General features: G+C 40.6%; 1 protein-coding gene and 2 long non-coding RNA genes across 3 annotated transcripts in view; 1 reads left to right on the plus strand and 2 right to left on the minus strand.

Moving 5' to 3' along the window:
• Positions 1–14777: 14777 nt before the first annotated feature.
• LOC141638474 (serine/threonine-protein phosphatase 7 long form homolog) lies at positions 14778–25159 on the plus strand. The gene is made up of 5 exons (XM_074447889.1): positions 14778–15147; positions 23739–23821; positions 23919–24071; positions 24168–24402; positions 24591–25159. The coding sequence occupies exons 1-5, from the start codon at positions 14778–14780 to the stop codon at positions 25157–25159; spliced, it is 1410 nt and encodes a 469-aa protein (XP_074303990.1).
• Positions 25160–66786: 41627 nt separating this feature from the next.
• On the minus strand, positions 66787–67908 carry LOC141629109 (uncharacterized). The gene is made up of 3 exons (XR_012537229.1): positions 67735–67908; positions 67406–67547; positions 66787–67123 (listed from the first exon to the last, which is right to left on the minus strand). It is a non-coding gene; the product is annotated as an uncharacterized LOC141629109 (long non-coding RNA).
• Positions 67909–68305: 397 nt separating this feature from the next.
• LOC141629113 (uncharacterized) overlaps positions 68306–72089 on the minus strand; it is a 4575-nt gene continuing 791 nt past the window's right edge. The window contains exons 2-6 of the long non-coding RNA XR_012537230.1: positions 71757–72089; positions 70920–71218; positions 70157–70822; positions 68970–69125; positions 68306–68618 (exon numbers count right to left, since the gene is read on the minus strand). The exon at positions 71757–72089 is cut by the window's right edge and continues 549 nt beyond it. This is a non-coding gene — a long non-coding RNA (uncharacterized LOC141629113). The remainder of the gene's footprint in view (positions 68619–68969; positions 69126–70156; positions 70823–70919; positions 71219–71756) is intronic.

Consider the following 72089-nt stretch of genomic DNA (forward strand, 5'->3'; position numbering starts at 1 on the left):
GTTTGTTCTATTATTTCAAGCATGAATTCTTCTGTCTATTTTATTAGTTTTATTATTGTTATCGTCCTTAGTATGAGTAGCTAAATAGTTTGTGCTAGGATGTAGGGGAATTATAGTGTAGGCGGTAATAGAATGAATACGGCCTGAATCGCGTGTCAGTCGATCGACTGCCATACTTGGTCGATCGACTGACCACATGTTGGTTTTCCCTCGTTTTAATTGATTTAAATGTTGTGTTTGACAAATCGAATGCATGCGACTAGTTGAATGCTTAATATTTGACTGACCCATTAGATCGAAAGATAGGGACAGTTGTTAGATCACCAATTAAAATGACTAAACTATGCTGAGATCGAAAGATAGGTAAAGTTTAGACCGTTAGTCACTTTTCAGGACGAAAGTTAGTATTAGTGAAATTAGGGACTTATAGCGAGATCGAAAGATGCTATTTGTTAAGAATGGACCGAGAGGACCTCTTTATTTCCCGCCTCATGTGTTTGATTTATACCTGTTTAGTATGCTGCCGCCGAAATTATAACGAACCGATCATCCTAGTACCCCTTTCTATATGTTCCATCTGTTATTTTAGTTTATTGTCTTTATTTGCTATTAGTATAGACCAAATCAAATCAACCCCCACTTTCGTTACCTTAGACTAAATTAGACAATTAGAAATTACATTCGCCTCCTTGTGGTTCGACCCTGTTACCACTAGCCTAGGTTAGTTTTAATAGAAAATTATAAATCTTATTTTTGGTACTCACAACGACGGGTATCAAATTTTGGCACCGTTGCCGGTGAGGCAATTATTCTAATTTTTAGTTGTTTTTATTTAGTCTTTCTTTAGTTTAAGGGACTTCCGTTCCTTAAACTTTTCTTATATTCTTTTTGTAGTTTCTTCTTATGCGCTGGTCACAGGGTGGTGAACTAGTACCTTTCAATCCTGAGATCGAGAAATCCTTGCACGAGTTGAGACGATCACAAAGGGTATTACCGACAGAGGAAGAGCTGAGTACTCCGTCAAGCTACTACGAGAACGCTCTGTTCGAGGAAGATCCACCTACATCTCCTGCTTCAATTTCTTCAGCTGAGACAGTCACTTCTCCAGAAATTCCAGTCATGGCTGAAGAAGCAACCATTGCTAGTCACTCAGAGCCGACAGCTGCGAATCTTTACAAAGAATTCGAACTACCTGGGGAGGCGAGAAAATTCGAGCCGAAGCCTTCCTATATTAACCTGGTTGAGAGAAACCAGTTCGGGGGAGCTGCAAATGAAGATGCAGCCAAGCATATGGAGATTTTTATTGATTATTGCTGCTCTATACCCCCGCCGGCCGGTGTGACTCAAGACCAGATCAAGGAGACCATGTTCATTTTCTCTCTTCGTGATGCTACAAGGGAGTGGTATAGAGATCTGGATCGAGCCGCTCATGGGATCACCGACTGGAATTCATTGGCCTTGGCATTCTACAAGAAATACTTCTCTGCCTCGAAGACTAATGCCATTAGAGCTCAGATAACGAGCTTTAAACAAGGGCCTGATTAGAACTTTCATGAAGCATGGGTCCGTTTCAAGAAACTGGTGCGAACCATACCGCACCATGGGTTCGAAAAATGGAGTCTTTGCAATCAGTTCTATAATAGGCTGTATGACGATCAGAGGGCTATTTTGGATGCTGCATCCAATGGCCGATTTGCTGAGAATATGGGAGAGACTAAGGGGTGGAAGATCATTGATGACTTAGCCACCCATAAAGCTGAATATGGGAATTCCAGAGGCAATCAAAGGAGAGCTGTTGAATCTTCCTATGTAGCTGCACTAGAAGCTCTCACTGCAAGGTTTGACAAATATGAGTTGGGAGGAGCTTCTAAAGGAGGGATGTACCATGTTAATGCTGTTTCAGACGGTCCTTTCGTCTGTAGAAGATGTGGAGCTGAGGGGCATGTCTCAGAAAACTGTTATGTCCCCTTTGAGTCTTGCGCTGCCTTTCAACATTATAGGCAGACAAACACGTACTATGAGCCGAATGTCCACCCCAACTTGAGGTGGAGTAGCCAGAATGTCTTGAATCCGACTCAACCTCCACAACAGCAGCAACAGCATGCCTATGTGTCTCCACATAAGCAGCCATATCAAAAGCCTACGTATGTTCCTCAGCAGCAGCAACAATCCCAAAATTCCAAGTTCACCGAGTTGAAGAACTTATTGCTGAAGGAGTCCCAAGCTAGAGAGGCCGGGATGAAGATGCTAGAGAGTCAAATTACTCAGTTGGCTAGCAAGAGTACCACTCGAGCTCCAGGACACTTACCGACTCAAACTGACCAGAAAGAGACCCTAAATGCCATAACTTTGATGAGTGGGTCTACCCTGTCGGGGCCTGCTATGGTCGAGGATGCCACTGCAAAAGATGAGGCGAAACCGAGTCAAAACAAAGCTGGAACGAGCAAAGGAAAGAAAAAGGCGTCTAGCAGGTATATCAGTCGATCGAGTGACATACCCGGTCGATTGACTGAAGTGCGAGTTACAGAAGCTTCTGGTCCTGTTCAACTCAGTCGATCGACTGACATCACTGGTCGATCGACTGAGATCGCTGCTGATAGTGAGATTTTTCGTCCTCCGATGCCCGACAACTTGAGGGATCATTTGTTTCGGGGTACGACAGTCCCGAAAATATTTGGGAAAGACCCGAGTGCTGATGTCAGTCCCGGCTCCGAAGTACGACCCGATGTCGATCAATAGTTCACATTTGAGACGGTCTGAAGAGGGTTCAAGCTTCAACAAGGAGAAAGTAGTGGACTTCCAGCCTAAGTCCACGGATACCGGCATGCGCGATTTAGAGGAGAGGGCTAAGCTACTTCTTACAGCCCCATATCCGAAAAGACTAGTGCTGACGAAGGAACATGTATCTTTCAATAAATTTGAAAAAGTTATTCGTAGCTTGAATGTACAAGTGTCTTTCCTTGAGTTAGTTAATCAAGTGCCTGCCTATACTAAATTCATGAAACAACTCTTGTCTAAGAAAAAGTCACTTGAAAATGTGCATGATGTCGCATTAACCAAAGAGTCATGCTCTTATTTGTTTCACACTGCACCTCACAAGCTAGAAGACCCGGGTAGTTTTTCTGTTCCTTGCAATATAGGTACCTTCTCTATTGAGAAGGCATTATGTGACTTAGGAGCTAGTATAAGTGTAATGCCCTTGAGTCTTGCTAGGAAGCTCAAATTGACTAGGTTCGCATGATGATGACATGACAAGATGAGATGGCGACCGATCTGCGGTCCAGCCAATAGGAGTCTTAGAGGACATCCCCGTGCAAATATGGAAGTTCTTCTTCCCTGTTGACTTCGTCGTACTTGACATGCTTGAGGATGCCCATATTCCCATTATTTTGGGTAGGCCATTTCTGCACACTGCTGGTGCAGTCATAGATGTTGGTTCTGGGACCCTGACCTTCAAAGTGGGAAAGCATTCCATTGTTTTTGCCCAACCTGCTAAGAAGAAAGACCCCATGTGGCCCGTGACTTGCAATACGGTTTCTGAAAAGAAATCTTATTTTATACTTCCTGATACGCCTATCTCTGGTCACATTCTTGTTGTAACACCTCCGCCCCAAATTGGGAGCAAATTGGAGGAAGATTTGTCTATTTATGATATTGCAGGAGCTGGTTTGGGGAAGGAAGAACTGCAAGTCACTCCAGCTGCAAAGAAGCCAATCATTTCACGAGGCGGTCTTGGTTGCCTTAGCTATGGCACTGATGAGGAAGTTGACGACGAGCTGGTCAAGGCAAGGGAGTCCGACTTGGACTTTGATGAGCAAGAAGAAGTCATTGACTGGGGAGATGATGAAAGTGTTGATCCGTTAAGCCATACGGACGTGGAAGCTACGAGGGGTGCAGCTGATAAGATAAGCACCGTTGAGGCTACCTCTAGTAGCCAGAGGCCGACGAAGTGGGCCATTCTGTGGCCGTTCTTGATCAACTACTAGTTGATCACATGTTTTTATGAACATTTTATTTGCTTTTGTTATACACTTTTTATTGCTTTTGTGTGCGCGAAACTTCGCATTTTATTTTGCTTGCTTAGGATTTTATACGCTTTAGACTTTACTTTGTGTTTTGCGCAATTTTGGGCATGTCTTATTGTGCACTTGCAGGTTTTTAGACCTCATTAGCTCAAGTAATTGAGCAAATACGAAGAAATAAGAAGTTACAGCAGTATCTTCGGTCGATCGACTGGCAACATTGGTCGATCGACTGCGTTGCAGTTTCCAGGAGCTACTGTTCCTTTCACCCTAGTCGATCGACTGGGCTATGTGGTCGATCGACCGCCCTGCACTGCTGTACTTGTTCACGACCTCTCCCCTGCTGTGTTTGGTCGATTTGCGGAACTAAGGGAGTTTTCTACTCCACTTTATCTTCCGTCACTATTTATTTCTTCCATTTTTCTCAATTTTGCACATAATACCGCTTCATCATTGCTTTCTCGATTTTATGCGTGGTACTTTGCTTGTCTTTTCAGGTACTTATTAGTAGGACTGCTGGCTACTGAAACCTCCTAGCTCACGCTGGTTTGGGGAGGTTTCCTTTGCTGCGCTTAAAGTCTTGTGAGTTTATAAGTCTTCACTTCATGTTTTATTTATTTATTTATTTTTTCTCGCAAATTCCCGTTTCTCTTTTCTTCATTACATGATTTTGCACAATGGGGACATTGTGCGATTTGGTTTGTGGAAGGGTTTTGCGTCGCATATCATTTGCTTGCATTCACGTTTACATTCTGTTTTGCATTGTTTATTTCATTCAAAATTCAAAAAAAATTCAAAAATTTCAAAAAAAAAAATCAAAAAAATGCACGTTTATTTTAGCATATAGGTCGAGTCGGAACGATAGTATTTCAATGATGACATTGCATTTTCACCTGTTTCTGCCTAAGCCTTGATTGATTAACATGTTATTAGTAGAATCATATAAGTGCATATCTACGAGTTTTCGTTAATTATTTGCTGAGCTTGAGACTTGACTTAGAATTTTGGCAAGCTACATCATTTTTCTATAATTTAGAGCCTATAACTGGTGACATCTATGACCGGTTTATTTAGGAATGTGAGTAGTACTCCTTATGAGACATGTTACATCAATGTGCATAAATATGAACTTAATCTGCTTAATACCTGTATTGCATTCCGTTTGTGGTCTGTCGACACATGTTGTAGAGGTTTCCCTTTATTCATTTTACCCATGAACTCCACACTGCCAAAAATATCCTTTTTGCCCTATTTACTACATCCTACATTTAGCCTGCCCTTGTCATGCTAGTAGTCTTAGTTGTTGGGGTTGTTACTTCGTTTTTGGTGGCATATGCTCTTATTGAGATTTAGTTGGACAAAAAGAATGAAGGAGGAAAAGGGAAGAAGAAAAAAAAGAACTGAGAAAGAAGGAGGAAAAGAAAAGAAAAATGATTCGAAAAAAGAGAAAAAGAGGTTCTGTACTGTTCCAAGCAGTCGATCGACTGCCAATTCTAGTCGATCGACTGGAGTTCGAAAGAAAAAAGAAAGAATCAATTCGCATAATTCAAACCTTTATCTTATGGCGATTTTTGCTCCCATGTATTATTCATATCTTATGGGGAGTTAGTTGATTACTTTTATACCTGGAGACTGTGAGATTTGTGCTTGCTACAGCACCGTTTCATTTGATTTTGAGCAAGAAGTTGGATGTTGCCATGTGGTTCCGTTTGGGTACTAGCTTGATCACCTGTACCTCCACTTTTCCATATATGTTTTGCCTCTTCTTACCCATACCTCACATATCCCACATATACCTCGGCATGTGTCATGGTCTTTTGTTGGTTGGAATGCATATGTACGGTTGTAGAGATTGTTTTCATATTATACTGCATGCATGTTCTTATAGGTCGTAGTTAGGTGAGACTCTTTACAAAAAAAATGAATTCTTTCTATCCTCTTATATTTTCACCCGTGCTTATGTGTGATACGAGCGATCCGTGAGAGTCCAAATTGATAAGTCTCTATAGTTGACAGTTCAACAATTCTTCTAACGACGTCATAACTCGTTTGCATGATTCGCATTACTAATTGATTGTTAGTTATTGCATTAAATTGGTTTAGGCTTTACATATTGTAATTCGCTCTGAATTGAACTCGTTCCATTAGGTCATTAGATCGAGTCTAGTTCTTGCTTGGGGACAAGCAAGGGTTTGGTTTGGGAAAGTTCGATGCGCGCCTTTTATATGATGTTTTACATCCTATTTTCCACGCATTTCAGAGCTCATTTGTGCAGTTTAAGCTACCATTTCCCCTATTTCCGTCTATTTTCGTGTTTTTGTACATTATTGCAGAAATGTGCAGAATCCAGCGGAAATCGAGCTAAATCCGCCCCCGAGTATCCTGCATTGCATTTTGACGTGAAGTATTCACTTAAGGAACGAGCTTGGTGCGCAATTCAAAGCCCAAAAGACAAATACACGAGAAGTTGGAAGTCAAGTGTCAGCTACTTCAGTCGATCGACCACTGCCTTCAGTCGATCGACCAACTTGCGGGTTCCAGAAGCTACTGTACACTGCTGCTCAGTCGATCGACCAAGCCGCTATCCCAGACGAGAATTAAAAGATCGAGGAAACTCAAGCCCATTGTTTTTAGGTTTTGATAATAAGTGTTACGTATATTTTCTATATAACGTAACCTAGAACAGGAGATTAATAATTCAGTTTTTACTAGTTCTTTAGCCAGTTTTCCAACATTCAATAATTAGGGTTTTCAATACTATTTTGTACAATTACTTTTGCATTCGGTTTCTGGATCTCTTGCTGCAATTCCAATCGGTATTCTTCTGCTAATAATTCAGTTTGCTTTATTATCGTTTTGTAGGATAAAATTGCTAGTTAGTTTCCCAAAACCGATTCATCGTTTATGTTAATTGTTTTTTCTATTATTTCAAGCATGAATTCTTCTGTCTATTTTATTAGTTTTATTATTGTTATCGTCCTTAGTATGAGTAGCTAAATAGTTTGTGCTAGGATGTAGGGGAATTATAGTGTAGGCGGCAATAGAATGAATACGGCCTGAATCGCGTGTCAGTCGATCGACTGCCATACTTGGACGATCGACTGATCACGTGAGGTTTTCCCTCGTTTTAATTAATTTAACTGTTGTGTTTGACAAATCGAATGCATGCGACTAGTTGAATGCTTAATATTTGACTGACCCATTAGATCGAAAGATAGGGACAATTGTTAGATCACCAATTAAAATGACTAAACTATGCTGAGATCGAAAGATAGGTAAAGTTTAGACCGTTAGTCACTTTTCAGGACGAAAGTTAGTATTAGTGATATTAGGGACTTATAGCGAGATCGAAAGATGCTATTTGTTAAGAGTGGACCGAGAGGACCTCTTTATTTCCCGCCTCATGTGTTTGATTTAGACCTGTTTAGTATGCTGCCGCCGAAATTATAACGAACCGATCGTCCTAGTACCCCTTTCTATCTGTTCCATCTGTTTATTTAGTTTATTATCTTTATTTGCTATTAGTATAGACCAAATCAAATCAACCCCCACTTTCGTTACCTTAGACTAAATTAGACAATTAGAAATTAAATTCGCCTCCTTGTGGTTCGACCCTGTTACCACTAGCCTAGGTTAGTTTTAATAGGAAATTATAAATCTTATTTTTGGTACACACAACGACGGGTATCATCCACTATTTGGAAATTGACCTTTCGCTCAAACGGCCCTGTGGCTATGGTTAGGTCAACAAGTCCCACCACCTTTCGTCGTGTACCATCATATGCGCGAACACCTTGGTTGGTAGGGGTCCAATCTGATTCTTTCATGCCCAATTTGTATGCCGTTTTCAGGGGTATGACATTGACTGCGGAGCCATCATCTTCCAAGGTCATTGGCACATTCTTATTTAAGCAAATGACGGTGATATAAAGAGCCAAGTTATGACTTGCACCGAAGGGTGTCAAATCCTCATCCGAGAAAGTAATAGGATTACTTAGCTTTGATGATTCTTGGAAAACCAAGTTGACCACGTCGTTGGGTGTAGAGTTATGTGCCACATTTACTTTGGCCAAAGCTTGCAGTAAGGTTTGGCGATGAGCTTGACACTAGTTGCCAGACTGAAAGATCAACCTTTGTCTTTTATAATTGCCTTAGTAGATGGTCGGTAGAGCCTTCTTCATTATCATTTGGTTTGACCACATTGGTTGGACCGTTTGCTATGGAACCATTTTGAGAAGTATTTTGGTATGGCCGCCCTGAACGAATGAGGTGATCTACATCTTGATTTTCATAATTATGGACTATTTCCTCACTGACTTTGACTAAGTAGTGTTTAGTGCGGTACTCATCTTCATCATCATCGGCCCATATTCCATTGATAGTAACAAGTTCCCTCATTCTATTGATTTGAGCTTCTAAATGGATAATTTGGTCGACTAGTTCATCAACCATGGCTACTACTTCTTGCATTGTAGTGTTTTGAGAGAAAACTAGTGGTGCACGTTCTTTAGGTGTGGCGTTGAGGCCACATAAGGTTGCCACTGCACTGTCTAGTTCCAAGACTTTCCATACTTTTTGCCCATGCGATGAAATCAGTGATGGCTGGAGAAATGGTGGAGTAGTTCCCTTCATTTTCAATTCCATGAACTTCATTTTCGACTGGAGAAATGAGGTGTGAACAATCTATGGTAGATTCTTCACTTTTAATCACTAGAACTCCAAGAGGATTCTGAGTGTTGTTAGGCTTACCTCCAGGTGGTATTGGTAGGCGACCATCTTCAATCATATCTTGAAGTACATTTTTCAGCTTGTAGCATTTTTCTGTATCATGTCCCTTACCTCTATGGTATTCGCAGTACGCGTTCTCATCCTAGAACTTGGATTTCTTTTCTGGTTCGGGTGTAGGGCCTATGGGTTGGAGTTTACCCTGTTTCATCAACCTTTTCAGAGCGTTGGAATACGTGTCCCCTAAATTTGTGAATTTCCTTGGAGGGGTACTCTTCTTAGATGGCTCGAGGAGGTTAATTTCATTAGTCTTGCTAGTAGAGCCGTAGGAACGACTTGTTGAGCCTTGATATCCACGACCTATCGTTTTGGACAAGAACCCTTTACGAATGTCATCTTCGATCCTTGTCCCTAGTACAGTCAAGTCTTTGAAAGTCTTGATGTTTTGATACCTCAAATGATTTGCATAGATAGGCTTTAGGTTGTCCACGAATTTCTCCACAAGGGTAGCTTCATCTGGACGTTCAACAAGTTGAGTACTAGTCTTCCTCCACCGACTTAGGAAATCGGTGAAACCTTCTTTGTCATTTTGGGTAAGAATCTCTAAAGTGCGCATGTTGACTTGGATTTCAGCATTATCCGCGTATTGTTTAGCAAACTCGATTGCGGCATCGTCCCAAGTAACGATTTTCTTGTGTTCTAGTGAGTAGAACCATTGTTTTGGTATGGTGTCAAGAGATGAAGGAAAGATCCTTAAGAACATCGTGGGTTTATTGCCTTTGATAGACATGTAATCCTTGAAGGCACGGATATGGTTTAAAGGGTTTTCGTGCCCCTTGAACTTCGGGATATCCGTCATGTTGAAGTTGGTTGGTAACTTGGAGCTCACAGCCTCATACTTGCATATATTCTCCCTATAAATGTCATCCCCTTTAAGATACATCAATTGTTCCTCTAAGTATTGGAGTCATTTCTCAGCTGCAGTCATACCCATGGAAGGGTTTTCGTCCCCGAAGTCGTTCACGAAGTCATCGGCGATCTCACTTTCTCGAGGAGGCATCCTCGTTTCCATGACATATATTCGGCCCTCAATGGTGTCAAGGCGATCATACACTTAGTCTTGAGTAACTTGGAGACGAGCTAATGCGGCTAAGATTTGATCATTACCATTCTGGAGTTGGTTGAAGTTCACGTCGCTTGTTTCAGGCATCTTGGAAACTGAATAAGAGATCGATGAAGAATCAAAACACGATCGGCCACTCTAGCACACTTACTCGAAAAGAAATGTTTTGACGCATGAAGTGGGAGTGTGCCACTTGTGTCAGTGAGTTTTGAGGAAATGACAGTTTGAAAAAATGTTGGTCCTAGTCAACATTAATGTGGTTGTAGAAGTGGACTCGAAGTGAGGTTTTGAAATGGGCTTTGAGGCCCGAATTTTGACTCGATAATTGGACAGAGTTTCGACTTGTTTTGCGCTAATATTAGGCCCAAATTTTGAAATTTTACATTTTAAAAGGGATTTTGATTTTACAGAAAATCCTCATGGTTTTGTTTAGAAATGGTGATCACATATGGTACAAACAATATTCAAGCATTATAACGGGATGCTGAGTGCATTTAAATGGGTTTTGGTTTAAAGGGTGGGTTGCCATACCGAACAATCAAACCCAAAGTCTGTGGAGAGGCTCGTACGAAACAAGAGTAAGGCCGATTCCTAGTCCATTTCCTCAAGTAGTGAAAGTCCTTGATACAAACAAGAGTAAGTACCATGGTATGGATGACGTCAATCGCTATCCATCCTTAGGCCCAAATAAGAATTAGGACCATTTAGACGGGACGATTGGTCGAATGGGTTGGGTTGTGCCTAGGAAGGCCGAATAAACGATCTAGGAAGATCGAGTTACGAAAACCGACAATTGTCTTGTACAAACGATTCCCTAACCATGTTCAAGTTTCACCCTTAGCTACACGTAAGTTTATTAATCCCCAGCGGAGTCGCCAAACTGTGGACGCGGGCCCACGGGGGCGCTTGGGGGAGAGAACAAGCGTTTGCATTTGTTGAGTCGCCACCAATTTATTGTGGAAAATTGGAAACCGTTCGAATACCTCGTGTCATGTCAAGACACAAAGTAGTGACATGAACACCAAGAACTCGTTACCGTTAGCATTCTATGTCTAGAATGACTCTCGTTGATGCCAATGAACACGGATGTTCACTGAGATCTAGAGTAAGGGGTGAGGGTACGTATTAGGAAGCTCTTTTGATCGAACACCTAATCCCGCCCGCCTCGATAGCGGCCTCTACTAATAATTAGGGAAGTTATTCATACTTGATATATTGTCAATTTATATGCATGCAATGCAACATCCAATGTTTTAATCCTAGCATGTGAGAATTAGACTAAGTCGGTAAACATGTAATTTAGCATACAATTAATGTTGAAGTAGGAATTTAGATTGATTATATGTGAAGACATAAAAACAATAATAAAAGGAATATAATAAAAAAAAATTACAATAATTTCAATAGGATTAAACGATTTGTGTCGAAAATACTTTTAAAACGGATGGTTTGAGAAAGAATAAATAAATAAATAAATTAACCAACAGGAATGATAATACGAATAATATCTAATTAAATACGTAAACTAATAAACTAGGGTCAAGGCAACAACGGAAGTTCAGAGACAGAAATCAACCACGAACAGGCGCAGCAGAGCTGCGTCCCTTGGAAGAGGTGCAACAGTTGCTGCGTCCATTCCTTGGCTCAGTTCTGGCTGTGAAGCCCGAATTGCAAGTCGTTAATATTCGTTGGTGAATTTAATGATCAATTAATATTATATACTCGGATGAAAGTGATTATCAGGTTATTTACATACGATTAATGGTCATGAAAGCAATAAACATGGATGAAACGGAATTAGAACGAATATATTTACATGATTAAAAGGGGTTAATGAATGAATTGAACAAACTAATTAGGTTAAATATGATAAATTAATGATGGACTAATGACGAATATGATAATAAACAGGTGAGAAATATATCAAAGATCGAATTCCAGAAACTCAATATGAATGAATCAAATTTCTACAATCCGGATTGACTTTAATGACGAAAACCCGCAAATATTGGCTATTAGGGATTTGAGTCGGGAACTAATGATGAATTATATGTTAATGATGATGAACAATATGTGAAATTATCATGTGAATGAAATAAGAACAAACAAAGACGAAAGAAAACCAAAGGAAACAAAAAGACGAAACCAACAGAAGACGAAGGAAGAAGAAGAGAAGCAGGAACGACGGCAACCTCAGGAAGAGGCACAGCAAGTGCTGCGTCCTTTCCAAGAGGCGCAGCAGTTGCTGCGTCCCTTCTTGACGTCTGTCTCCTGTTAATCCGTAAAAAGGGTTAGAACAAAGGGGTTTAGAAATCGGTTTTAATTGTACTTTCGACATAAATCTTACAATATGATTACAAAAAATAAAGAACAATATTAAAAGAGAGATTTACACCCTCAGACTTACATGTTTGACGAAACGAGATGAACTAAGTTAACGTTTAGTGATGCTCAACTCGAATGTAGACGAAAGTGCCCTCGTAAGAGGAAAACGAATAAGATTGATTAAAGTTGATTATGGTGGAGTTGGTCAAATTGGTCGGTCATGCAAAACGAGGCTGGTACTCAGAAGGATCCGAGCTTACGTGGTCGAATGTTCAAGCACGTAGACGCCAAAAATTAAGAACGTGGTATAGAATGCAAAAGGAGAAGAGAAGGGCGGACACTCGCGTGAGAAATATGTGAGACCAAAGGTCTCTATTTATACTAATCACACGGAGGAATTAGGGTTTTCGGAGAAACTTTGGAAGTGAATCTCGAAAAGATATGAAAAGATACGAAAAAATACGCAGAAAAGGACTTGGGAAGAGGCGCAGCAGGCACTGCGTCTCTTGGAAGGGGCGCAGCACCTGCTGCGTCCTTTCCCAAGTGGTTTCCCCCTACGGAAGAAAGATTTCTGTGTTTAGTTTATGGAATAACAGAATAATCTTGTTTTCCTTAATATTTTGTGTGAAAATTACGGGAAATTGTTTACCAAAGGTTAAAATATTGTAAAAATATGGAATAGAAATATCCGGAATATTCCATAACATTCCGACTCGGCATTTTAATGGTTATCAAGAAATGAAGACGGTTTTAGGCCCGGACTCCAAATGTACTCTAATTACTGCCAAAACAACCGTATCGACACGTAGATGACAATTAAGAGGTAGACATAAATGTTTGAGCGATCACTTGACGATAAACTTACGAACTATCACAAATCGTTCCGCGTACCAAACATGCGGCCCAATCATCACCGGGTGGTTTGCGGGAGGTGCAGAAATGAGGTGTCTACACAACCTCAAGTGATTAATGCAAATGTAGTACCGAATGTGTCTTTTACTAGGATGTTAAATGACAATAATCTCTTTCTCAATAATTTTATGTCACCATCGCATAATGTACAAGGCTTAGGGAGTGATGATCGGTATGTGTCATTGTTAACAAATAATGTCGGAGTAGAGGTAGGGGACGATAATATTGAAGGGGATGAAGTTGAGGATGATGTTGATTTAAGACTAGAGAATTCTAGTGATGAGGATGATGAGGATGAGGAAGACATTGATCATGTGTCTTCCACGGCCCCAAATCCGGAATTCACTAGTATTTCTAAATTTGATGAAATACAAGGGAATAATTGGGCTAATTGGAAAAATGTTGTCCCATATAATGTTAGGGGAGAGTTTTTTGTTGGTCAAACATTTCCTAATAAGAGATCTTTGACGGAAGCAATTACATCGTATAATTTGAGGGTGGATCAAAGTTTCAAAATTCATGAGTCAAAGCCTCACATTGTGACATACAAATGTGGGAGAAGACCTACATCATGTAGTTGGACAATAAGAGCCACCAAAAAAAAATTGATTTCCGATGCATTTACTATTGTGATATACAATGGTGGTCATGAGACATCATGTGTAGGAGACACCATGCCTATAGACCACCGAAACTTGCGAAGAACTTTCATTAGTAATGCCATTAGGAATATTGTGGAGGCAGACTGGGGGTTGACGGTAAATGCAATTATTGAAATAAAAATTGATAAATATAACTACAATATCACTTATATGAAGGCATGTAAAGCTAAACAAAAGCTCTTGCCGACATATTTGGTGATTGGGAGTTATCATACCAGTTGCTTCCTCGATTATTTGAAGCTCTGAAGGAAGCTAATCCCGGTACTGTTGTTCAATTTGTAAATTATCTAACTAATGATCCAAATGTTGTGATATTTGGCCGGGTATTTTGGGGTTTTGGAGCATCAATCAAGGGATTCCCTCATTGTCGCCCTATAATTACAATTGATAGGACTCATTTGTATGGCAAGTATAAAGGTGTGCTTATGATTGCTATGGGTGTTGATGCCCAATGATTAACTATATCCTCTTGCTTTTGCCATTGTTGAATTGGAGACTACGGAGACATGGTCTTGGTTTATGGCATGTATAAGATGTTTGGTTACACAACGAAGTGGTCTTTGTGTAATATCTGACAGGCATCCAGGCATCATGAAAGCCATGAATGGAAATGGGAGTGCGTGGGAGGAACCATTTGCATATCATAGGTTTTGTATAAGACACCATGCATCCAACATCAATTCAAAGTTCAAAAATAAGGCGTTGAAAGACTTGTTTAGTTGGACAGCTTTTCAGCATCAATCCATCAAGTTTAATATTGGTTTAACAAAGATCAATGACCTTAATGTACAAGCAAGGGCAGACTTAGATAAATTACCTTTGTCAAAGTGGTCAATGTGTCATGGTGGTGCCCTTAGATATGGAATCAAGACAACTAATTTGGCTGAGGTTTTTAATAATGTGCTAAAGGGAGCTCGTTTCTTACCTATCACTGCTCTTGTCAAAGTCACAATTTTTAGAGTAAATTCTTAATTTGTCCAAAGGCGTGAATTTGCTAAGGCTAGAATAATGGAGGGTTTGAAGATTTCACCCGTAGTCACCAAGCATGTTGAAAATAATTTTGAAAAAGCAGCACATCATAAGGTTGAGCCCTTTAATTCAGAGACCGGTGTCTACCAAGTTAAAACTAGGAGAGGTCAAAGGACAGCAGGAAAGGGTGGACATAGACATACTGTTAACTTGTCTAAAAGAACTTGTACTTGCAACAAGTTTCAGATCTACCATTTCCCATGTTCTCATGTTGCTGCAGTTTGTAGAACCTACAATCTAACCATGGACCAATTTATTGACCTGTATTTTACTTGTGGGGAATATTTGGGTTCTTACAAGCCAAACTTTTATCCGGTTCCTGATGAACGTCATTGGCCTAATTGGGTTGGTTAGCATGTATTACCAGACATGTCATTGAAGAAGGGACATGGTCGTCCAAAGTCCAAAAGGATTCGTAATGAGATGGGCAAGGGTCAAACGAAAAGAAAAAATACATGCACCCTATGTCGTAAAAAAATGACACAACAAGCGTGGATGTCCTCTTAAAAATCATGAAATTGTTGGTTCTTCCGGGTAAATTTTTATATATATAGTATATTTATTTGTGGACAAGGCCCTCGGGAACTGCGTCCGCGGGATCCACACTAGGCATAATCGACTCGAGGTTCTTTCGAATCGAATTAAGACAAATTAGAGTCGCCACCAAGTTTTTTGGGAACTTGGAACCGTTCAAGTCAACTTTACACCTTTCATCGAAAAGCATAAAGCCAATCGACTACGAGTGATTAAAGATAAAGACTTGTACCCTATATCACTCGATTTGAATGACTCTCGTAATCCAATGGTATTTAGACGGATCCACAAACCATAGATCTTGAGTAAGGGGTGAGGGTACGTGTTGGGAAGCCCATAAGGACACCCAACCCCGCCCGTCAATAACGGCCTCTACTAAGTCAAGTGTTGGATTTCAAACAAGGTCATAGCTACTACGATGTATGATATGCAAACGTTGTTTTAACCCTATCATGTGACAACAATTTCTATGTCGTTTTAGATGCAACTAAACTAACTTCGTCAAAGTTGTAATTTAGCATGTGGGTTGATGGTTGGATGTATGGAGAACTTAGAGGAATGAATGTATGGTGAAGGGGTGGTATTTATAAGGAGTTAAAATAGGGTAAAAGAGAGGGAGAGGCAATCGGGCTTCATCCCGTATGGCTGCTGTCCAGCAGCTTTTGTGAGGGTTTGAGGGGGGTTTTCTTGGTGGTTAAGTTAGGATAATATGGGTAGGATACTAGGGTATGGGTTAGGGTTAATGGGTACGGGTCTTGGTAGTGTTTGGAGCGGGTTTGGGTTCGCGAATTGGCTGCCAAAACAGGGGGGCTCGGTTGCTTGCGGGCTGCTTGTGAGGGGTTTGGGACGAGGATTTGGGCCGTGGTATGGGGGGTTCGAACAAGGGTGGATGGGTATTGGTCTAGGTGGGTTAGTGTACTTGATATTCGTGCCAATTTGCAAAGAAAACGGGCTCAAAAACCGAGCTAAAACCGAGCTCAAAAACATGCTTAAAAACGAGTTTTCTTCGCTTTTAAAATCGATTTTTCAAATCAATTAATAAATTGAAATAAATGACTTTTCAAATCAAATATACTCATAAAATGATTTTTCAAATCAAATATTTATTTTATTTTCAATAAAATAAACTTAAGAAAATAAATTCAAAATAAAATATAATAAATTGAATTTACCTTAAAAAAAGACTTTAATTTAAATATCATTTAAATTAATAAAATGAACTCACTAAAAAAAACATTAATTTAAATATCATTTAAATTAATAAAATACTTCATCGACGACGCCCATTCTACCTCGTAAAACGAGCTCCAAATAATGACGATGACAACTAAAGAATACATGTGTCCTATCATCATCGGGTGTTTGTCGGGTTCTCTATAAATTCCAATATCGACGGATACGGGTATCTACAGAGCCCCCACTTTGACTGAGGCTTGGACAAGGCGAAAGTCAAAGTATACCCCAGGTCCCTCTCGACCCGAGGATTTCACGGGTCGTTTATAGTCCATTAGACTTGCGTATATAAGCTACTTGACCATAAGAAGAGATCATACCTGAAACTTCGTTGGGGTTGACTCTTGCTTCTGTTGCTTCGAAATATCATCGATGGTCATCGACCCATAAATTGCATAAATGGTGGATTGAGCCTTATCCTTAGGCGCCTACGTATCCGTTTCTGACGGAATCAAACCCGCGTCGTAGTTCGGCCACTGCTGACACATGCCCAAAGTTTATCATCTGCTGGCATTTGTCCAAAATTCATCATCTGTTGACACTTGCCCAAAGCTTGTCATCTGCTGGCAGGTGCTCAAACGGGACGGGACTTTCCGAGGAGGTTGCCGCCACTTTCATCATTTGCTTTCAGCTGCGGAATTCTTCCATTTCATACTCTTGTATTGAATTGAATTCTTGGTGGATGCCATCCTTTACATCTTGATAATGGTCTCTGAAGCCAACGGCTTCAGAGCCCCCAGTTTGCAATGGCTCTAAAGTCGAAGACTTTAGAGCCCCCAGTTGAAGCATATCCTGCTATATTGGAAACATAGAAAATGTACAAGCAATAATCATCACATAAGCACATTTGGATCATTGATCTTAAAATTGGATCATTTGAAATATTGGGTCATCGACCCGAAAATTGAATTTGAAAATTTTGAATATTTGGGCCATCGACCCTTCAAAAATTGAATTTGAATTTTGAATTTTGAATTTCGAAGGATTGGATCATCGACCCACAAAGATTCCACTACTTGGATCATCTATCCACAATTCGCAAAAAGTTTTTGAAATTTTGAAATTTTGAAATTTTTTGAAATCGAACCTTGATGGGTGAGCATGAAATACGACTCAGACACTCCGTATGACCTGTAAACAACGTGGGCGTAGCCTGCTACCGTAAAACAAAAAAGGAAAATAAAAACCGTAAGTATGCACGGGCTTTAATTCAATTATTGACTTGTTGGGGGTAGAAATGTAAATTGGCCGTTCCGGCGCCAAAAGATGGCAAATGGGAATCACAAGGTCGTCGAACTTGAGACAGGGATATCGTATGGCATGGGCGTGCTCCCAAGGGCACATGGGAATCAAGACCACTTGGCATTGACAAGGTGGATTAAACTCACGGAGCAACAACGTTGGCTTCGCCCGGACACTAAACACAGACTAATTTTTTGAGAACACTTAGACATCACACATCACTCTTGTTGGGAACATTATGTCACTCTTCTCCTCGCCTTCTTTCTTTTCAGCGAGTTTTCATCATTTCTTGCCACCGCCTTCTTTCTTTTCAGCGGGCTTTTACTATTTTTCTTCCACGCCTTCATTCTTTTCAGCGGGTTTTTCATATTTTCTGTTCCCAACACAAACCCACATCTATCTGACTGAGCATCTTTGCTTACACCGTTAGATAAAGCTCATTCCGAGACTTGACACTACTCATCTGAACCTATATCCTTATCCTAGCCTACATCGAGTGCTAAGACCGACTCAAACAAAGGTAGCTTCATTTGGACTTGGTTAGGACCCATAAGGAACCGACAAGATGACAACTTGGTTGATGAGTGGATTGAATCCCTTATTCTGAAGGACTGCCTACGTATTCGCGTGGAGCGAAATCAAATCCGACGTAGTTCGATCTTGGTGCATAAACTTGGCATTTTGATTGTGTGTACACACTCGATGGTTTCACCTAAGGTATCATGTCATATCCCATTCTAGCCTGTAAGGTACCGTTAAATCCTGTGTCTGGGGTTAGGTGTAAAAGGCTTGGATCCTTTGGGATGTGGAGCTTGGTAATTAAAAGTTGGAATGGTTGACCATCATTCTGAAGGTTTGTTTTGTGGTGCTAAGGCCAAGGGATATGGCTTCTGATGTGGTTGGAAATGGTGTCTCGGGTTTGATGAAACCCGAGTGCAAATGGGTTGGAAAACAATGTGGGTTCAAATCTCCATATCTGGTCCCTAAAGGCTGGGTGTAACAGCACAAGCGGAATGATTCTCAAAATTCCCGACTATCCCTTTGTAACCGTCTCAGGAAGGACTTAGAGGGTAAAGAGGTCACTACTTATGCTTTTGGGCTTCGCCCATTGAACCTCAACTATGGGTACTTGACTTGAATTCTGGCTTCCGTAACTTCGACTTTCAACCAAAAAGCATTCTGCAATAACTTCAACATCTTTTTTTCTTTTTTCTTTTTCTTTCATCTCTTTTTTTTTTCTTTTTTCTTCTTTCATTTTTTTTTCATTTTTCCAATTTTTCTCTTTTTCTCATTTTTCATTCTTTTTCATCTTTTTTCTCTCTTTGAAAATGATATTCTATTCATTCTCTTAGTCATAAATGGATACACCTTGAAAACTGGGCTTCGCCAACTAATTTGGGTAAGAACTAACAAGTCCTTGTTAGAACGGGTTGATATCTTCTCTCTTCGAGATGGGATGATTTTGTGGAGAAAAGGCTTGCCTTCCGTCATCGATAGGGGAAACAAGGAGCCAGTTCGGGTTCGTCATAGAATCATCTAAAAGCTTGTCCTAAGCACTGGTTCTGATGGAGGTTTTCTACCGCGAGACATGGAATAGGTAAAGGAATCAAACACGGGATCCTATTGTACCTTACATTTTGAAACGGGATATATTTCTACCCCAGGGATGCCTTTGAGTGTGTTGTGCATTTTATCATGCTTTGAGTGTGATGGAGGATTGGAAACAAGACATATTTGGAAACGAAACTGGAACTTTTTATTGGAATGACAAATGCTTAACAGACTCGATGGAACGACTACTAGGACATACCCTAGGTCATCGCGGAAAAAACGACTCAAATTCAAGAAAAGAAAGTCCTAGACTCGACTCGATTAAGATAAGAAAATAGATCCCGACTCATAATTTTCAAATCTGGTTTTGAGTTTTCCCTTGTTCAGTTGTCAACTTAGATGCTTGGCTCTTATCCTTGATCCCTGTGATGGTTTGCCTCCATCCCGAGGTAGTCCTCTGAGGATCTACGCCAATGATGAAGGTTGGTGAATCCAATTGTCTTTTATTAACTTCGTTAATGAGAGGAGTACATTCTAGGGCAAGACTCCCGACTCGAATTTCATTCTTCGGGCTTGGCAAGAATTCAGAGCAATCCACAAATATATTCCCGATAAACACTCCTTTCCAGTGACATGGGCGGATAAGATGGGAATAATCGACATTGTCTTCGACAGAAACAAAGTTGGCGTGATCGGCAAATGGATTGGAGATGTTATTGGGTTTGACAGCTGGGATCGGGAGTGTTCCATTCTCAATCATGTCTTGGATTTCGTGCTTCAGTCGATAGCACCTTTCAGTATCATGGCCTTTCCCTTGATGAAAGGCACAATAGGCATTTGGTTTATACCATTTACCTTGTTGATCAGCGGGAGGGTCCGGAGTCGGACCAATAGGTTTCAGCTTTCCTTGGGCTATGAGCCTTTGGAGAGCGTATGTATAAGTGCATCCGATATCGGTGAATGCCCTAGGAGCTTGGCGCGGAGGCCTTTTTGACTGTCCATCTAAGAGATTGATGGCTTCATCAATATGGGACGTTGCTGGGGTCTTACCCTTAGACGATGAAGCCCCTTGGTACCCCTTTGGCTTCTCAGTTTCAGCAATTCGGACATCGTCCTCTACCTTTATCCCGATCCTTATCAATTCTTTGAAAGAACCAAAATTCTGGTATTTCAGAGCATTACGGTAAACAGGTCGTAAATTCTTCACGAACTTATCTACCATTTCAACTTCATCAGGCTTCTTAGCTATCTTCACGCTTTCAGCGCGCCATCTTGCGAGGAATTCAGTAAAGCCCTCTTTCTCTTTTTGCGTCATCACCTCCAAAGTTCTTATGTTGGTTTGAATCTCAACATTGTCAGCATAGTGCTTACAGAACTCCACCGTAATATCTTCGAAAGTGGGGAAGTTCTTAAGGTCCAGATTATAGAACCACGCCTTCGGGTGTTCATCCAGAGATTGAGCGAAAATTTCAGAGAGCATGTCAGCAGGCACTCCCTTCAGTGCTAAGTACCCCTTATAGGCCTTAACATGGTGGACTGGATCTTCTGTGCCCTTAAACTTTGGGATGTCAGTGAGTACCATGTTCGTGGGCAACTTATCCTGAACTGGGGCATAGGCCCTAGCATTTTCATAGTGAATGTTCTTCCCCTGGGAGAGTTTCAAACGGTCTTCGATGAACTTGAACCGTTTCTCCAGATCAGTCATAGGTGGGATAGATGGAGGGGAATCTTCACCCAGCTTAGATTCGATTGCATCCATTCGGGTCATCATGAGGTTCACGGCCTCGGTGAGTTTGTTGATAGCATCTTCCATTGCTTGGCGTCGGGTTTTTGGCGGCCTTTCTACAAGAAAACCCCGTACTGAGTCAATATTTAAAGTAAGAGCCCCTGCACACTTAAGGACACGACCCCAACTTGACTCAAACAAAGACTCGACTTGAGACTGACTAAACAAAGGGTTCGACTCACGGTTTGATTTAGACATTGGTTCATTTTAGACTCGACAAAACGACATGACTCAAACTGTCATAACTCGATTCTAAACTGGACTTGGTGTGACTAAACCCGTGATTGGGCTAACATAGCCCATGGGTTTGAGTGAAACGTCCTAAAGGGCCTAGCTTGGACGTTTTTTGTGGATTATCCTAGACCAAAAGGTCGACCAACATGACTCGAAGCCCAAGAGGTGAGCTTGGGTGACCCAACAAGGTCGTGTTCTAGACTCTTAGAACGAAACACACCCGGCCTAACACGGCCATGACCCGGACACGACTTGACGCATTTCATGCTTGGTTGAGGTTCGAGAAACATTTTGGATTGGTTTTAAAAAAAACGAAAGATTGATTCGAAAATGAGATTTGAAATGGGCAGCATGCCGGCTATAAAAGCTCATTTGGGCCGAAAAATTCTAGTCCTATTTGGGCAGCGTTCCGCGTTTTTGAAATCATGCTATTTTGAAAATAAGTTGTTCAAAAGTTCGGTTTTGAAAAGGACATGGGAATTTTCGAAAAAACAAGACTCGGGAAAACACATTGCACATTGTCATTCTCATGTTATAAGGATGTATGCTCCTAGACATCTCTAAGTCTCGACAAGTCTTCTACAAGAAGGTCTATGCCCTCCATCCTTTTGCGGTCTTATAGAGCGAGGTGTCTTAAGGTAAAGTACCTAGAAGATCGTCCCCACCCTCAAGAAACACGCGAGGCGAAGTGGAAGCGAGCAATGTGCAGCTTCCTAGCATAGTGGGACGTCGCCCCCCACGCATCACGAAGAAACGCTGGGACGGCCCGGGCAAGTCCTTAAGGGTTTATGCATGAATCGTAGCACTATGAGTAATGTTTTACTTTCCAACACTTTCTTTTCAAGTTTCACCTCGGAGGAAAAGACCCTAGAAACACAGTGTAACTAGTCCTCTTTTCCCCAGTGGAGTCGCCAAACTGTGGACAAGGCCCTCGGGAACTGCGTCCGCGGGATCCACACTAGGCATAATCGACTCGAGGTTCTTTCGAATCGAATTAAGACAAATTAGAGTCGCCACCAAGTTTTTTGGGAACTTGGAACCGTTCAATTCAACTTTACACCTTTCATCGAAAAGCATAAAGCCAATCGACTACGAGTGATTAAAGATAAAGACTTGTACCCTATATCACTCGATTTGAATGACTCTCGTAATCCAATGGTATTTAGACGGATCCACAAACCATAGATCTTGAGTAAGGGGTGAGGGTACGTGTTGGGAAGCCCATAAGGACACCCAACCCCGCCCGTCAATAACGGCCTCTACTAAGTCAAGTGTCGGATTTCAAACAAGGTCATAGCTACTACGATGTATGATATGCAAACGTTGTTTTAACCCTATCATGTGACAACAATTTCTATGTCGTTTTAGATGCAACTAAACTAACTTCGTCAAAGTTGTAATTTAGCATGTGGGTTGATGGTTGGATGTATGGAGAACTTAGAGGAATGAATGTATGGTGAAGGGGTGGTATTTATAAGGAGTTAAAATAGGGTAAAAGAGAGGGAGAGGCAATCGGGCTTCATCCCGTATGGCTGCTGTCCAGCAGCTTTTGTGAGGGTTTGAGGGGGGTTTTCTTGGTGGTTAAGTTAGGATAATATGGGTAGGATACTAGGGTATGGGTTAGGGTTAATGGGCACGGGTCTTGGTAGTGTTTGGAGCGGGTTTGGGCTCGCGAATTGGCTGCCAAAACAGGGGGGGCTCGGTTGCTTGCGGGCTGCTTGTGAGGGGTTTGGGACGAGGATTTGGGCCGTGGTATGGGGGGTTCGAACAAGGGTGGATGGGTATTGGTCTAGGTGGGTTAGTGTACTTGATATTCGTGCCAATTTGCAAAGAAAACGGGCTCAAAAACCGAGCTAAAACCGAGCTCAAAAACATGCTTAAAAACGAGTTTTCTTCGCTTTTAAAATCGATTTTTCAAATCAATTAATAAATTGAAATAAATGACTTTTCAAATCAAATATACTCATAAAATGATTTTTCAAATCAAATATTTATTTTATTTTCAATAAAATAAACTTAAGAAAATAAATTCAAAATAAAATATAATAAATTGAATTTACCTTAAAAAAAGACTTTAATTTAAATATCATTTAAATTAATAAAATGAACTCACTAAAAAAACATTAATTTAAATATCATTTAAATTAATAAAATACTTCATCGACGACGCCCATTCTACCTCGTAAAACGAGCTCCAAATAATGACGATGACAACTAAAGAATACATGTGTCCTATCATCATCGGGTGTTTGTCGGGTTCTCTATAAATTCCAATATCGACGGATACGGGTATCTACATTATTAATTAATTATTTGTTGCTTATTAAATTATAAAGGACTTACCTTTATTTCTGTTGCAGGTCTCATGGATCCGGGTCCACTTAACCCCGAACTTCTTACATTACAAGCGGGCCACCGAAGTGAATCTATATGGAATGGGGTGGTTAGTTATTTTTTTTATATGTTTTTATTCATTATTTTATTCTTTTTAAATTATAAAAGTGTGAGATTTATTTCTTACCTTACTATGTCTAATGCAGGATCACGGTCCGTTGAAATGTAGGGTACACTTGAAAGCAAAAGATGAGTTTTATGTTCATCCTAGGGTTAGAGCTTTTATCAAAGATACTCAGTTTTACGAAGTTCATCTGTTTTGTTTTTTGTATGTTGATCCGGATTTGATTACCGCATTGGTTCAGAGGTGGAGGGAGGAGACTCACACATTTCACTTTCCTATTGGTGAAGCAACCGTGACTTTACAATATGTGAATGTTTTATTTGGTTTACAGGTAAGTGGTAAGGTGGTCACCGGTAGAAGTGACCACTATTGGCCCGCTTTGTGTGAGCAACTATTGGGATTAAGGCCATCATCAACTGAGTTAAAAGACTTAGGTTTGAAATTGACATGGTTAAGTGGTAATTTCTCCGGTTTACCACAAGATGCTGACGATGATAGGCTCCATAAGCATATTCGTGCCTATATTCTCTATTTGATCGGGACAATCATCTTTCCCGATAAAAGCGGTAATGAGGTTTGTATCATTTTATTACCTTTGTTGGCTAATTTAGATGAAATTGATTAGTATAGGTGGGGCTCTGATCCACTATCATGTTTATATAGAAATTTGTGTGGTGCTTCTAAAAGAGGGAAGAGTGAAATATCTGGGCCAATTGTTCTCCTTCAGTTTGGGCTTTGGAACGTATTGTTGTAGGTCGTCCCGAAATTGTTAGGTCACATCTTGTAGAGAACGAGGGAGAAGTCTATCCTCTAGGCTCCCAAATGGTAGCGGGAAAGGATCCCTTAGGGTGTACATGGTTGAGGGTGGATCGTAAGTATAAGGATCATAGGCTTGGTCTTGTGACATATAGAGATATGTTTGATAAATTGATTGAAACACAATTCACTTGGCAACCTTATACACAAGAGACCCTACAATATCTTACCGATATTTGCCATGAGGATGAGGAGGAGTGGGTTTTTGAATCCCCTTTGATATGCTTCGAGATTATCGAGATGCACCTACCTAATAGGGTTGTTAGGCAATTTGGATGGCATCCAACAATACCTCCCAATTGTAACACCGAGCCTTTACTTCATAAAACTGATAGACGAGGCAAGACAAGGGACTATGCAACTGAGTTCTCCATTTATTTGAATGAGTGGGATAATAGGAAGGAAAAAATGTTGGGTAGAGAAATTCCTTATGGTGGTTTCATGTCACACCATGATCCATACATGATATGGTATCGGAAGCACACTCGTCGGATTGTTAGTCCTTAAAATTGGATCTTAACTGACAAATACCTCCATGAGCATCACTACAATCCTAGTGCAGCGGACTTGGACACTCTTGCGGATGGTTATTCATATATCTACCATCAAGTGACCGACTACATGTCAAATATGCCACCTACAATGGATCCTAGCTATAGAAATTTTCTACTTGACATGCAAAATACATTTCTTAATTGTTTGGAAAGTGCACATTTTGGACATCTCATCCAACCACCAAACATTCCTCACCAAGTCCAACTCATGCTAAAACACAAGTGGACCACATTACTCATCTATCTCCCATCCAAGAAGCGGAAAATGAGGAAGGATCATCGTCTCAACCAAGGAGATCAAAGAGGAGATCAAAGAGGCGTCTCCGCCAAGTTAGAAAATAGTAGTGTAGTTTTATGTTTCTAGTTAAGCAAAACACTTTGGTTTGTATAATATTTAAGCTCCTTTTGTTTGTATCAAATGTTAAAACAATTTAGTTTGTGTAACATTTAAGCTACTTTGGTTTGTATCAAATGTTAAAACAATTTGGTTTGTGTAATATTTAAGTTATTTCATTTCAAAACTTTCCTTTGGTCTTGTTTTGTGCATTATTGTTCTTGATGAGGATGATTTTCTTGGTTGTCAATGAATGAGAACAAGAAAAATATGGATAAAAATTCCGGGCAAGAACATTTTTTTTCTATGGTTGCTATGTAAATAGCTTCAAGTCGCTTAGTAGGGTGACGATTTTAGCTCAAAACGCTCGTTCCCAGAGCGACTTTTGTCTGAGAAAAAGATCAAAATAGCTGCCAAAAAAACTACATTTGGGACTGAGCAAAGTCGCCATGGGAAGACGACTTGAGCTGGACTAGGTAGACACTTTGGGGGAAGGCGACTTGAGCTCAAGTTGCTGACTGCGTGAGCGATTTTATTCAAAATGAGGTCAACAAGTTTGGTTAGCATAAATTGTCACTTTGTTTAAGGTCGCTTACCGTCGGAGCGACTTGAATACGAGGCTAGGTTCGGTGTTAACGTGGACCCATTTTGGGTAATAACTTAGAAAAGCCACCTATTTTGTTTATTACTTTGTGAGAAACCCCCATTTTGGCAAAACATTCATTTGTAAGAGTGAATATTGTAGAGATTGTTGGGATAGAGGTGAGGGCAAATTGAGGACGGAAAGTGAAAAAAATACAATAATTGGTGTGAAAATAGATTAGAGAAATGAAAGGAATGAGATGGGACAAGGAAGCAGGGAAAAGGGAGAAGCCATAGGACGAGGTATGGGTGTAAAAGGCCCAAAAGAGGAGCACCGTTTTTGGATTGAACTGAAGATTGAAATTATTGGACCGCACCAAAACAACTCGCAAAAAGCCAAGTAAAACTGACCGAGCCCAGCAATTCTCAACTATTCACTATACTATTAATTAGGAATAGTGCAAAATATTACCCACTTCTATATAAAACTAGTTGGTTGCACCGCGCGCTTCGCGCATGGTCCCCCAAGATATTTTAATTGTAGACGTTTTATGTACATGTTTGTGTATCTTGATTTGGTTCGATTGTCTTTGCATGTTTAGTGTCGTTCACTATGAAACTCTTATTATTATTATATTGTTTTGATGGTTGAATTGAGTGCAAACCAAATTACAATCATTCGTAAAGAATTCGGTTTTAACTTTGCAGAGAGCCTGGATATTGAATAACCCTATGCCTTTTGCTTAGATGGTTAATTGTTAAAGAACACAATAACATGGAATACATAATATATTAGTATTATGTTGTAGCTTGTTAAGTAACGTAAACACATATATAAGACTATATTCAACTACACATAGATATTCTTAAACACGATTTATTAAGAAAGTTATAAACATTTTGCACTCAAAACATAGGCTTATCAACACACACCGCACACATAGCTTTTTGAAGCTATATGGTGCATCTCGTTTTGCGCTTGCATTTTCAGGTAGCCATCTTGTTTTCGGTTGATGTTTATATAATTTTTTTTTGAAGCTATATTCAGTAGGTGTCTGGTTATTATGAGTTGGGCAAATTTGCGAGTATTCTATAAAACATGGATAATTCGATAAGTGTAGTACCACCATTAACTTGCTAACATAGATATTAGTCTTTTTATGAAATTACACATAAATTGGCATCCATATTAGAGAAAACACTGATGCTTAGCAACAATAACACTATTAACTATCATTGGCAACATTTTATTTCTCCACGTCTAAAACTGACAGATTGAGAAGTGGACACAACGATGAAACGTTCTTCAAAACTAAACTTGATGATCAAGCCTTGCTTCAAGAAAATTAGAATACTGTGTTTTTGGAGACAGTTCAGAGGTACATTACAATAAATGCATCGACAACATTAACATATGCGTTATTTGTCTCTACATCAGCCATGATGTGGGCTTGATGTCTTAGTGCATTTGACACCTACACATAGCTTATACCTAAATTGCCCCTCTTCTTCTACTTCTCCTTATCCTTATTCTTATCCCTCCGCCTACGCGTTTAACTATTCCTTCTCATCCTCTTGTGGCTTCCGTATCTCTTCCTTTATGCTTCTCCCTCCTCCTTGCCATTCGTACTCATATCCTTAATCTTTATCCATGTGTTTCCTCGTCTTGTTATCCCTTCTCTTATGTTATTCCCTTATCCTCCCCTCTTCATCCACTAATGCTTTTCTTTTTTCCCTTGCCGTTATTATTCCGCCTCCCTATCCTCTATTCCTTGTCGTTATTCTTCCCACTCCTCCTCATCCCCCCATTTCTCCTCAACCCACTCCTTTCTTTCCTCTCATTCTCTTCCCCTTTCTCGTCAGCTTACTCCTCTTTCCTCTTTCTCCCTCATCTTTTTCTTCTTATTAGCAATTGTTTGTAAGTTAATTATTACACATTTCTCCTCGCCTTTGACTTCTTACTTCATTATCAATTTCCCCCTTCCCTTTTTCCCTTCTTCTTCGCCACCTTGCTAAATTATACCCATTAAAGAGAAAGTGATGAAATAGAAGTGAATAACTGATCATGAAATTTGAGTGGACACCAGGCTTTAAGGCTTGAAAAAATGGGATTTTATGAGGTTAGGTGAATATTGTTTCCCATTTTGGAATTCTCATGTTTTGACTATTTAGGGCACGTTGCTTAATAAATGTGATCGGTTTCTATATAGAAATATGGAGTAGTAAATTGCTTTTTACTCTTGATTTTATGTTAGGAAGGTGTCATATCGTTTTATTAAATTGAACGTTAGGTTAAAAAATAAATAATTCTCTTACTCTTGCCCTACACATACTTCTCCTTTCTTACCATTACTCGTCCCTTATGCCTCCATTTCATTTCCATTACCCGTCCCTCACGCCTAAAAAACGTATTTGACAATACAGTGAATAAATAATAGACAAATAGCGAGTATCAACGTCGACATGATGGTCATAAATCTATATATATTTATAAAAGAGGCTTTTTTTGAATGATTCTAAGCTGTCCACATCATCAAAAATCAATTTAGGAAAGTATCATAAATAATATTTTTTGATATAAAAAATAAAGTAAAAATCTTTTAGTTATATATTTCCTAAATTATATTCAAGTGATTTCTCTAATTTTTATATAAAAACTTTTTACATTTCATTTGAAGAAAAAAGTATCGTTAAAAAAATTATGAAAATAGTATAATTAGATTCGTGGTAAAAAATGCTATCATGGATTTCATATTATTTGCACATATTAAAGATGATATACTTCTTAGTATTTTATATGTTCCACATTGAACATATATAAATAATAAAATTGTCCCACATCGAAAGATTAGCATAAGGTGGAGTGATCCTATGATTATAAATAGAAGATATCCTTGGAATTTATTTATCAACCCAAAATCTTTTGAGTCTCTCAAGTATTATCTTAGAGAGTTCTTAAGAGTTTGTATCATTATCTTCACAATATGATATAAAAATAATGTGGAGAATGTTTTAATTATTATAATAATATTTCCTATATTAAAATGAGTTATAATGTTTTAATTATTCAATTTAATGAGAATGAGAATATAAAAATGACTTAGGTATGATTTCATTACATTAGTCAAACAATTAAGTGGACAACAGTTGAAGAAATTCAAGTATAGCAAATAGATCATGGTTCAGCTACCATCTTAGCTCTAGGAACAAGGAACTGCCAACACACTCATAATAAAATGCTACAAAAACATTTTCCTAAAAGACCCATAGGCATAACGGCTTATGTAGTCTTAATACCAAATTTATTTGTATTTTATTATCACGAATTTTTATTTGAGACGAAATTATCCGTCCTCAATCTTTTTTTTTAAATAGGTACTTAGATTAAAAGACTTACAACCATAGCTCATACATCAATTAAGAAGGAGTAGGAGGCCTGACTCCAAATAACAAATCGTTATTAAATCGAGTTGGTAGAACTAGGTGCGAAAAAGATGGTGTGGTTCTTAGTATGTTATATAACAACCCGATCCGCCACCGTCGTAACACAACCCCAATAAGATGGGATGTGTGCCTTTGGGCCCATAAATTGTCCTCACTTAAGCACAAAAGCACAAGGCCTTGTTACTTAGTGATGGGTGGAAGCCTTTATAAATATCTCATAAGCCACTCAATTTCCCGATGTGGGACAACTTCCCTCTCAATCTCTTGGGGTCCCCCACTTAAATAACACAACATCCCCGTTGTGCCCGGAGGCTGACCGCAACAAAGCCCATAAATCCTCCCCCGCTAGGTGGGTGACCCGGGTACTCCTGACCTCAGACTCACCACACGGTCGCAGGGTTGCTCTGATACCATTTATAGCAACCCGACCCACCACCGTCGTAACACAACCCCAATAAGATGAGATGTGTACCTTTGGGCCCATAATTTGTCCTTACTTAAGCCCAAAAGGATAAGGCCTTGTTACTATGGGTGGAAGACTTTATAAATATCTCATAAGCCACTCAATTTCCCGATGTGGACAACTTCTCTCTCAATCTCTTGGGGTGTTACATATTATATGTCACACATTGAAAAATAATGTAGATGCGGTGAACATACTACTTATAAATAGTAGAAAAGGTGGGGTCATCCTATTAAAAATAGTAGAATTGTCCCACGTCGAAAGATTAACATAAGGTTTGCTGATCCTATCTGATCCTATTATTATAAATAGTAGAATTGTCCCACATCGAAAGATTAACATAATGTGGGGTGATCCTATGATTATAAATATGAGTCATCCTTGAAGCTTAAATATCAACCCCAATATCTTTTGAGTCTCTTAAGTATTGTCTTAGATAGCTCTTAATCTCTTATAAGAGTTTGTATTATTACCTCCACAATAGTGAAATTTATTTGTATTATAGTTTTGATTTTGGTGGTTTCACAATTATATAATTATATATAGTTATATCATCTCCTTTTCTATTCAAATTTAGTAGTTTAGCAATAAGTTATTTATTTTTAAATTTTTAAGCTGAATTTTTAAATAACGAACATACATCAGTAGTATACTTACTATATAAGAGACTTTAAAAGTAACGCTACATAATGTGTTTTCATGTTAATTTTTCAAGTTTTAACTTTTTTTTTCATTTAGAGAGTCCAACCCTTAAAAACTATTTAATATTTATAAGAAAAAAATGTTAATTTTATAGTAAGAAAAACTTTGGAATTTAGATAAGATTAATTTGGTTGCAATAAGATAAAAATTACACAAATGTTACCTATATACGTGGAAAAAACTTTTGACTCTAGATAAGATTAGTTTGTTAGTATTTGCTCATTATTAATCGGATTGGATGTTGAACATACGAATATTAACATATAATATTTGCTCATATTATTAAATATAACTACTATTAGATATAATGAGTAGCAATTGTCCGTATTTCGGGATTAGGGTTGGATGTCGAGCTAGGTGTGAAAAAGGTGGTGTATTTCTTAGTATGTTATTTGTCTCACATTGAAAAATAATGGAGGTGTTGTGAATATACTACGTATAAATAGTAGAATTGTCTCACATTGAAAGATTAGCATAAGGTAGGGTGATCTTATGATTATAAATAGAAGTTATCCTTGAAATTGGAAAACATCACAAAATCTTTTGAGTCACTTAAGAGTTTCTATTATTAACGGTTAAAATTAAAATTTAACAAACTAAAATTTTGTTGTCACTAAATTGTATGCTTGCTTATAGTGGCCAAAAACATAGATGGGTTTATCTTTTACGCCTTTACGGTGGAATGCTAATAATAAGATGTTCATAGGAGTATACATTAAATGTGCTTTGTGAAAGAAAAAACATAATAATAATAATAATAATAATAATAATAATAATAATAATAATAATAATAATAATAATAATAATAAACATATTATTATTATTATTATTATTTCATTTTTTTTTAGAATTATGTAACAGCCGGATTTGAACTTCGAAACACCTATTCGATAATAACTTAGTTTTAAAATAATCAAGGTCATTAACCCGTACAAATTACGGGCTTTCAAACTAGTTTCTCAATCATTTAAGTTGAATCCAAGTTCGCTTTGATTTGTAAACACTTTAATGGCTAAGCTATCCATGCTTGTGAAATACTAGAGTCATATTGTCTAGAAAACTAAGTTTTGAAGGGAGATAATTGTTGGGGATAAAAATATCACATTTTATCCTTGATGATGTGTCACCATTTCATTGGAGGAAAGGAAAGAAAAAGGATTGGTGAGTTGGAAAAGGTGGGGACCGTTGGATTAGCCAAAGGAAACAAACACAATTTGTGTTGATAAATCCACACGTGCAAATTAAAGGGAAGTGGGTCTTTGACTAATTCAATAACCACTTCCTATTTTTGGGCAAATGTATGCGAGAAAATCGGGAGCGAGAATTTCTTTGAGAGGTTGAGGACTAAAACCCTAGCAAACAACCATTATATAAGAAGGGGAAAAGCAATCAAGAGGGCATCTCATCTCATTCCACACACAAACACTCTCATACTCGACATCCCGTCTTCATTTAGCAATATCCCGCTAGCAAATTAATCCTTGTATTTCCTTTCTTGCATAATTCCGTCTCGATTATAGTGCCAAATTGGTGGGATTCCGACTCCCCCCGCGGTTGTTCCCACATCGGGTTTTCCGCGTCACCAAAAATTTCTCGTGTCACTCTCTTATTTCGTTGTTTATTCGTACGTCAAATTCGTTGCATTCATTCCGTCGTTGGCCATAGATTAATCACAATCACTTAGTAAATTAAATCAATAGTCGGTAAATTTTTACCAAAACAATTTGGCGCCCACCGTGGGGCATAGTGATCATTTTCTATTGCCAAATCTCGCAAAACCGAACCAGCCGTCACAATGTCTGGAACCAGCCCGAATCCTTCCAGCAGCCAGAGCATGTCATCCCTGTCTTCTGGAGCAGGACCTATTACTGCATCTGCAGGACCAGTCAGTGCATCTCCAGTGTCCAGTCAGATGACCCCCGTCAGCATGTCGCCCAGAACCATGCCTTCGCCTCTGCCTCTGAAGCCACCGCAGATACCCAAAGCAGCAGGCGCACCCACTCAGTCCAGATCCAGCAGGGAAAGCAGCCCCAGCAGAGGTGAAGCTACATCCAGAGCCCCGCTCCAGGAGGGATCAGGTGCAGAAGTTCTTAGAAGCAGAGGATCCCCAGCGCTTGACCCGATGCAGGTGATGATCCATGGGATGGATGTTTTGGGTCAGGCCGTTGAGGATCAGAGGAAGGACAACCAGAACCTGATTGCACAGATCGTAACCGCGGTTTAAACAAAGCCAACATCAGCACCAAAGGCTTCTACCAGAACCAGCGGTGGAGGGTCGAGTCGATCAATTCCGTCAGAACTAGTCACCAGACTAGACCTTGCAGGAGTAGCACCCAGCGAACCAATTAAGCCCAGAGGATTGGGATGTCTATCATTTGATAATCCATCCAGTCTGCAGCAGACAACAGGTAATGCTTTGTTTAACACTCCATCAGGATCTGATCCTCCACCTTTTTCAGGTACCCCCGCACACCAGACGTTAGGATGGCAATCTGGACCTGTCATCAGCACAGCAGCTCCATCCTGCAGCCAGTTCACCAGTGGAGCATGGATCGGAGGGCTACAGCAGACACCAGGATGGCAACCTGGATCCATAATCAGTGCAACACCAGTTACCAGTCATCCAGCACCAGGCCAATTTTCTGGAGTGCCCTGGCTAGGAGGTACACCTGCAGGTTCTTTTCCGCCTGTTTCTAACCCTCTTGTAGGAGCAGGTAATTCGCTGGACCAGCAATACCAGGAGCTGAGGGAGCTGATGTATAGGATACCAGGCATAGCCCGTCCGTTGGAGAAAGCAGCCAGAGACAGCTACTCAGACTCCCCATTCGTGGATGACATAGCCCTAATTGGTGTTCCTATAGGATGTGTGCCTCCAGCCATGACGCTCTATGATGGAACCACGGATCCACTTGACCATATCAACCACTACAAACAAAAAATGATGGTGATAACCGCGACCGGGCTCTTAAAAGAAGTTTGTATGTGCAAAGGATTTGGGTCAACTTTGTCAGGAGCAGCCCTGCAGTGGTTCGTCGGCCTGCCCAACAAGAGTATAGCTAACTTCGCCGACCTAGTTAATGTATTCAACCAGCAGTTCGCCAGCAGCGGAAAGCCTGAGAAGCAGACCAGTGACCTCTACCGGATAGTGCAAGGGTTTGAGGAGTCTACCCGTGATTACTTGAATAGGTTCAACAAAGAAAAAGTGGCAATTTCGAGGTGCGATATAGCAACCGCTATACAAGCCTTCCGCCAAGGACTGCACCAGGATTCAGAGCTATACAAGGACCTGACCATGCATCCATGAACTACGTTTGAGGAGGTACAATCAAAGGCGATTGATGTCATGAGATTGGAGGAAGACTCTGCACCAATCAGAAGCATCTATGATTAAGACCCAGTATCCAGAAAAGCTCTAGTAGAAAAGAGGAGCGACAGAACAGGACCCTACAGCAGAAGCGAGAATAAGGTGTCTGGAATCACAGAAGGGAAGGACGACACAGACCTACCCCCAAGAGAAGATTCAAATATTTGAGTGGACAAAGGATATGAGAAAAGCATTTAAGGAATTGAAACATTATCTCAGCACTCTGCCACTCATGTCGAAACCAGAGCCAGTGGAGCCACTATTCCTGTATATGTCAGTCACAGAAGCAGCAGCAAGTGCAGTGCAAGTACGAGAGCAGGAGGGGTCACAACATCCAGTACACTACGTCATTAAGTCTCTGCTTCCTGCAGGGACCAGACCCAGGCAGAGCAGGACATTCTGAATCTGGAGGAAGACAAAGGAGAACAAGTCTGGGAGCTACATGTGGACGAAGCCTCCAACGCAAGAGGAGCAGGAGTAGGATTGGTCCTCAAATCACCCCAGGGAGATCTCATAGTCCAGGCTATACGATGTGAATTCAAGGCCACAAACAACGAAGCAGAACATGAGGCCTTGATCCCGGGTCTGGAGCTAGCTCTGGATCTGAAAATCAGACACCTCCAAGATGATGGCATACCTAGATATAGCAAAGGAGTTGACCCTCAGATTTGCCAAGTTCAACATCAAACAAATCCCCAGAGACCAGAATGTAGAAGCATATGTGCTAGCCACCTTGGGGGCAACCTTCAAAGCAGGAGCCATCTCCACAATACCAATTGTCCACGTGCTGTAGCCAGCGATACTAAAACCTAAGCAGGAAGCAGGAGTGTTGTGCAGGACCAGAAGTGAAGAAGATACTCCAGACTGGAGGAAACCGTACCTGCATGGCTGCAGAATGACACCCTGCCAACAGATAAAAAGGAGGAAATCCCTCTTTGGAACCTACCTCAGATGCCTGGATCGGGAAGAGTCTCAGGCTGTTTTGCATGCTCTCCACAGTGGAGAATGTGGAAACCATGCAGGGGGCAGGAGCATGTCCAATAAAGTACTTAGGTAGAGATACTTTTAGCCCACAGTGCGCAAAGATACTGTAGAATTTTCAAAAAGGTGCGACGCCTGTCAGAGGCACGCACACGTCAGCCACCAGCATGGTCAGCAACTGGGTACTCAGCCTACCAGATACAGCGCAGCCAGGTTCTAGATTTTGCTTTGAACATTCTCTAGCTCTGAATATTTTTATGGTTCTGAAAACTTTTTGCATATATTCTGAATTTAACATTTTCTGGTTTTGAAAATTTTCTGCGTATATTCTTGAGTTCAACATTTTCTGGTTCTGAAAATTTTCTGCATATATTTTAAGTTCAACATTTTACCTGATATTTCCTGATTCTGAAAGTTTTTCAAGTTATAAAACCACTTTAAATGTTTCAAATAGAGAAATTCCTTTTTATAAACCTTTTCAAATAAATGGCCAAGTGAATAAAATGCAAACTAATCTGGCAGATTTTGTATTCACTACAGAAGGCGTGTGTCCGTGGCTAAGCACGTACAACCGGGACAACCAGCCTCCCGCGATGCATTAGCACCCACGCAAGCCTGGCTCCTATGAACGAGTGGGCATACTAGACCCCTTAGCCAGCTTCTAAACAGCGATGGCAAACAACCGACGTGCATGCACAAATCAAAAGTACGCCAGAAACGACAAGATACAAAGCAAACGATTAAACACCTGCGACACTCTCAACACACGCTCAAACATAATCATTCTCAAGATACATTGATAAACATTGCATTCCCGACATATAAGTTCATAACGTGTCTACATTGGTTAGATCGCTAGATCATGCATTAGAAGGTCATCGCATACACCTAGGTTGCATTACTAACATTTCTCATGTACCAGTTGCATATAAACTTCATAAGCAAGTTTTGACAAAGGTTCTCAGCACCAGAAGCACCGATGCCGACCAGACGCAGATCAGTAGAGTAAAAAGGAGGCTGGACCTAGCAACCATGAGCTGGATCCATCATTCACCAGCAGCGTGGGATCCAGATGCAGAGTTAGACCCAGAAACAGGAACAGTCTCAGAGGCAGTAGTTCGAATACCAGGAGCAGCAGAAGTCACTTCTTCCTCGGCATCCGGCGCGTCAACAGGAGTACCTTCCCCCTCCAGACCAGATAGCACGTCCAGGTTCAGACCCTCAGGAAATTCTGCAGCCAGCTTTCTCTCTTCTGCTTCCAAATTCCAGCACCTGCACCTTGAAGGCTAGAGAAGCTTCAGTATCCAGAGCCTGTGAGAGGCGAATCTCAGCATCAAAAGTGTGACCCTCAACATCATAGAAACTTAAATCTCTTGAGAATCTGAACTTGTCAAAAGCTCCAGGGAAACTCAGCAGCAGAAGAACAAGATGCCAGAGTATATCCATTAACAGAAGCATTTCGAGAAGCAGAAACACACCCAAATAGTGGAGCAGACCCAGGGACCGGAGGAATGGTTGCAAATGAAGTAATCTCAATAGAAGTAGATTATGGCCGAAGCAGTAGCAACCCTATTTCTGGCACTAGATCGAGATGCAGAACCAGAATCTGCCTTTCTCTTCTCAGCAGGCTTAAGAGGAGCCTAGTGGCCCCTTTTCCTCCTTTGAGTCAGAATCATTTCCAAAGTAGCCTTTGACTTAGCAGATCCTGGAAGAAGGTGAGAAGCCAAGAAACAGCAGCAGCAGTACAAAAAATTAAGCAGAAGTAGAGCAACATATCAGACGACATAGCATCCAGAACCAGAAATACTAATTTCCCTTCTCATCTTGAGGCTGAGAAGGAAAATTGGGGGCAATTGTTGGGGATAAAAATATCACATTTTATCCTTGATGATGTGTCACCATTTCATTGGAGGAAAGGAAAGAAAAAGGATTGGTGAGTTGGAAAAGGTGGGGACCGTTGGATTAGTCAAAGGAAACAAACACAATTTGTGTTGATAAATCCACACGTGCAAATTAAAGGGAAGTGGGGTCTTTGACTAATTCAATAACCACTTCCTATTTTTTGGGCAACAGAAGCAGAAAATCAGGAGCAGAATTTGGTGAGAGGTTGGGGACTAAAACCCTAGCAAACAACCATTATATAAGAAGGGGAAAAGCAATCAAGAGGGCATCTCATCTCATTCCACACACAAACACTCTCATACTCGACATCCCGTCTTCATTTAGCAATATCCCGCTAGCAAATTAATCCTTGTATTTCCTTTCTTGCATAATTCCGTCTCGATTATAGTGCCAAATTGGTGGGATTCCGACTCCCCCCGCGGTTATTCCCACATCGGGTTTTTCGCGTCACCACAACTTTCTCGTGTCACTCTCTTATTTCGTTGTTTATTCGTACGTTAAATTCGTTGCATTCATTCCGTCGTTGGCCATATATTAATCACTATCACTCACTAAATTAAATCAATAGTCGGTAAATTTTTACCAAAACAATTTGGCGCCCACCGTGGGGCATAGTGATCATTTTCTATAGCCAAATCTCGCAAAATCGAACCAGCCGTCATAATGTCTTGAACCAGCTCGAATCCTTCCAGCAGCCAGAGCATGTCATCCCTGTCTTCAGGAGCAGGACCTATTCCTGCATCTGCAGGACCCGATCGGTGCATCTCGGCCCGGTCGGATGACCCCGTCAAGATGTCGCCGTAACCATGCCTCTGCCTCTGAAGACACCGCAGATACCCAAAGCAGCAGGCACACCCAGTCAGTCCAGATCAGTAAGGAAAGCAGCCCCAGCAGAGGTGAAGCTGCATCCAGAGCCCCAACCCAGGAGGGATCATGTGCAAAAGTTTTTAGAAGCAGAGGATCCCCAGCGCTTGACCCGATGCAGGTGATGATCTAGAGGATGGATGTTCTGCGTCAGGTCGTTGAGGATCTGAGGAAGGACAACCAGAACCTGATTGCACAGATCGTAACCGCGGTTCAAACCAAGCCAACATCAGCACCAAAGGCTTCTACCAGAACCAGCGGTGGAGGGTCGAGTCGATCGATTCCGTTAGAACTAGTCACCAGACTGGATCTTGCAAAAGTAGCACTCAGCGAACCAATTGAGCCCAGAGGATTGGGATGTCTATCATTTGATAATCCATCCAGTCTGCAGCAGACAACAGGTAATGCTTTGTTTAACACTCCATCAGGATCTGATCCTCCACCTTTTTCAGGTACCCCCGCACACCAGACGTCAGGATGGCAATCTGGACCTGTCATCAGCACAACAGCTCCATCCTGCAGCCAGTTCACCAGTGGAGCCTGGATCGGAGGGCTACAGCAGACACCAGGATGGCAACCAGGATCCATAATCAGTGCAACACCAGTTACCAGTCATCCAGCACCAGGCCAATTTTCTGGAGTACCCTGGCTAGGAGGTACACCTGCAGGTTCTTTTCCGACTGTTTCTAACCCTCTTGCAGAGCGGGTAATTATTGGGAGCAAGCAATACCGTGAGCCGAGGGAGCGATGTATAGGATACCGGGCGAGCCCGTCCGTTGGAGAAAGCGGCCCGAGAGAGACTCACGCAGACTCCCCATTCGTGGATGACATAGCCCTAATTGGTGTTCCTAAAGGATGTGTGCCTCCAGCCATGACGCTCTATGATGGAACCACGGATCCACTTGACCATATCAACCACTACAAACAAAAAATGATGGTGATAACCGCGACCGGGCTCTTAAAGGAAGTTTGTATGTGCAAAGGATTTGGGTCAACTTTGTCCGGAGCGACCCTGCAGAGTGGTTCGTCGGCCGCCCAACAAGAGTATAGCTAACTTCGCCGACCTAGTTAATGTATTCAACCAAAGCAGATTCGCAAAAAGCGGAAAGCCCGAGAAGGCACCAGTGACCTTTACCGGATAGTGCAAGGGTTTGAGGAGTCTACCCGTGATTACTTGAATAGGTTCAACAAAGAAAAAGTGGCAATTTCGAGGTGCGATATAGCAACCGCTATACAAGCCTTCTGCCAAGGACTGCACCAGGATTCAGAGCTATACAAGGACCTGACCATGCATCCATGCACTACGTTTGAGGAGGTACAATCAAAGGCGATTGCTGTCATGAGATTGGAGGAAGACTCTGCACCAATCAGAAGCATCTATGATTAAGACCCAGTATCCAGAAAAGCTCTAGTAGAAAAGAGGAGCGACAGAACAGGACCCTACAGCAGAAGCGAGAATAAGGTGTCTGGAAGCACAGAAGGGAAGGATGACACAGACCTACCCCCAAGAGAAGATTCAAATATTTGAGTGGACAAAGGATATGAGAAAAGCATTTAAGGAATTGAAACATTATATCAGCACTCCGCCACTCATGTCGAAACCAGAGCCAGGGGAGCCACTATTCCTGTATATGTCAGTCACAGAAGCAGCAGCAAGTGCAGTGCAAGTACGAGAGCAGGAGGGGTCACACCATCCAGTACACTACGTCATTAAGTCTATGCTTCCTGCAGGGACCAGACCCAGGCAGAGCAGGACATTCTGAATCTGGAGGAAGACAAAGGAGAACAAGTCTGGGAGCTACATGTGGACGAAGCCTCCAACGCAAGAGGAGCAGGAGTAGGATTGGTCCTCAAATCACCCCAGGGAGATCTCATAGTCCAGGCTATACGATGTGAATTCAAGGCTACAAACAACGAAGCAGAACATGAGGCCTTGATCCTGGGTCTGGAGCTAGCTCTGGATCTGAAAATCAGACACCTCCAAGATGATGGCATACCTAGATATAGCAAAGGAGTTGACCATCAGATTTGCCAAGTTCAACATCAAACAAATCCCAGAGACCAGAATGTAGAAGCAGATATGCTAGCCGCCTTGGGGGCAACATTCAAAGCAGGAGCCATCTCTACAATACCAATTGTCCACGTGTTGGAGCCAGCGATACTAAAACCTAAGCAGGAAGCAGGAGTGTTGTGCAGCACCAAAAGTGAAGAAGATACTCCAGACTGGAGGAAACCGTACCTACACTGGCTGCAGAATGACACCCTGCCAACAGATAAAAAGGAGGAAATACCTCGTTGGACCCTACCTCAGATGCCTGGATCGAGAAGAGTCTCAGGCTGTTTTGCATGCTCTCCATAGTGGAGAATGTGGAAACCATGCAGGGGGCAGGAGCCTGTCCAATAATGTACTGAGGTAGAGATACTTTTAGCCCACAGTGCGCAAAGATGATGTAGAATTTGCAAAAAGGTGCGACGCCTGTCAGAGGCACGCACATGTCAGCCACCAGCATTGTCAGCAACTGGGTACTCAGCCTACCAGATACAGCTCAGCCAGGTTCTAGATTTTGCTTTGAACATTCTCTAGCTCTGAATATTTTTATGGTTCTGAAAACTTTTTGCATCTATTCTGAATTTATCATTTTCTGGTTTTGAAAATTTTCTGCGTATATTCTGAGTTCAACATTTTCTGGTTCTGAAAATTTTCTGTATATATTTTAAGTTCAACATTTCTGGTTCTGAAAAGACCCTACATGTATTATGACCCTGATATTTCCTGATTCTGAAAGTTTTTCAAGTTATAAAACCACTTTAAATGTTTCAAATAGAGAAATTCCTTTTTATAAACCTTTTCAAATAAATGGCCAAGTGAATAAAACGCAAACTAATCTGGCAGATTTTGTATTCACTACAGAAGGCGTGTGTCCGTGGCTAAGCACGTACAACCTGGACAACCAGCCTCCCGCGATGCATTAGCACCCACGCAAGCCTGGCTCCTCTGAACGAGTAGGCATACTAGACCCCTTAGCCAGCATCCAAACAGCGATGACAAACAACCGACATGCATGCACAAATCAAAAGTACGCCAGAAACGACAAGATACAAAGCAAACGATTAAGCACCTGCGACACTCGCAACACACGCTCAAACATAATCATTCTCAAGATACATTGATAAACATTGTGTTCCCGACATATAAGTTCATAACGTGTCTACATTGGTTAGATCGCTAGATCATGCATTAGAAGGTCATCGCATACACCTAGGTTGCATTACTAACATTTCTCAGGTACCAGCTGCATATAAACTTCGTATGCAAGTTTTGACAGAGGTTCTCAGCACCAGAAGCACCTATGCCGACCAGACGCAGATCAGTAGAGTAAAAAGGAGGCTGGACCTAGCATCCATGAGCTGGATACATCATTCACCAGCAGTGTGGGATCCAGATGCAGAGTTAGACCCAGAAACTGGAACAGTCTCAGAGGCAGTAGTTCGAATACCAGGAGCAGCAGAAGTCACTTCTTCCTCGGCATCTGGCGCATCAACAGGAGCACCTTCCCCCTCCAGACCAGATAGCACGTCCAGGTTCAGACCCTCAGGAAATTCTGCAGCCAGCTTTTTCTTTTCTGCTTCCAAATTCCAGCACCTGCACCTTGAAGGCTAGAGAAGCTTCAGTATCCAGAGCCTGTGAGAGGCGAATCTCAGCATCTAAAGTGCGACCCTCAACATCATAGAAACTTAAATCTCTCGAGAATCTGAACTTGCCAAAAGCTCCAGGGAAACTCAGCAGCAGAAGAACAAGATGCCAGAGTATATCCATTAACAGAAGCATTTCCAGAAGCAGAAACACACCCAAATGGTGGAGCAGACCCAGGGACCGGGGGCATGGTTGCAAATGAAGTAATCTCAATAGAAGTAGATTCTGGCCGAAGCAGTAGCAACCCTATTTCTGGCACTAGATCGAGATGCAGAACCAGAATCTGCCTTTCTCTTCTCAGCAGGCTTAAGAGGAGCCCGGTGGCCCCTTTTCCTCCTTTGAGTCAGAATCATTTCCAAAGTAGCCTTTGACTTAGCAGATCCTGGAAGAAGGTGAGAAGTCAAGAAATAGCAGCAACAGTACAACAAATAAAGCAGAAGTAGAGCTACATATCAGACGACATAGCATCCAGAACCAGAAATACTAATTTCCCTTCTCATCTTGAGGTTGAGAAGGAAAATTGGGGGCAATTGTTGGGGATAAAAATATCACATTTTATCCTTGATGATGTGTCACCATTTCATTGGAGGAAAGGAAAGAAAAAGGATTGGTGAGTTGGAAAAGGTGGGGACCGTTGGATTAGTCAAAGGAAACAAACACAATTTGTGTTGATAAATCCACACGTGCAAATTAAAGGGAAGTGGGGTCTTTGACTAATTCATTAACCACTTCCTATTTTTTTGGGCAACAGAATCAGAAAATCAGGAGCAAAATTTGCTGAGAGGTTGAGGACTAAAACCCTAACAAACAACCATTATATAAGAAGGGGAAAAGCAATCAAGAGGGCATCTCATCTCATTCCACACACAAACACTCTCATACTCGACATCCCGTCTTCATTTAGCAATATCCCGCTAGCAATTAATCCTTGTATTTCCTTTCTTGCATAATTCCGTCTCGATTATAGTGCCAAATTGGTGGGATTCCGACTCCCCCCGCGGTTGTTCCCACATCGGGTTTTCCGCGTCACCAAAAATTTCTCGTGTCACTCTCTTATTTCGTTGTTTATTCGTACATTAAATTTGTTGCATTCATTCCGTCTTTGGCCATAGATTAATCACTATCACTCACTAAGTTAAATCAATAGTCGGTAAATTTTTACCAAAACAATAATTGACAATTTTTTTCTTGGTTTATGTCGGTTTCTCTATTATTGACCTTAAATGCAAAGCTAAGGATTCCCATATTTCGATAACTTCCTAGTCTCACTTATCTAAAATTACTACATTTGCTCTAATTAGTCTCTTACGAGCAATTTGATACTAAATTGTGCAAATCCGTTCATGTCGAATTTGTGTCTTGCATCCAGAAAATGTAAGAAGCTACCTCCATCTTAAAACCAAACAACTCAAGCCGTCCGACACCCACACAAATATATGAGCATTGATAACAAAATTATATATCCCCTGACCCCTTTTCCGCAGCAAAAGACTTGCATAAAATCTTCCATATTCTCCTTTAATACAGTGTTCTGTGAAACAACATTTTCAACATGGTAAAATTATCTTTTTTTGTCCATGCTCTACACCATAGCTACAATATGCACAGTGATCGGTCCGTTTCGTGTTCACAATTAAAGATGTGGTCGTTGGGTCACGGTCGATTCAAAACACAATTTATAGCTTCACAAACAACTCTACAATTAGTAAAGAGGCAAGTAAAGGTCGGATCCCAAGGGACGGGTATTGAAATGAGATTTCTATTGCAACTAGTGGTGTCTAAGGGGTGTCACAAATTGGGTTGATGTAGAAGGTCACTAAACTAAAATAGCAATGAAAATAAACTAGCAAGATGAATTAAAAGGGGTGTAAACAATTGATTAAAAGCACTAGGGTGTCATGGGATCATAGGGGAATCATGGGAATTGATCATACAAACATGTTCTCAAATTATAAGCAAGCAATTATTGTTGTGATGGATTTAGTTGGGTTATATCTTACAAGCCTAGGAAAGTTTGGGTCCCGGAGCCGAATCGATTAGATTGTACAACACCTACAAGTCGACTTAATCTTCCCTACTCAACAACATGCATGGTCTAATGAGACTTGAGTTGGGTTATGTCTTACAAGTCTCATTGAAAAGATAGAAGATGATAGTAAATGCAAGGATTCATAGGCTTAGCATTTCATCAAATATAACATGTGCATGAGTTGAGATCAAAACAAGCAAGCAAATAAAACATGAAAGCATATTAATTTAAGCATGAATCATTCCCCATGTTGGTTTCCCCTAATCACCCATTAACCCTAGCTAAGAGACTACTCACTCATTATCATGTTGATCATGCTAGCAAGGTTGTCAATCATACCAACAATATGAAACATGATGAATAAATGAAAGTAATTAACAATAATTAAAAAGGATTAAGAGAATTATACCTACTAATGATTCCAATAATAAAGCAAAGATAAAAGAAGTACTTGAATGTTTGATTGAGAGGTTGTCAATCTCCCCAATAATAACCCAAATAATCTTCAATTACCCAAAATAAAGGATGAACAAAAGAGAGATTAATGAAATAAAACTTGTATTAGAACTTGATTAATTGTTGATTACAATACTAAAGAGAGATTTGATTGATATTAACTACTCTAATTATTGATAAGAAGAACATGCCCCTCTAATTAGACTAATGGGGTATTTATAGTGGAAATTAGGGAGGATGCATTAGGGTTAACTAAGGGCTTCTTTCTTCGTAGCTTGGAGAAGAGGAAATCACGCTGTGCTGGAATCCGGGCGGAATAAGGTCGAGACGGGCGGATTTGCTCGATGGAATCCGAGCGGATTCGAGGGAATCCGGGCGGATTGTTGAGGTGGAATCCGAGCGGATTCGTGCAAAGCCGCACGGATTGTGCAGCAGTGAGACGGCCGGATTAGTGACAATCCGCACGGATTGTCACTCAGCAATATATCTTCTTATTTTTTTCCCTTTTCTTCATAAATTCCATGGGTATTTCCTTGGGGACTCAAGGATCCTTTCTCAACATTGCTCTTCTACTATAATATGTACAAAGGCCTTCTAATCTTGTCTCTCCTTGATGCTTGGTCATTGAATTCGATCAATTTAGTCTTGTTTTGCCATGAAAATGCAAGATTCTTACTCCTTTCCTACCAAGGGATGAAAATCTCAAAGAATATGCTAAACAAAGAACTAAAGATAAGAAATGACCCAAATAAGTACTAAAAAGCATGGGAACAAGGCTAATTCGGGGGCTAAATATGCGCTAATTATGGTCACATCAAATATCCTCAAACCGAACCTTTGCTCGTCCCGAGTAAAGAGGTGACAAAGACTAGGACCAATACTAACCTATCCTAATAATATAGCCGATATGAGACAATTAACGGGTCTCACTCCGCCCCTTCAACTCACAACAAGACAACCATGAGGTAGGATGCCTTCTTGCAAGGCAAGGTGGGTCTTGCCAAAATGGCGACACATCCAAACATTAAGCACATAAAATCACATAATGGATGCATCTACAAAAGGAATAGCCACTTCCTCATCAAGTGGCGGAGGCACTAAAGAGGAACAAATTTAAGAGCATGTAATCCTTTACAAATACTAGTTCAACAAATTACTAAGGCTAAGAGGATGGTACTAAATCACCTCCAAATGGTGTTAAACTAGACTACTTTCGTCCTCAATTTCCAAATGCTTTCGTCAAGAGCGATCGGATGGTGGTGGAATGATGATCCCTATGATGCTAGTAGCATATGACATGACAAGTCTCGAATTCTCTACAAAAGTAAAGGTCATGGATCGTCCCAAGCTCGACAAAGTGGCTTGACAAAAGGATTTTTGGGAATGAAATGCTCAAATCTTTATTCACAACGGTGGATATGACTAGTATTCAAAATTGTCCTCATTTAACTTTTACATTTCAAAAATTTAAGATGGGGTTTGTCCCTTCCGGGCTAGTGTCCTTTGCTTTCGCCAATCGCTTATTAGGCAACCGGTTAACCTCTAGACAATAGCTTTTCGGGGTGATAGTCACTCTGTCTCTGGGCGGCCGAATTCACAACCGTATGGGGGCCCAATTCAATGGATCCCACACCAAAGCACATCGAAGTGGTACGCCTCCATCAAAGCAACTTAAATTTCTCAACTTTCAACAATTCATAACATTTGAGGTTTCCTTGGCATTAAATTACTTCCACATGACAAAATTCCTTTGAAATGAGCACTTCAAGCTTATTGATAGAAAATATTTTTGGGTTGCTTTACCACAAGGTCAAACAAGGTCACCTAGACAAGTTAACCAAGTCCACATCGCATCACGGGGTTGGATAGGTGACTCACATGCAAACCCTTGACTAGGCTTTGGGTCATGGGTCAAAAGATACTAGTATGACACTATCTAGGGTGTTTTACAACCATTCTATTAGGCAAAGTCTTAAGTTAAACAAGTATTTATAATGGCTTAGTTGCTCTTGTCAAAGTTCCTAATTAGGCATTTTTCAAAACATTTCTAACATGCAACTACATGCCATGATGCAACTAATATAAACATCCTAATGCAAGTGATTCTATCAACTAATATGACATATAAACTAAATGCAAGTCCTAAGTTCACATTGTTTTTACCGCATCAATCAAAATAAAGCCACATAGTCATTAACATAAAGAGGAAAAAGGAGATTGGAAAGATCATACCATGCGGTCTTCAATATCCTCATGTCTCGGATGTGGCGTAGTCAATCAATGTGAACAAGGATAGAACAAACACAATATATACAAGATAATATATACAAGACTACAAAAGGAAAAAAAAACATGTTTTTGGGTTTTCGATTTTCAAATTTTTATGATTTTTCGAAATTTTCAATTTTTTTTGGATTTTTGAATAAGAGTTAAATGTTAGAATTCCCATCCCCACACTAATATGGGCATTGTTCTCAATGGCCAAAATGATGGAAATTATGCAAAGATGATGCATGATTTCTACACTTAATGCAATCTACACTAAGCTACACTACATGATGCATGGTTTTTGTTATGACGGAGAGGATAATTTAGATTACCTCCCGTTGTGTATGCATTAACTTCCCCAAACCGAGTGAGACACTATTGCTAATGTCCAAGCATGGGTGTAGTTCATGCACACACTATGCAATGTGATACGTGCATATTCTATACACTTTATCTGTGGTTTTGGCACGTATTTTCATGCATAATTGTTAGCTTAAGGCTGCTATTTCTCCCGAAATAGTTTACTTTGCATTTTCTATGATTTATTGTAGGAATGCGTGGAAGTAGGCTAAATCAAGCCAAATTCGTCCTCCGGAAGCAAGTTTAAGGAAGCCAAGAAGAAGGAAAGTCCTATTCACTCACCTTGGGATGCGTGCAAAGGAGTGAAGCGTTGATTGGAAGCAACAAGGAGCCACTGCACAGCATTCTCGGTCGATCGACTAGACTGTGAGGTCGATCGACCACTGGAACGCATCAGACGCTTTTGTTCATTATTCAGTCGATCGACCGTGCTGACCAGTCGATCGACCAGTTTTCGAGCTGATACGCTTTTCTTCGTGTTAGACTTTTAAAAGCCCATCTTGTAATTAATTTTGGGTATCTTTTTATCAGAGAATGCAAAAACTTTTTAGGTTATGCTTTTCATTTTGGAAAAACTTAGTTTTTCAGATCTAGCTTGAGACGGAAACCTTGGATTCGAATGCTTTGTTCTGGAAATTCAATTAGTAAGCTTTTTATGCAATTCTTCCTCTTTCTTATTTTTCCTTGTTATTTTGATTCTTGTCTCATCAATTAATTTCAGCAATTAAATTTCCCTCCTTTGTTCTAGTTAGATTCCATCATGTCAAATTTGTTCTTTATTAGAAATTTCGAAGTTAGAGTAGTTATAATTATGCGTAGGTAATTTCTTTGATTGGGAACAAGGTGAGCCATGGTACTAAATTAGGATTGTTGTGTAGCATGAGTTCTTCCGTATTGGTCTTGTTGTCTTTTGATAGATTTCTTTGCTAGATTGAAAGATTGGTAATTTGATTTATCGTTGGATTTAGAATTTCTCTTGAGTGAAAGCTTTGATAAATTCTAGGGAATTATTAGACCGTGAGGTTACTTGAGCTTTGATCGAAAGACTAGCTTATCTTCCCAGAGACCGTATTTTAAGACCTCTGCTGCCTGACTGACCTGTTATTTGCCATGGTGAACCGAAGTTCCCGATCCCCTTTGTATCTTGTTGAGAATATTCATTTTAGCAATTAGCCAGTTAATCAACCAAATTCAAAACCCCCAATTAATTGTTACTCTTATAGATTGAAAAATAGCAAACAAAATCAACCTTGTCTCTCTGTGGTTCGACCCTTACTATCACTAGCTATAGTTTTAATTTGGAATTATAAATTTAATTTTGGTACTAAACGACGGAATCAAATTTTGGCGCCGTTGCCGGGGAGACGGTGTAATTCTGTTTGCTTTATTTTAGTTTATTTTTCTTGTCTCAAGGAACTTTTGTTCCTTGAGGCCGTTGCTTACCTTTGCTTCTAGTTTTGCTTTTGCACAGTTAGAAGACAGGTTTGTGAGAGGAAGACTTGAGTACTCTCACTTTTGATATTATGGCTACAATATATGATAATTTTCAGCCAGAGGAGCACCACCTTCCAAAGGGGCGCCAGTTACCTACCCCTACTACCGGTAATTTTGAGTTTCGTTCCTCTTATATTGATTTAGTGGAGCGAAACCAGTTCGCGGGTCTGCCAGATGAAGACCCCTTGAAGCATATGGAAACTTTCACGGACTATTGCTGTTCCATACCTATACCGGATGGGGTAACTCAAGATGAAGTAAAGGGGTTTATGTTCTTGTACTCCTTGAAGGATTCGGCGCGAGATTGGTACCGCTACCTCGATAGGGTAGCAGCTGGAGTCACGGATTGGACATCTTTAGCATTAGCTTTCTACAAGAAGTACTTCCCGCTTTCAAAGACTGATGCCTTGAAGGGTAAAATCACGAGTTTTCAGCAAGGAGCCGACGAAGAATTTTGTGAAGCATGGGGACGTTTCAAAAGTTTGGTCCGAGCTGTCCCTCATCATGGTTTCCAGCAATGGTATCTTTGCAATCTATTTTACAATGCTTTATATGATGATTACAAGGTCATCTTGGATGCAGCTGCTAATGGCAGGTTCCAAAATAATACCGGTCAAAGTAAAGGTTGGAACACTATTGAGGAGATGGCAGTCCATAAAGCTGATTTTGGAAGTTCACGTGGAAAGTCACGAAAGCAAAGTGAAGACATGACTGCTGTTGTGACACTTATAACCTCCATTTCTAACCGTCTCGAGAAACTCGAGATTTCTGAAGCTTCCAGGGAGAAAGTCGAAATTCCTGTTCAAAACTCTGATGAGATCGAGAAGTTGAGAGAGATGGTCCAACTCCTTTTGGTTCAAGTGGCGAATATGGAAGCAGCGGGGATTGAGTCCTCAAAGAATTTTGTGAAACAATTGGAGAATATGGAGGCTAAGCAAGCTGCTAATTCTTCAAGAAAATGTGAAGGGCCGGTTGAGACGATCAATGCCATCAATCTCAGAAGTGGCCTTTCTTATGAAAGTCCCGACAAGCCAAAGGAAGACTCGGGAAATGATGAAGAAGCTCGTTTAAATTCTGATGCAAAAACGAGTCTGAATGCCAGTACTTCTGGTCGATCGACCAACATTCCCGATCGATCGATCGAAGTGTCGACAAAATAGTTTTGGTCGAAACTATTCACACCAAAGACATCCATCGATCGACCACCATCCTCGATCGATCGACCGAGACACTGATTTAAGTCAATTTCGGGACAGAACTTTCACGCCCGGCTTACTTGGTCGATCGACCATCGATACGATCGATCGATCGGAACTCCAGAGCAGGATGCAAATCCGTCAACTAGTCCGCATGATTCTTCACTCATTGATGATTTGACGGGGGTTTTAAACCTACGGAAGCCGAAGGTTACTGATCCTACGGCCAGTGTTGCAGTCCCATATCCGGAGCGTCTCAAGGCTACTAAGCCTGGAGCGTAAGTTTGGTAAGTTTTCGGAGATGGTCCGAATCTCGAGGTAACGGTTCCTTTCACTGATTTAATTACCCAGGTACCCTCTTACGCTAAATTTATGAAAGATATTTTGAATCGTAAGAGAAATTTTCGTGATGATGGTAATGTTGTGTTTGTGGAGGAATGTAATGCTCTTTCACAAGTTAATGTGCCACCTAAATTAAAGGACCCGGGTAGTTTTTCAATTCCTTGCACTATAGGTAACCACGTAATTGGAAAGGCCCTTTGTGACTTAGGGGCCAGTGTTAGTGTCATGCCGTATTCTGTTTGCGAAAGGTTAAACATTGGTAGACTCAAAGTAACCGATATTACCGTTCAAATGGCAAATAGATCGACTCAGAGACCTATAGGTGTTTTAGAGGATGTACCCGTTCGAGTGGGTAAGTTTTTTATTCCTGTCGATTTCGTTGTTTTGGACATTGCAGAGGACAGTCGGATACCTATTATTTTAGGTGATCGTTCTTACATACAATTGGGGTGTGATAGATGTCAACGGAACCATCACCTTAGAGGTAGGGGATGACACCATTGAGTTGATCTTGCTCACAAGGCAATCGAACCTTGATGAGGATACGTGTTATTCCATTGATATTGTTGACAGGGTTGTTACTTGTAATTGGAGGGAATCCTTGGCCAAGGATCCCTTAGCTGATCTAACCCATTTAGATGAGTGTGCAGGTAATATAGTGGAGAATGTTGAGGAACCAGATGCTTTGGTTGCCTCAATGGAGAGCTACGAGCTCAACGAAGAAGAAGATGAGATGCTTTTGAGCCTGGCCAACGATAATTTGGTGAACACTTGCTACACCATTGAAGCTGATTCTGTCTATGCTGTAGAGGTAAAGGTGCCAGAGCGTAAGCCACTTCCTCCTAATCTTAAGTATGTTTTTCTAGATAATACGGAGCAAGACCAGCCTATTGTTAGCTCTAAGCTTCACGATGACGGTATATCGCTTTGATGTGTGTACTTAAGAAAAACAGGAAGGCTTTGGGTTATTCTTTGGATGACATTAAGGGCATAAGCCCTGATGTTTGTATGCATAGGATAGAGCTGGAAGAAGGCCACAAGCCTTACAGACATGTGGTCAACGCAAGTTGAACCCGAAGATGCGAGGAAGTTGTTATGGCCGAGGTGATGAAACTACTTGATGCAGGTATTATTTATACAGTTGGCAACTCCAAGTGGGTTAGTGATTCAGGTAGTCCCGAAGAAAGGAGGGACTACCGTGGTTAAAAATGATAAAAATGAATTAATACCAACTCGAGTAGTGACAGGGTGGCGGATGTGCATTGATTATAGACAGTTGAATGCCGCCACCAAAAAAGACCATTTCCCCCTCCCTTTTGTTGACCAAATGACTGAAAGACTTGCTTCTAACAAATTTTTCTGTTTTCTAGATGGATTTTCAGGGTTCTTTCAGATCCCTATTCATCCGGACGATCAGAGTAAGACTACTTTTACCTGTCCATAGGGTGTTTTTGCATATCGTAGAATGCCTTTCGGATTGTGTAACGCCCCTGCTACCTTTCAGAGGTGCATGATGGGGATTTTTCTCGATTATATAGAAAATATTATGGAAGTATTCATGGATGATTTCTCAGTTTATGGTAGTGACTTTGATCGTTGTTTAGCTAACCTTGATAAAGTCATGCAGCGTTGTATAGATGTTAATCTCGTTTTAAACTGGGAAAAGTGTCAGTTTATGGTCAATGAGGGAGTTGTGTTAGGGCATCTGATTTCTGATAAAGGTATACATGTTGACAAGGCAAAGGTGCAGGTGATTGCGCAATTACCTTCTCCCGTGAATGTTAAAGGAGTGAGGAGTTTCCTTGGTCACGCTGGTTTCTACCGGCGTTTCATTAAGGATTTTTCAAAAATTGCTAAACCACTTACACATTTGCTCCTTAAGGATGCTGTCTTTGAATTTACTGATGAGTGCCTTACCGCTTTTAACAGGTTAAAGGAGGCCCTAGTTTCGGCGCCAATCATTCAGCCGCCTGATTGGGACCTCCCATTTGAGATCATGTGTGATGCCAGCGATTATGCAGTCGGTGCAGTTTTGGGACAGCGGAAGAATAAAGCTCTGAATGCCATATATTATGCGAGCCGAACTCTGGATGAGGCTCAAATTAATTATTTTACCACTGAGAAAGAGTTTCTAGCTGTTGTTTTTGCCTTAGACAAATTTCGGTCTTATTTGTTAGGTTCTAAGGTTATTGTTTATACTGACCATGCAGCGTTGAAGACTCTCTTTATTAAGAAAGATGCGAAGCCGAGACTTTTGAGGTGAATACTCCTTTTGCAGGAGTTTGATTTGGAGATCAAAGATAAGAAAGGAGCAGAAAATGTGGTAGCCGACCACCTATCTCGTCTACAGCTGACAGAAAGGGAGGATTCGTTGCCTATTAATGATTCTTTTCCTGATGAGAGTTTGTTAGCTATTACTACTTCAGGGTCTTATCCACCTCCGTGGTTTGCTGATTTTGCTAACTTTGCTGTGACAGGTAGGATACCACCCGAGCTTTCATGGCAGCAGAAGAAGCGGTTTGCCTATGATGCTAGACAATATTTTTCGGATGATCCTTATGTTTTCAAGGAATGCGCAGACGGTCTCATCCGGAGATGCGTACCTCAGTGGGAGGTGAAGGATATCCTAGAGGCTTGCCACTCTTCTGCTTATGGTGGTCATCAAGGGCCGTCCAGGACCGTAGCTAAGGTACTCCAATCTGGTTTCTATTGGCCTACTTTACATGCAGATTGTCGCAATTTTGTTGCTGAATGCGATGCTTGTCAAAGATCGGGGAATATTTCCAAGAGACATGAGATGCCACAGGTAGGCATTCTTGAGGTTGAGATTTTCGATGTCTGGGGCATTGATTATCAAGGACCCTTTCCGAGCAGCCAAGGTAATAAATATATCCTCGTAGTTGTAGATTATGTATCCAAATGGGTAGAAGCTATTGCTACTACCCATTGCGTTGCAAAGGCCGTGATTAAACTGTTTAAAAATATTATTTTCCCTTGTTTTGGTGTCCCTCGGGTTGTCATTAGCGATGGGGGAATGCATTTTAAAGAGAAACAACTTAGTGCTTTATTGACTAAATTCGGTGTCCAACATCGTAGAGGTTTGGGGTATCATCCCCAAACTAGTGGTCAGGTTGAGGTTTCTAACAGAGAATTGAAGGAAGTCTTAGCTAAAGTTGTTTCTAAATCACGGAAAGATTGGAGTCTTAAGTTAGCTGATGTCTTATGGGCTTATAGAACTGCGTTTAAAATGCCAATCGGGATGTCACCATACCGATTGATTTATGGTAAGACATGTCATTTACCTGTTGAGTTAGAGCGTAAGTCTTGGTGGGCTATTTGTGATTTGAATTTGGATCCTAACCTCTCTCGTGAGAAACGCATGACACAAATTTGAATGAGCTAGAGGAATTTAGGTCTGGCGGCCTATGACAATGCAAGGATCTACAAGGAGAAATCAAAGCGCTGGCACGACAAGAGAATCATCAAGCGCGAGTTCCATATTGGCGATAAGGTACTTCTTTTTAACGCTCGTATCCGTTTATTTCCTGGTAAGCTGAAATCCAGGTGGACCGACCCCTATACGGTCACAGCTGTCACAAAGTTCGGATCGGTTGAATTGGAGACCTCTGCTGGCGAAAGGTTCAAGGTTAGTGGCCAATATGTGAAGCACTATCATGGATCAGATGCATATGTTGGGAAAGTCGAGGTATTGTACTTCGACCCGCTATCAGATGATGAAAAGTGAGGTAAAAAGGTCGTGCGGGACCTCTTATACCAGCGCTAACTGGGAGGCAATCCAGGTTGTAATTATTTTGTAATTTAGGAATTTTATTTTGTTTTTTTTTATTTATTTTATTCGCCTTTCTTTTGAGTTTCTGTTTAATTTCATGCATTTTGCAATTTCTTTGTTTGGGGAAAATTGTACGCCTTTGATAATTTCTGCAGGAATTTATTTTATGCAAAGTGCGTAAGTGGTTTACTGGATGTTGTGAGAAAGGACGGGAAATAATGATGGCAAATGAATTTTTGACGAATTAAAGCCTAAACGCCAGCGTTTGCAGTCGATCGACCAGTCCATTCAGTCGATCGACTGACGAGGAGAGTCCAGAAGCTACTGTGCAGGTATTTCGGTCGATCGACCGAGTAAAGTGGTCGATCGACCACTCTGCGGGGTCAGATTACAACTGAAAAAAGGGGAGTTTTGCTCATTCACTTGTTCATTCACATAAACACAAACTTTTAAGCAAACTCTATTCCTCTCCCTATTTTCGCGATTTCTCTGCATTTTCCACCTTAATCTCTTCCTTTCTTGCTTTAATCTTCAAGGTTTCTTCAAGGTAAGTCTCTAATCTCATTCTAATGCTCTATTCTCGATTTTATTTTGGTTGTTGTGCGAAACTTTCTGGATTTTGTGCTTGTGAGATGAAAAATCGATTTGGGGAAATCGAATTTTGGGATGATTTCTTGCCTTCTTTATTCTTTAAATTGCCTAATCTATCCTTTCCCCTTTAATTTTCGAGCAAATGAGCAGCTAGGATGAATTTTAGGCCGTTTTCCCCAATTTTTTTGAAACCCTAATTTGCCTTACAGATGCGATTTTGATTCGGGTTTCCAGAATTGACATTGCTAGATGATTTCTTGTTGCTAATGTGTTCATTGCAGGTCCAAAAAAATGACAAAAGGAAAGGAGCCAATGCAAGAGGGGCAATCGAGCCAAAGGCCTGCTAAGCGGCCACGAGGACCGCCTCTGATGATAGAAGCCACTACGGATAGTCTACCTGACTATCCGCAGGTTATCTTTGCTAAACCTATTCAGCGCGCAAAATTTTCCTTCTTTGTTTCGAGTAGGAAGGTCACAGCTACCCGGTTTCTCCATAAAGACACTTTGGAGAAACTAGGTGTTACAGTTAGCCTGGTCGTGTCCCCTGCTAAATGGGACGGGTATGATGGGTCTTGTGGACATGGCTGAGTTCACATATTATGTAATGACCCTTGAATTTTTTTCGTCTTATGCTTTCGACATGAAAGCTTTCGAGGCTGATTCGACCAACCCTTGCATTTCTTTTCGTCTTTTCAATGTCAATTACTCTCTGACACTTGCTGATTTTGCGGGTTTTCTGGGTCTTTACTTCGAGGGCAGAACCTCGGACCCCTCTGATACTCATCGGGTCATGTGGTCTTGTATCAGTGACTTTCACGGGGCAAAAAGGACAGGCACTTCCGTCCATTTGCCCCCTCTGCGTTATTTTCTACGGCTAATGGGTAATACCATTTTTGGCCGTAAAGAGTCTAATAATGTGAATAACATTGAGCTTTCAATTTTGGCGGGCTATCTGAACGTCGAGCGTCGGACAGCCCGTATTTATAACATTGCCTACTTGACTGCCGCTCACTTTCAGACTGTAAGTGAGGGCACCTTGACCACCATTTCCTGTGGCGGTTTGGTGACACGTATCGCCAACCGCCTTGTTCTACTTTTCCCTCGACAGGAGGACCCCATTGACCCTGACCTGCGTTTCATGGACCTCTCTTACGCGAGGGGTGTCTATTGGGTCGATAGACAGATGCGGTGGAAGATTGATTCTTTCATCTGTGACCACATCCCTGTCACTGGCTACCCTCATATCCTGCCCCTCACTACTGTTCAGGGGGCAGCGAGGCCGCCCTTGCCTAGTTACAGGCTTCCTCTGGTGGCGGCCACTGCTACTGCTAGCTCTTCGAGGAGCGCTCGTGCCTCCTCTTCACAGGCACCCCCTACCTCCACTACCACCCCCACTGCTGGTACATCCACTTTTCTACCTCCTACTCCTTTGGTTGTCCCTCCGGTCATGGACCAGAGGGCAATGTCACGTGTTTTGGGAGATTTGTGCAGGAGTTTCAACCAGCACAGGTTGGACACGGCCATAGCCCTGTACCCGGTCTACGAGGAGCTAGCTCGGGGGGGGGGATGCTTCCACAGGGTGACTGGGCTCACCCTTCTTACTTTATCCCTCCTGCGGGCGGTTACCCGCAGCCCGCCAGGAGACCCCCTCCCACTCCTACTGCTGGTGCCTCCGGTTCCAGGAGGGCCACTCCCGCTGCTGCTGCTGAGGAGGAGAATGACTCGGGGTCCGGAGAGGACAGTGACTCTGACTACGAGGGTGGAGATTAGATGCTGGTGACCTCCCCGCTTTTGGCTGGTTTGGGGAGGTCGTATTTTGTGAGTTATTTTTGTTTTCTCTTTTGGCTTACTTTTACTTTTTTTTTATGCTTTTATTCTCCCATTTTTCTGCTGGTGATTTGCTGCTGAGCACAATGGGGACATTGTGCGTTTTGGTTTGGGAAGGGTATTTGCATATGCCTTTTGTTTTGCATCTGCATTTGTCTTTATTGCATTTCAGTCACATGTTTAGTGCATTTCTGTTTACATTTGTTTTTATTTTTCATCCATTCAAAAAAAAAAAAAAGAAAAAAGAAAAAATTGAAAAAATTCATAAAAACCAAAAATATCACGTTTAATTTTGCATATAGTTGAGTCGGATTGGAGTTATTAATGATGATTTTGCACTATTAGTCAAATATGCCATTCCATGCCCTTTTCACAGCTACTTAGCAAGAATTAAAAGTGATTTCTCAAATTTTGTTATGAAATTCCATTTCGGGCAATTAGACTTGACTCATTACTTTTGGCAAACTACTTATACCTTCTGAGATATAGAGCCTATAACTGGTGACATTTATGACCGGTTAATTTAGGATTGAGAGTAGTTACTCCCTTCATTTCATGTTTTGCACGTGTATGAGTTTTGATTGCTTATTGCCTATACGCATTGGTTTGTGGTCGGTATTGCATGTTTAGAAAACTGTTGCATCCTCCCTTTTCTCATTTTACCCCATTAACTCCACTATAAGCCAAAATTGCCAGCTGCCCTCAACTACATCCCATACTTAGCCTACCATTGTGCCAAGCTAGGAAGTAGTAGAGGAATTTGTTGATTTAAGTTGTTTCGGTTCGCTCTTGTAATGTTGGAGCGGGTATTTTTGAGAAGTGAAGGAATTATTTCAGCCTGAAAACAGGAAGAAAGGAAAAATTCAGAAAAATGAAAAAAAAAAAAAAAGATGAGTTGTTTACCTGGGCAGAATGCTCTGGAGTGTGCAAGGTGGTCGATCGACTGCCATCACTGGTCGATCGACCACCAGTTCAGAATACGAAAAAAAAAAAAAAAACATGAAAATGAAAATGAAAGAAAAAGAAAGAAACAGACAGAAAAAAAAAAAAAAAAAAAAAAAAAAAAAAAAAAAAAAGAGTCTTGAAAATAATAAGGTCTTGGCTGAAATAAAAACACGCCTCATGTGCTTACCTCATGATTTGGAGGCATTTGTTTGGATTTTTGTGTTGCCTAGTCAATAAAGGCATGGTCTTTTTGTTGAGTTGGAAGAACGGGATACGGGTTCTAATGGTTCATTAGGTACTAGCTTGGCTCTTACCTTCACTCTTCCATAATTGTTTTGCCCCTTCTTTCCCACTTAGCCTCACATATCCAAATGTTGCAATAGTTCGGCATGTGATAGTCCTTGACGGTGGTTATGCGTATGTACGGTAAATAGAATCATTATTTATGCTAGTCAAGCATACATGTTCTGTCGGTCGCAGTCTAGGTGAGAGACTGTATTTTTCTTCTCTTTCTTTTACATATAATCTTACCATTTGCTTTGCTGAGAGAAGAGTGATCCGGGAGAGTCCGATTGTATGAGTCTTGCAAGGTCAAACGCCCGACTTAATTCTATGATATGCATAAATTTGTTCACTTAATTTAAGCTTTGCAGTAGTTGACTTTGGGCACTAAACGGTTTGGCATTGGCTTGTAGTTAGCTCTGAGATATACTCCTTTCCATTTAGTTTTTATACGGGTCATAGTGCTTGCTTGGGGACAAGCAAGGTTTGGTTTGGGGAGATTTGATACGTGCATATTCTATACACTTTATCTGTGGTTTTGGCACGTATTTTCATGCATAATTGTTAGCTTAAGGCTGCTATTTCTCCCGAAACAGTTTACTTTGCATTTTCTATGATTTATTGTAGGAATGAGTGGAAGTAGGCTAAATCAAGCCAAATTCGTCCTCCGGAAGCAAGTTTAAGGAAGCCAAGAAGAAGGAAAGTCCTATTCACTCACCTTGGGATGCGTGCAAAGGAGTGAAGCGTTGATTGGAAGCAACAAGGAGCCACTGCACAGCATTCTCGGTCGATCGACTAGACTGTGAGGTCGATCGACCACTGGAACGCATCAGACGCTTCTGTTCAGTATTCAGTCGATCGACCGTGCTGACCAGTCGATCGACCAGTTTTCGAGCTGATACGCTTTTCTTCGTGTTAGACTTTTAAAAGCCCATCTTGAAATTAATTTTGGGTATCTTTTTATCAGAGAACGCAGCAACTTTTTAGGTTATGCTTTTCATTTTGGAAAAACTTAGTTTTTCAGATCTAGCTTGAGACGGAAACCTTGGATTCGAATGCTTTGTTCTTGAAATTCAATTAGTAAGCTTTTTATGCAATTCTTCCTCTTTCTTATTTTTCCTTGTTATTTTGATTCTTGTCTGATCAATTAATTTCAGCAATTGAATTTCCCTCCTTTGTTCTAGTTAGATTCCATCATGTCAAATTTGTTCTTTATTAGCAATTTCGAAGTTAGAGTAGTTATAATTATGCGTAGGTAATTTCTTTGATTGGGAACAAGGTGAGCCATGGTACTAAATTAGGATTGTTGTGTAGCATGAGTTCTTCCGTATTGGTCTTGTTGTCTTTTGATAGATTTCTTTGCTAGATTGAAAGATTGGTAATTTGATTTATCGTTGGATTTAGAATTTCTCTTGAGTGAAAGCTTTGATAAATTCTAGGGAATTATTAGACCGTGAGGTTACTTGAGCTTTGATCGAAAGACTAGCTTATCTTCCCTGAGACCGTATTTTAAGACCTCTGCTGCCTGACTGACCTGTTATTTGCCATGGTGAACCGAAGTTCCCGATCCCCTTTGTATCTTGTTGAGAATATTCATTTTAGCAATTAGCCAGTTAATCAACCAAATTCAAAACCCCCAATTAATTGTTACTCTTATAGACTGAAAAATAGCAAACAAAATCAACCTTGTCTCTCTGTGGTTCGACCCTTACTATCACTAGCTATAGTTTTAGTTTGGAATTATAAATTTAATTTTGGTACTAAACGACAGTATCACAATGCATGAAACTAATTTGTCATTTTGGATTTTGAAAATGGGAACAATAAAATGAGAACACCTCAATGGTACCGAGGTGTGAGTCCTCTATGGTGCTAGGACTACTCCAACAATGATCAAAATTAAATAAAATACAAAGTAACAAGACACAAACTTCTTTTCATGAAACATTGAAAGATAAAGAGGAGAGATGAGAAAACTTCACTTGAACTTAGGTGGGTGCCTCTTGCCCGCTCCACCTAGTGATGAAGTAGTCTTCTAGACATTGACATCATCTCCCTCTATATCGCTATCCCAAATCTCCTTTGAAGCATCACTCAAACTTGGGTCCATGAATTCGTCATCCTCACTCTCAAGCTCCACCGTGTCACCTCCACAAGAATTGCCACTCCCCTCTTCTTGTCTACCGTTTGCCCCTTCATTAGCTCTCTCCGAGTTTGGGAAGAGCAAATCCATTTGAGCCCATGAGGGGAAAGCTCCTTCCTCACTTATCCTTCCTTGTCGAACCAACTCATGATATTGGGGGTAAAGAGCATAGTAATTGTCCACATTGGTTTCATATTGACGGTAGTGTAAATCTTGCAAGATTCCCGTGACAAAGTCGTCACGGGGGAGGATGAAGGGATTCAGATGGTTATACGGTTGGTAGGGAAAGGGGTAGGGAGGTACTTTTATCTTCTCATTTTGAGTTTGTTGTTCTTGTTGTTGTGGTGGTGGATTTTGAGGTGGTGGTGCTTGTCTTGTTTGACTTGGGATGAGGTAGGAGGGCATTGGAGATAAGTTTCCTCTTCTTGGGGAGATACGTGGTAGGTCGGCCATTGGAAGATAAATCGGATCGCTTCCTTTTGTAAACCACTTTATCCGCTTATCAACCCCCTCAAGGGTTATCCAATGGTGTTGGACGAGAAGGAGATCTTCATTGATTCTTGTGTTTCCCGTAAGTGGAGTGTACTCATTGTTCTCATTGAACCTCGGGTTGAAGTGCTTTGCAAGCCTAGTAATGAGTCCTCCATTTACTATGTGCTTCATTCCATCATCGTCCCCATTTCTAAACTTTGCCCATTTCTCTAGCAATACTAGAGGTGCATTGAAGTGATACCTATTTCTTCCTTGAATGTTGAGGTAGGATTCCATAAACACAAGGTCTAATTGGTTCACGATTGCCGGATCTCGGCGAGCAAAGAGAGTGCCCGAAAGAAATCGATATGTAAGCCTCAAGATCGGGTTTTGGATATGAAAAGCAAGACATTCCTTGGTATGAATGAAATCACGGCCCGTCATGGCCCTCCACAAAGGTTCAACACTATACTTTTTGGGTTTCGATGTTCGGGTAGGCGAAACATCAAGTCCAAACACATTTGCGAATTCTACAAGGGTCATCATCCTAGAAACATTCTCCAACCTAAACTCTATGTAAATCACTTTGTTCAAGGTTGTAATCTTCAAAAAACTCAAGAATTCAAGCACAAGGGACCGATAGGTTGGTTCATACATGCGAAAAAGGGTTGAAAGACCAAAAACCTCAAAGAGAGCTTCCACTTGGTGATAAATCCCAAGTTTTCTCAAGGTAGCATGACATAAAAATTTAGTGGGAAGAATATTCTTACTTAGAAGCCGGTGGAAGACTAATCTTTGCACATCATTGAGAAATTCCACATTCGAGAAGTCATTGAGCCGTGTAAGATCGACAATCTCTTCATGTTCCCTTCTTAAAGTGTTGAGATGAGAGGTAGAAGAACTTCCCATCATCCTTGGTCTTCTTGCACTCCTAAAAGAGGATCTCCTTGGTGCCATTCTTGATTCTTTTGTTGGGTTTTTTTTTATTTGTGAAAGGGTAAGGATGTTCTTTGTTGATTGAGTGTTGGAAACCCTAGAAAATTGGGGCTTTTTTATTTTGTGGGTAAAGAGAGTGATTTGGATATGTATGGGAGTCATAAGGAGGAGGGTTTTATAGTGCAAGTGGAAGGAGTAGTGATGTGTCATTGTATGTTTGGTGAGGGGGTATTTTAATTCGGGAAAAGTCGGGTCAAGACACCGTGAGAAGACGAGCGGATTCGAGCTGAAGACGCTCGGATTCTTGCTCCACGGGACGGGCGGATTCTGGGCAATACGCCCGGATTCTGCCACAGAGAAACTTTCCAAAATTTTGACGCCTCAAGACGGGCGTCCCGAGCATGAGACGCTCGGATTCTTTTATGATGGGACGGGCGTCTTCTTCTGAAGACGGACGGATTCTGCTACAGAGATTTTCTTTGAAAAGCACAGGCAGAAAGACGGGCGTCTTTCTTCAAATCCGGCCGGATTCTTCAAGACGGGCGTTTTCTTCCCTAGGACGCTCGGATTCCACCTCAGTCCAGAAATCTTCAATTTCTCAGCGCGGCTGGACGGACGGTTTCTCCTCAAAACGCCCGGATTGCGGCAGGACGGCCGTATTCCAGGGAATCCGCACTGATTCGGGCTGTGAATTTTGACTCTTTCTCCTTTCTTAGATGCGTCCCCACACTCGAGAATTCGCTCCTTCCTTCATTCAAAATTCATTAGTAACCCTCCCTCACTTACGCTCATGAAAAGAGTTCATGCTATTTATTAAAACAAATGCAATAAAATAATAAATACAAGTTAGAGGGTTAGTATATTTACAAGTGGTGGTTTAGGGAGGACTCCACCAAACTCTCCCTTAGATGGTCCTTTTAAGGGGGAGGAGGCCCGAGGTAGGTAGCCTCGACCTCTCCAACAAACGCTCCTTCATAGTATGGCTTCAACCTTTGACCATTTACCTTGAACTTGCTTCCATCTTCCGCCTTGAGTTCGAAATCTCCATATTTTCCAACTTCGGTTATCACATAGGGACCCATCCATCTAGAGTTCAATTTTCCCGGAAAGAGTCGGTAGCGGGAATTGAATAGAAGGACTTTGTCTCCCTTGTGCAAGGCCTTTTGTCTAATTCTCTTATCGTGAAGCAATTTTGTTCTTTCTTTGTAAATCTTTGCATTCTCATAGGATTGTAGTCGGAATTCCTCCAACTCTTGGATTTGAATCATCCTCCTTTGACCGCTCAATTTGAGATCAAGATTAAGTGCTCGGATTGCCCAATAAGCTTTGTACTCCAATTCGATTGGCAAATGACATGCTTTTCCATAGACAAGCTTGTAAGGGGAGGCTCCTATGGGAGTCTTATAGGCCGTGCGATAAGCCCAAAGAGCATCATCAAGCTTTGTGCTCCAATCTTTCCGAGTCTTGTTCACAACTTTTTCAAGGATTTGCTTGATCTCTCTATTTGAGATTTCAACTTGACCGCTTGTTTGAGGATGATATACCAAGCCGGTTCGATGTTGAACACCATATTTGGTCAAAAGGGATGCAAGCTTCTTCTCATGGAAATGCGTTCCTCCATCACTAATGATCGCTCTAGGAACTCCAAATCTTGGGAAAATTATCTTCTTGAAAAGCTTGGTGACCGTTTTTGCATCATCATTTGGGGTGGCGATTGCCTCCACCCAATTTGAAACGTAATCTATGGCCACAAGGATGTACTTATTCCCATTGGATGTCACAAAGGGCCCTTGGTAGTCGATTCCCCAAACATCGAAGATCTCCACCTCTAGAATGCCCCTTTGTGGCATTTCGTTTCTCCAAGAGATATTTCCTGTTCTTTGACAAGCATCGCAATGAATGATGAATTCTCTTGTATCTTGAAACATTGTAGGCCAATAGAAGTCCGATTGGAGGATTTTTGCAACGGTTCTTCTTGCTCCATGGTGCCCACCGTAGGGTGATGAATGACATCCTTCCAAGATTCCTTGGATTTCCCATTGAGGGATGCATCTCCGGTAGAGCCCATCACTACACTCCTTGTAGAGGTTTGGGTCATCCCAAAAGTACCTCTTCACTTCGAATAGGAATCTCTTCCTTTGGTTGTGGTTCAAATTAGGAGGGAGTACTTTTCCAACAATATAATTGGCATAATCGGCAAACCATGGGGTGATGTGCCTTTCAAGTTGTGTTTGGATAGCCATCAAAATATCGTCGGGAAATGAGTCATTGATCGGGGTTTCTCCATTTTCATCATGAAACCGGATCTTTGACAAGTGATCCGCTACTACATTCTCGGCTCCTTTCTTGTCTCTTATTTCCAAGTCAAATTCTTGAAGTAGCAAAATCCATCTCAACAATCTTGGTTTTGCCTCCTTCTTTATCAAGAGATGTCTGAGAGCAAGGTGATCCGAGAATACAATTACCTTGGATCCAAGTAAGTAGGAACGGAATTTATCCAAAGCATATACAATGGCAAGAAGCTCCTTTTCGGTTGTATCATAATTCACTTGAGAGGGATCGAGGGTCTTGCTTATGTAATAGATGGCGTGAAGAGCTCTCCCTACCCGTTGGCCAAGAACCGCTCCAACGACGTAGTTTCTAGCGTCACACATAATCTCGAAAGGTAACTCCCAATTCGGGGGTTGAATGATTGGTGCCGAGACTAATGCTTCTTTGATTCTATTAAAAGCTTCAACACACTCGTCAGTAAATTGGAATTGGGCATCTTTAAGCAAAAGTTGAGTGAGGGGTTTCGCTATTTTTGAAAAATCCTTTATAAAACGACGATAAAAACCCGCGTGACCGAGAAAACTTCTCACCCCTCTAACATTCACGGGAGGTGGGAGTTTCTCTATCACCTCAACTTTAGCTTTATCGACCTCAATGCCCTTTTCCGAAATCAAATGACCGAAAACAATTCCTTCATTGACCATGAAGTGACACTTTTCCCAATTTAAAACAAGACTAACATCTTCACACTTTTGCAACACAAGAGAAAGATTATGCAAACATGAGTCAAAGTCCTTTCCATAAACACTAAAATCATACATAAAAACTTCCATTATGGTCTCTAAGTAGTCGGAGAAGACACTCATCATGCATCTTTGGAAAGTGGCGGGGGCATTACATAAAACAAAAGGCATCCTCCTATATGCAAAAGTGCCATAAGGGCATGTGAAGGTGGTCTTATGTTGGTCATCCGGGTGTATAGGGATTTGGAAGAATCCCGAATACCCGTCAAGGTAACAAAAGAATTTGTTGGAGGCTAACCTCTCAAGCATTTGGTCAATGAATGGTAAGGGGAAGTGATCCTTTCTTGTCGCGGAGTTTAATTTCCGGTAGTCAATGCACATACGCCAACCGGTTATCATTCTTGTGGGTATTAGTTCATTCTTTTCATTTGTCACTACCGTAGTACCTCCTTTCTTAGGTACCACTTGGGCGGGGCTAACCCACAATGAATCCGATATGGGATATATGATTCCCGCATCAAGTAATTTCATGACTTCTCCTTTGACAACTTCTTGCATGTGGGGGTTCAATCTTCTTTGGGGTTGAATGGTAGGTCTATGGTCTTCCTCTAGATGAATTCTATGCATGCAAAAGTTGGTACTTATCCCCTTAAGGTCATCTAGACTATAACCTATAGCCTTCTCATGTTGTTTCAACACATCAAGCAACTTTCCCAATTGGTCATCATCAAGTCTATCATTAACAATCACGGGTTTGGTCTTTGATTCATCAAGGTAAGCATATTTCAAATTTGGGGGAAGGGGTTTCAAAGTAGGAGTTTGTACCTTACTCTCCTCCTTTGGAGTTTCATTGAGAATTTGCTCCATCTCCATTAGACATTCCATCCTCATAGCATACTCAACTTCACTTTCATCAACCTCATCATATTCAAATCCCATGATGGGTTCTTCTTGCTCTTGAGTTTGTAAAATATCCTCTAGGATGGATTGCTCATCCTCTATGGGTTGACATGCTTCCACTAGAATATTATGCACTAATTCGGATTGTGCACGAGTAAGTTCCTTGTTAGCTAGAGCGGCCTCAAAGAGATCCACCTCCAACTCCCAATACATGCTCTTAGCCTCACTTGCTTCTAAGGCTTCCAATGCTTGCATGGGATCCTTGAAGTAAGGGATACTCAATTGGTCCTCTACAAAACAATCTATGAAATCCATCTCGCAAAATATCAAACAACTTGAAAACGATTAGAGCAAACCTTGAGGAGTTTTACTTCCCCAAGGCGAAGAAAGACACAACTAATAACAATAAAGAGAAATCTAAATCAAGTAAACACCGTCCCCGGCAACGGCGCCATTTTCGATCGGTCCGTTTCGTGTTCACAATTAAAGATGTGGTCGTTGGGTCACGGTCGATTCAAAACACAATTTATAGCTTCACAAACAACTCTACAATTAGTAAAGAGGCAAGTAAAGGTCGGATCCCAAGGGACGGGTATTGAAATGAGATTTCTATTGCAACTAGTGGTGTCTAAGGGGTGTCACAAATTGGGTTGATGTACAAGGTCACTAAACTAAAATAGCAATGAAAATAAACTAGCAAGATGAATTAAAAGGGGTGTAAACAATTGATTAAAAGCACTAGGGTGTCATGGGATCATAGGCGAATCATGGGAATTGATCATACAAACATGTTCTCAAATTATAAGCAAGCAATTATTGTTGTGATGGATTGAGTTGGGTTATATCTTACAAGCCTAGGAAAGTTTGGGTCCCGGAGCCGAATCGATTAGATTGTACACCACCTACAAGTCGACTTAATCTTCCCTAGTCAACAACATGCATGGTCTAATGAGACTCGAGTTGGGTTATGTCTTACAAGTCTCATTGAAAAGATAGAAGATGATAGTAAATGCAAGGATTCATAGGCTTAGCATTTCATCAAATATAACATGTGCATGAGTTGAGATCAAAACAAGCAAGCAAATAAAACATGAAAGCATATTAATTTAAGCATGAATCATTCCCCATGTTGGTTTCCCCTAATCACCCATTAACCCTATCTAAGAGACTACTCACTCATTATCATGTTGATCATGCTAGCAAGGTTGTCAATCATACCAACAATATGAAACATGATGAATAAATGAAAGTAATTAACAATAATTAAAAAAAATTAAGAGAATTATACCTACTAATGATTCCAATAATAAAGCAAAGATAAAGAAGTACTTGAATGCTTGATTGAGAGGTTGTCAATCTCCCCAATAATAACCCAAATAATCTTCAATTACCCAAAATAAAGGATGAACAAAAGAGAGATTAATGAAATAAAACTTGTATTAGAACTTGATTAATTGTTGATTACAATACTAAAGAGAGATTTGATTGATATTAACTACTCTAATTATTGATAAGAAGAACATGCCCCTCTAATTAGACTAATGGGGTATTTATAGTGGAAATTAGGGAGGATGCATTAGGGTTAACTAAGGGCTAAACTAGTAATTACACTTTTTAGATTGAGCAAGGAGGACCCGGTATTTTTCGAAGGAAGGGCTTCTTTCTTCGTAGCTTGGAGAAGAGGAAATCACGCTGTGCTGGAATCCGGGCGGAATAAGGTCGGGACAGGCGGATTTGCTCGATGGAATCCGAGCGGATTCGAGGGAATCCGGACGGATTGTTGAAGTGGAATCCGAGCGGATTCGTGCAAAGCCGCACGGATTGTGCAGCAGTGAGACGGCCGGATTGGTGACAATCCGCACGGATTGTCACTCAGCAAGATATCTTCTTCTTTTCTTCCCTTTTCTTCATAAATTCCTTGGGGATTTCCTTGGGGACTCAAGGATCCTTTCTCAACATTGCTCTTCTACTATAATATGTACAAAGGCCTTCTAATCTTGTCTCTCCTTGATGCTTGGTCATTGAATTCGATCAATTTAGTCTCGTTTTGCCATGAAAATGCAAGATTCTTACTCCTTTCCTAGGGATCAAAATCTCAAAGAATATGTAAAACAAAGAACTAAAGATAAGAAATGACCCAAATAAGTACTAAAAAGCATGGGAACAAGGCTAATTCGGGGGCTAAATATGCGCTAATTATGGTCACATCACACAGCCACCACAAAAAATTGGAACACCAACAAGGCAGAAATTTCTAAAATATTCGTTTTTCCTTCGCCTCGTCTCGGCAACCAACGTGACAGAAAACGGAAGAGTAGTCCCTATTAAACTCAATCTAGGCTAAGTCGCCACCTCGATTTGATCACTTCCCTGTTATTTTCCACAAAAAATGATATTACATGATTTATCTTTACAAAAATAAAAGATGGCCAGGTGAAAGCCTTTGTTGTTGTTGTTGTTTCTTCTGGCATTGTAATTAGCATGATTTGGCCTTGTCTCTCAACTCCTCCAACGGTGTCATAGTTTCGACATAATGATACCTCCTGCAAATTGGCGAGCAGACATAGATCATAGTTATTAGCAGAGGTTTATTAGCTTAACTGGTAAAGTCATTGAGTAAAATCTGAAACCCGTTGGCATAAATAAAAGTATTTGAAGAATTAGTCAACTTGCAAATTTAGCAACATTGGCACATGGTAAAGTCATTGATCATAATTCAAGCTCATCAGCATCGATAATTGCTCCTGTGGCTTCATTTAAACTAAAAAGATCGTACCCTAGTTGGTAGTCATGGACGGTTTTCATAGCGAGTTTACTGAATGTACCTGATGAACTCTAAATGCGAAACGAACTCCTTGAACGATTAGTTCTTCTTCCTGAGGACCCCAGCGACTAAGCGACTATTTCAAGCTCTGCTAATACTCTTTTCATGTACTTCATTCCTAGTTTTACTGATTCTAGCTTGACCTGTAAAAGATTTCAAGAACTCGCATTAATGCTAAACTGCATAGAACACACTGCAGACTTGCAGAGTCCTCACAATTTCTAAGCTGGTAGTACAAATCATATAAATCATAATTGAGTGGGTCCGCAAACTGATATACTTTCAATATGCTGGAACTTATATACAGTTTCAGCTATCAAATTTTATTACCTCCAACCCTTATCCAAGCTGTAGTAACTGCCACAAAATTCCAGGTGAGGCATTGCGTCAACCCCGCAAATAAACACGTCCTGATTTATCACACATAGGTTGTTACATTAGCAGAATTCCACTTATCTGAAAAAAAATGCCAAAAAGAAAAAATTTAATTTCAAAAGTGAATAACTTGAATATAGAGAAATTATGAAAACAACTTATGCACATGCTCCCTAAACCCAACATTCCAAAACTCACATTATCACCATGAGTTACATCATTATCTCAAAATATAAGCGAAATTCACACCCTATAGACTATCCTAAGCTAAATAATGACGATCTTTGAAACATAGTTTGCGTAAAATACTTCTACAAGACATACTACCGTAAATCTTTACCGTAAATCTTTACCGAAAACATTCAAATAAGGGGAAACCCACATCCTAGTAACCTTAGGTAAGCAATTAAGCTTATTTATTCATATATGATAAAACTTTCAACCATATTATGAACGAATAAACCTCAAATAAACCTCAAACTTTCTCAAAATTAATAATAGTCAACGTATCTCAATAGCCTAAAGCTTATACACCCTCCGTCTCATTCATTTATTTAGACGGTCTTAAAACGTAAACAAGTTGCCAAAGCTCACCTATTAAAAGGACAGCACACCTTGCGTTCTTAAATGCGCCTGAATAGGGTGCAATACTTGACAGAAACACTTTATACAAGAAAATATGATACTGTATATAACAGAGTACCCAGTCGTCCCACCATGCTTGCATCTGAAGACCAATCCAAAAACAATATACGATAATCAACTTTCTTTTAGATGACGACTGATCCAGGCGGCAATTAATCGGAAACAAAATCTTCCCTATTCATCATCTTCAGAATCTGCATCAACAAAGATAACATATGTTCTGATATCGAGAAAAGAAGTAGGAGGTACAGTATTCCAAGAATATAAGCACATAGAGAGCTAAAGCAAAGCAAAGCAACACTGCCAACAAAGACCACCCCTGGTAATTTTGAGTGACAAGGTATACATGTATAGGAAATACGGCAGATAACAAATTTTAATATTGCACGTAATTACGTAATTATATAAGAGCTACATGAATTTAGTCTAGTATGTCAACAACTCAACAAATAATATGATTCCAAGAAAAATTCACATTTTCACTTTGGTAGTTACATCAAAGAAGAAATTATAAGAAAATAGCTACAGGACAGTCATGTCAATACCTCACAATGTATGGGTACCCTATGAGAATAACAGTTATCACATTATGAGACATCGTCACAGCAAAATCCTTTCTCCGAGTTTCCCATGTAAGAAGAGCAGCAATGCTGTAGATGTAGAATCCACACTGGCACATGTAGAGAAGTTTCAAAGGAAGCCTGCATTTAACAATGAAACAGATCCATCACCTACTCAAGGAAAGGCAGTAAGATATTTTCAAAGGGTAATTAAATATTTTTATTCAGCCTATTTTTGACAAAGAAAAAATGTTCTGAGCAATGAAAAACTCTGTCATTAAAAAGTTTCAGGTGTAGGGAAAATCCAAAGCTGAGTAGCCTCCAAATTACAAACCTGGTACCCTCCAACTTTAACTGAGACATATTCAGCGCCTTACAGAATATATACAAACCAGCTAGAGGTCTTTAACTCTGTAACTATCCCTCTAGATTTATGACAATATAAACACCCACCCAAAAGGCCAAAATTTCAGCCAACGGGGGGATGAGTGACTGATAAGGGCAGATACTGGTATGAACTTTTAGTATATTTCTTGACATATGAGAACCTACGTTACTTCAACAGTTCAACCCTTAACTTTTGAAGTCGTACCCGTATCTAACATGACACTTAAGGAGTATCGAATATATACCCGACATCATCACTTTGACTGTGAGTGAAACATTTAGTTATACACTTATATACTATGATACTCTTGTCTCAAAAATCTCTACATGTTACATTAAAATCCAAATATTTCAAATCTATCACATCAGTTTTGTTTTGTAGATAGGGTCTTCATGCCTACAAAATTTATCATGTCGAGTCTGACTCCACTACTCGCTTAGATATGTACCAAGTCTGAGTCCACCCATACCTGAATCCGAGTAGAGCACCAACTGAATTCTAAATCTTGTATGATGAACAACACGATCATGTTTATCTAAGTTTTCAGAACCTTAGACAGTGTGAATGACGGGGTTAAGGGGGTTAGATGCACAGAAGTACATAACCTTAGGCAGTGTGAATGCACCATAATGAAAATTGCGTCAGGAATTACACCCAATGACTTCTAATTCACAAGAATATAAACCGCATCCAATTTAGTATAACAATTGTAGAGGGAGAGCAAAGGTAGGGGGTGTATCTCAATAGATACAGAAGAAGTTGAAATAGGGTAAGTGAAACTGACTTGAGCTCTTGATTGGGCCATCCATTAAAGTACTCGTATATATCTGTAAACCATGGCTCACGATAAGTAATTCTAAGAACCCACGCTTCAACAATAGCATAGTATGCTTGTTTCCACAACGACTCCGAGCACTTAACAATTTTTGCTTGTGTGACCTCGTTAAATTTCAATGGAGTAGATGCTTTACTCAACAACCATATGGACAGCCTCTGCAATAAAAGTGCAGTCAGCAAAATACGATGCTAACTAAACAACCATTCGTTTGAGACACGGAATTCAGGAGGCAAATGGGATGGGAAACGTATACTAACTACCAGAGTAATAGGCTCAAAACAAGAAGAAATAGGAGGAGATCATGGTTTGTGGTGTAGTGGAGGCCTGAAGGGTTGAAAGAGAAGGTGGTCAGGAATTAATATTACCCACTTATCCTTGTTTCCATCTTGCAGCTTAAATATAAGTCAGTAACCATAAAAGAATATCACAATACTATATAGTGAGTATTAAAAAATACAATCTCTATAGAAGAGAATACGTACCTGAGTGTAGTATGGGTACCTTCCTCACCCCTCAGTCACAAACAACAGCTTAAGATCGGAATAATAAAGCTTCATAACAACCTTGTGATCATATGGGTCCTCGCCTTCATGACCACAATTTCTTACTGGCCTGCTAGATAATTAGTACGATAATTAGAGAATGATAGATACATCATGACATCGTGTATTCATATTATATTATTAATCCCTGAGTTTCTTAATTATACCTTAATCATATTCAATATACTCATTATGGCATCATGAGCAGCCTCTTCGGGTAGCCATAATTGCTTCTGCAAATTGGGGTCCTAGGAAAGGAAACACCAGCCTACTTTACCATCTCTTCCATTTCCATATTTTTGATTTTTCGACGGTTCAATATCTTGATAGCAACTTTATGACCCGTTAATTTGTGTCCTGCAATTTTCACCTTACCAAATGACCCAATACCCAGAGTCTTACCAAGGTTGTAGTTATGCAAGTAAACATCCACAGCACCAGCTCAGCTGGTTTGACCATCCATTTCCTGCACCAATACGGAAACTACCTCGTCAAAAGAGTAATATCAAAACCTATAAGCGTTATATTTCAATATTTGAACTACAACTTTTTTATCCGCAAATGACCACACATCGCCCTAATAAACTACAATTAAATAAACACAAAATCTTCTACTCTTCTATGAGACAATCTTACGTTAGTATAAAGTGCGACCAACCCAGTTAAACCAAAAAGAATACTTATTTGCCCACTCAAACATCAAAAACTAGCTACTTATTACATTGTCTTGCCTCTTGATAATCTCATTATGAGACCGTCTCATTAGAATTTGTTAATAACAAAATGCTTACACTAACTCAGAACAAACGAAAACGACAGAGATGCATTCACTGATAACTCTCTTAATCTTCAAAATTAAAACCAACAACTTGCTTCAATCAGCACAAAGCTTACAAAATTATCAACTACATTCCGCTACTTATCCAACAAAACCCTAATAATCCCTAACTACTCTCACAATTTCCCCAAAATTCATGAAAATTATTCAATTAAACAACACTCACAATCAGTTGCAAGGTTTCTCATTGCTTCAAAAAGATTGGTAATTGCAGCATTCTTTATGATTTGTGTATCTTCGGACAACCTGCAGAGAAGCTCTCAAGTTCTTGGAACATCAAAAAGGGCTATTTCCTAAAAGTCAGTTTATAAAAGAGCACAAAAAATCATTTTCATTCAAAACGGTATGGTATAAGACGAAAAGAAACTTTGTATATTTACAAATTGAGGGATTGTTCTGGTTCACCTGATTAACTATGTGGGAAAACAAATTATTTCTCAATCTTGCAACCACCCTTTCACTTGCGGAAGTGAACAACCATGCACGCAGCGCGGTGCAC

Source organism: Silene latifolia, chromosome 2 (genome assembly GCF_048544455.1).
Source record: "Silene latifolia isolate original U9 population chromosome 2, ASM4854445v1, whole genome shotgun sequence".
NCBI classification, from domain to species: Eukaryota; Viridiplantae; Streptophyta; class Magnoliopsida; order Caryophyllales; family Caryophyllaceae; genus Silene; species Silene latifolia.

Bases quoted from the DNA above. Each gene is read 5' to 3' on its own strand.
- LOC141638474 (XM_074447889.1), top strand. From the start codon at position 14,778: ATGGAGGGTTTGAAGATTTCACCCGTAGTCACCAAGCATGTTGAAAAT. The intron at 15,148-23,738 runs GTTAGCATGTAT...TTTCTGTTGCAG, and splicing joins TCATTGGCCTAATTGGGTTG to GTCTCATGGATCCGGGTCCA. The intron at 24,072-24,167 runs GTTCAGAGGTGG...TTTGGTTTACAG, and splicing joins CGGATTTGATTACCGCATTG to GTAAGTGGTAAGGTGGTCAC.